This window comes from Arachis stenosperma, chromosome 1 (assembly GCF_014773155.1).
Source record: "Arachis stenosperma cultivar V10309 chromosome 1, arast.V10309.gnm1.PFL2, whole genome shotgun sequence".
In the NCBI taxonomy this organism is placed as follows: domain Eukaryota; kingdom Viridiplantae; phylum Streptophyta; class Magnoliopsida; order Fabales; family Fabaceae; genus Arachis; species Arachis stenosperma.
In genome coordinates, this window is record NC_080377.1 from 76,644,898 (window position 1) to 76,716,986 (window position 72,089).

Below are 72,089 nucleotides of genomic sequence, written 5' to 3' on the forward strand. Positions count from 1 at the left end.
CATAACCACAGAAAAAGAGCTGCTTGCTGTTGTTTATGCCATTGACAAGTTTAGATCCTATTTAGTAGGATCAAAAGTGATTGTGTACACTGACCATGCTGCTCTCAAATATCTACTCACAAAGCAGGATTCAAAATCCAGGCTCATAAGATGGGTGTTGCTTCTGCAAGACTTTGATATAGAAATAAGAGACAGAAAAGGGACAGAGAACCAAGTAGCTGATCACCTGTCCCGGATAGAACCAGTAGCAGGGGCATCTCTTCCCTTGACTAAGATCTCTAAAACCTTTCTGGATGAGCAATTCTTAGCCATTCAGGAAATACCATGGTTTGCAGACATTGCAAACTATAAGGCTGTAAGATTCATACCCAAAGAGTACAGTAGACAGCAAATGAAAAAATTAATTTCTGATGCAAAGTACTACTTGTGGGATGAACCATATCTCTTTAAGAGATGTGCAGACGGAATGATCCGCAGATGCGTGCCTAGAGAAGAAGCACAGAAGATCCTATTGCATTGCCATTGATCACAATATGGAGGACATTTCGGAGGTGAGCGAACAGCCACAAAAGTCCTCCAATGTGGCTTCTACTAGCCTACTCTCTATAGAGACTCCCGAGATTTTGTACGTAACTGTGACAGTTGCCAGAGAGCTAGTAATTTACCTCACAGTTATGCCATGCCTCAGCAAGGGATCTTAGAAATTGAGTTGTTTGATGTATGGGGTATTGATTTCATGGGGCCTTTCCCACTATCATACTCAAACACTTACATTCTGGTGGCAAAAGGTTATGTATCTAAATGGGTAGAGGCAATTGCCACACCCACAAATGATACTAAAACAGTGATGAAGTTCCTCTAAAAGCATATCTTTAGCAGATTTGGTGTCCCCAGAATACTAATCAGTGATGGAGGAACTCATTTCTGCAATAAACAGCTTGACTCTGCTTTGATCTGATATGGAATTAACCACAAAGTGGCAACTCCATATCATTCACAGACAAATGGGCAGGCTGAAGTCTCAAATAGAGAACTAAAATAAATCCAGGAACAGATTGTAAGTACCCGTAGAAAGGATTAGATAAGGAGTCTGGATGATGCTCTATGGGCATACAGAACTGCATTCAAAACTCCTATAGGGACCTCTCCATACCAGCTTGTGTATGAAAAAGCTTGTCACTTGCCAGTGAAACTGGAACACAAGGACTACTGGGCAACAGATTCCTAAACCTTGATGCCAAGTTAGCTGGAGAGAAAAGATTGCTCCAGTTGAATGAGCTAGAGGAATTCAGACTCAATGCTTTCGAAAATTCAAAAATTTACAAAGAGAAAGTAAAAAGGTGGCATGACAAGAAACTGTCATCCAGAGACTTTGAGCCAGGACAGAAGGTTCTACTGTTTAACTCTAGGCTCAGATTGTTCCCTGTGAAATTAAAATCCCGGTGGAGGGGACCATATGTGATCACAAGTGTGTCACCATATGGATATTTAGAGCTTTAGGATATTGACTCTGACAAAGAGTTCATTGTTAATGGACAGAGAGTCAAACATTATCTTGAAAGAAATGTTGAGCAAGAATGCTCAAAACTGATACTAGACTAAAGCTCAGTAAAAGTCCAACTAAAGACAAAAAAGAAGCGCTTTCTGGGAGGCAACCCAGTCATTAGCAAGGGTTCTTGTTATTTAAATAATAATTATAGGAGTTTGATATAAATTATCTTTAAGGTTAATTGTGAAATGCAGAAGTTTACAGAGTTACAGAAGGATTCAGAACACAAAGCAGAGAAAAGGAGCTCACTGGCTCGAAAACGCCAGTAAGAGGCATTTTTGGCGTTAAACGCTAGAATGGGTACCATTCTGGGCGTTTAATGCCAGTAAAGATACCATTCTCGGCGTTAAATGCCAGAATGGGTACCATTCTGGGCATTTAACGCCAGAGTTGCAGCATCTTGGGTGTTTAGAAAAATGCCCAATGACAAAGGATTCTTGACATTTAACGCCAGTCAGGGTACCTAGCTGGGTGTTAAACGCCCAAATTGGCCAACAAATAGGCGTTAAACGCCAGAATGGATACCATTCTGGACGTTTAACACCATAACTGACAGGGGGAGGTGATTCTGTTTTCAATTTAATTTTTTTTTTCAAATTTTCATGTTTTAATTCATAATTTTCAGCATAAACATGTTACAAATTTTCATCTCTAAAATTCAATTTTCAAAAATTTAATAATCTTCTAAATTCTTTTTAATTTTCTTTCAAAATCTCTTTCAAATCTTTTTCAAAAACTCATTTATCTTTTCAATTTCTTTCCAAATCTTTTCCAACTCATCATATCATCTTTTAATTCTTAGATGCATCAACAAAAATTCAGATTTAACTTCTTTATATCTTTTCCATATCTTTTGAATTTTAAAATCTCATATTTTTCATATCATGATTCATCTTTTACAAATCATATCTTTCTATCATATCTTTTTCAAAATTTTTGAAACCTACCCCTCCCTTTTAAATACACGTTCGGCCATCCCCAAACCTCCATCATTCGAATCTGTCTCCGCCTCTATTCCTCTCCTTTCCTTTCTTTTGCTTGAGGACAAGCAAACCTCTAAGTTTGGTGTGTTTTTCCGTGATCACTGAGCAAAACCTCACCAATCATGGCCCCTAAAGGAAAACAAACCACTTTAAGAGGCAAGAAAGAGAATAATCCAAAACCACTTTGGAATCATGAGATGTTATTAACCAAAGAACATGCAGACTATTACCACATAATAATGGGTTTGAGGTCAGTGATCCCAGAAGTTAAGTTCGATCTGAAAGAAGACGAATATCTGGAGATCCAAGAATAGATTTTAAATAGAGGTTGGGAAATTTTAGCTAATCCTGAGACAAAGGTGGGAAGAAACATGGTCCAAGAATTCTACTCAAATCTGTGGCTAACAGATAAACAGAGAATGAGGGAACTGCCTTCCATACCTTTCGAACTATGGTCAGAGGAAAGACTATTTACTTCCACCTTGACAAAATAAGAGAGGTCTTCAAGATGCCTCAACTACAAGATGATCTAGAATCCTTTAACAGGAGAATAGTGAGAGTAGATAAGCGTTTGGACCAAGTTCTAGAGGACATATGCCTTCCTGGAACTAAGTGGATAACAAACTCAAAAGGTGTCCCAAACCAACTCAAGAGCGAAGATCTCAAACCAGTCACTAGGGGCTGGTTGGACTTCATTGGGCATTCTATATTGCCCACTAGTAACCGCTCTGAGGTCACTGTCAAAATAGCAGTGATGATTCATTGCATTATGCCAGGAAACGAAGTGGAGATTCATCATCTAATTTCTTGTGATATTTACACAATTGCAAATAAGAACTCCACTGAAGCCAAATTGGCTTACCCAAGCTTAATCTCTTTGCTATGTAAAGATGCTGCGGTAAAGATGGGAGTGGATGAGTTCATCTCAGTCGAGCATTCAATCACTAAAAAGTCAATGGAGGGACAACAAGTACACGACAACTCCATCAAGAGGAGGGCGCAGGAGTTCCTCCCAGAAATCGTTCAAATTAACTACTGGGCCTGCCTAGAAGCATCTGTCATCAAGCTGCAAGAAGCTATGGATCAGCTTAAGGAAGAACAGCAAAATCAAAATAGCATGCTCTGCAAGCTGCTTAAGGAACAAGAAAAGCAAGGGCGTGAACTACAGGAGCTGAAGCGCCAAAAGCTCTCCCTTGAGGGACCAGACACCCCACAGATTAAAGAAGCATCCATCTCCCAAAATAAAGGTTGTTGAGTCCTAATCTTAAATCTGTGATAACTTTTATTATTAGAAACCTATCTTAAGAATTACATGAGTATTAGTAATTAGGGTCTTTATTTTTATTTTTATTTTTATTATCTCCAAGTAAGCTATAATTTATTCTTCTCATCATCACTAAACATGAATAAAATAGTAGATTTTCTTTAGAGTAAGGAGGCAATTATTTCAAGTTTTCAATAAGAAAAATTCTAATTATTTTTATATGGTGGCAACACTTTTTGTCTTCTGAATGAATGATTGAACAATGCATTTTTTTATAGTCAAGTTTATGAATGTTAAAATTGTTGTCTCTCGAAAGAATGCTGAAAAGAAAGAGAAATGTTATTGATAATCTAAAAAATCATAAAATTGATTCTTGAAGCAAGAAAAAGTAGTGAAAAATACAAAGCTTGCAAAAAAATGAAAAATAAAGAAAAAACAAGCAGAAAAAGCCAATAGCCCTTTAAACCAAAAGGCAAGGGTAAAAAGGATCCAAGGCTTTGAGCATTAATGGATAGGAGGGCCCAAGGGAATAAAATTCTAGCCTAAGCGGATAAATCAAGCTGTCCCTAATCATGTGCTTGTGTCATGAAGGTCCAAGTGAAACGCTTGAGACTGAGTGGTTAAAGTCGTGATCCAAAGCAAAAGAGTGTGCCTAAGAACTCTGGGCACCTCTAACTGGGGACTCTAGCAAAGCTGAGTAACAATTTGAAAGGTTCACCCAGTCATGTGTCTGTGGCATTTATGTATCTTGTAGTACTACTGGAAAACAAGATGCTTAAGGTCACAGCCAAGACTCATAAAGTAGTTGTGTTCAAGAATCAACACATTAAACTAGGAGAATCAATAATACTATCCAAATTTTGACTTCCTATGGATGCCAATCATTCTGAACTTCAAAGGATAAATTGAGATGCCAAAACTGTTCAAGAGCAAAAAGCTACTAGTCCTGCTCATCTACTTAGAATCTGAGGTTCACTTAAAACTCTGAGATGTATGGCCTCTTGATTTTCTTTCTACCCTATTTTATTTATCTAGTTGCTTGGGGACAAGCAACAGTTTAAGTTTGGTGTTGTGATGAGCGGATATTTTATACGCTTTTTGGGGGTATTTTCATGTAGTTTTTAGTATGCTTTAATCACTTTTTAGAATATTTTTATTAGTTTTTATGAAAAAATCACATTTCTAGACTTTATTATGAGTTTGTGTATTTTTCTGTGATTTCAGGTATTTTCTGGCTGAAATTGAGGGACTTGAGCAAAAATCTGATTCAAAGGCTGAGAAAGGACTGCAGATGTTGTTGGATTCTGACCTCCCTGCACTCGGAATGGATTTTTTGGAGCTACAGAAGTCCAATTGATGCGCTTTTAATTGCGTTGGAAAGTAGACATCTTGGCTTTCCCTCAATATATAATAGTCTATAATTTGCACGCGATTTGATAGCGCAAACAGGCGTTTAGTATAAAAACTACTTTTAGAGATGCATTTTGTACCTTATGACATTTTACATCTGAATTTTGTATCTTCTACGGCATGAGTCTCTAAACTCCATGATTGGGGGTGAGGAGCTCTGCTGTGTCTCAATGGATTAATGCAATTACTACTGTTTTTCATTCAATCACGCTTTTTTCTATTCTAAGATATTCATTTGCATCTCAACATGATAAATGTGATGATCCGTGACACTCATCACTATTCTCAACCTATGAACGCGTGCCTGACAACCACTTCTGTTCTACCATAGATTGAGTGGGTATCACTTGGGCTCCTGGTTCATGAGTTTGATTGCCTCTCCTGACAACAGAGCATTCAAATCCGTGAGATCAGAGTCTTCGTGGTATAAGCTAGAATCAATTGGGAGCATTCCTGAGATCCGAAAAGTCTAAACCTTATCTGTGGTATTCTGAGTAGGATCTGGGAAGGGATGACTGTGATGAGCTTCAAACTCATAAATGTTGGGCGCAGTGACAGTGTGTAAAAGGATCAACGGATTCTATTCCAACACAAATGAGAACCAACAGACGATTAGCCATATACATGGACCATTTTCATTGAGAGGACGGCGGGTAGCCATTGACAACGGTGATCTACCAGCATACAACTTGCCATGGAAGGAGCCTAGCGTGCGTGAAGAAGAAGATAGTAGGAAAGCAGAAATTCAGAAGACAGAGCATCTCTAAAACCCCAATCTGATCTCTATTACTGCATAACAAGTACTCTTTATTTCATGTTCTTTTACTTTCTGCAATTAAAACTAAGAATCATTATTGATATCCTGACTAAGAGTTACAAGATAACCATAGCTTGCTTTAAGTTGACAATCTCTATGGGATCGACCCCTACTCACGTAAGGTATTACTTGGACGACCCAGTGCACTTGCTGGTTAGTTGTGCGGAATTACAAAAGTGTAATTGTGATTTCGTGCACCACAATCTTACTCCAGTTAAGTTAATTAATCAAAACTAGTTTCAAAGTTTTATATTCTGTTTTTGTTCAATGATTGAAGTTTTACACTAGGAAAGGGCTAGATACAAATATATATAGAGAGAGAGAGAGAGTAGCATACCCAGAAACACCATCAACAATAGCAAGAACTCCCCCATTATAGTTGCTGACAAGCAAAGCATCTTCCCCACCTCTATCAACCTTAAGAAAAAGAATAGGACTTCAGAAAGTGGGAGGGACATGGGAAATGATATAATAAATTCCATCTAATGCCACCATCTTGTGTTGGTTTTCTTCCCTCTAATTTGGGAGGAATAGAATTTAATGCAAAATACTAATTTCTTTCCCCAACAAAATTAGTATATTCCATTGCTATATCAAAAAAATAGAATGAAAAATTACTCCATTTTAATAACAAAAATATCAAAACAATGAAACAGAACAATTATAAGACTTGCCCAATAATAAGACTTGCCCAAAGACCAACAGCAACACACAAAAATAGTTGCCTGCAAACAGAAAGCAATCTCATTAGTTCCAAAATAGGACAATGTACCATTCAATATTTTGCTAATGGAGAATTATAAAAGATACCAGTTCTTGACATCTTTCTGGACTCTAAAATTGAAGATAGTGAAGGAAGATCGTAGTGCAATCCAACTAACAATTGCAATCCCAATGGTCATTAAAGCAGTGTAAATAATGAGTTATTTTTTCAATGCCGGCTCAATTTCCTTCACAGCCTTTATCTCAAAAAAGTCAGTTGCAAATAAGGTGGTAAGTAAACAAACTATAATACCTACAGAGCTGACAATGAGAGGGTACAACATAACAGTCAACTCATGGTTCACCCCAAAAGAGGAGATGGAAGCAACAACAAGGGCAGCAAAGGATGACTCGGCATATGAACTGAAGAGATCAGATCCCATACCAGCAATATCCTAAACATTATCACCCACATTATCGGCAATCACCTTGTTATGTTAAGAACCAATAGACCATTTGCAGCAAGGAGAAATCCCATAACTGCACCAGATCTAAATGCAGGGATGAAAGCCTTTCCAACACCCTTCCTCACCTCCAGAGTGGTTCTCGCATTTGCATAAGTAGCAATTTTCATTCCAAGAAAACCGGAGACTAGCGACGTGACGCCACCGAGCAAGAATGAAATGGTGCTAAAGAGGGCAGTAGCTAGAGCTGGTTTACACATCTTGGATTCATCATAGGTGCAAGTCTGGTGGCTTGTGCTGAATCCTTGCACAGAGCCAAGGAAGAGGAATATCAAGATGGCAAAAGCCACCATGAAGATTCCCACATACTTGTACTCAGTGAAAAGGAAAGAGGTTGCTTATGTTGATGATCAACAAGAAATATACTAAAATAAGAAAAAATACACAACAATAGTTAAGAAAATATCCCGTAAATGTGAATTGAAGTTTTTTTTAATGCAGACATGCATAAAACTCCAAGCAACAGTTGAAACTAGGATCAGTTCTAGTAGTATTAAACTAAAACAAACCTAAAGCTAAAAGGTCTTTGTGAAGATATAGCCAATGGAGATAAAATTACATCTAAACCATGTTCAAATGGCAATAAGGAATTAAGAATACGAAAATGTTGAAACTATTTTACGGATGACAGGTAAAATATGTACTCTATGCTCATCAATAAACACATACTGCTCATATCAAGATCAAATCTAGTTTACATATATGGAATGTAAAAATGGACTATTTTGTGACAGTAACAACTTTTTTTCTTGAGCTATGGACAACCCAATAATAATTACTCCATTAGCATAATATTCCTTTTCTTTACATTGATAGAAACCATCAATGTACTTGAAGTTTACATAGGCCCACAAGTTTCATAACAAAGAACCTAGCAGCTATACTTGATGGCGATGACCTGCCTAGTTCTTGAAATTTTCTAGGGATGGTAATTTTCTATTTGAAGGAATATTTTAGCAAGCCTTAAATAAAATGTTAGAGAACATTTAGCAGTGACTAACAACAGCATCAATCTTTAGTCCATATCCAAGCACAAATCTACTGAGAGAAAACTCATGACACATAAAAAAATAATTTGGTTGATTTAATTCTGTCCACATGGATATAATCAAGTAGTCCTCCCAAATCTTGCTTTGACAAACTCAATCAGTAAAAAATGTTATTCAGGAGCAAAAATTAAATTAAAGAACAGCTATATCATTTTATGCTACTAGGGACCACATAAGGATTAACTTCTTCGTCATATCCTCGTCACATATCCATTATAAATTTACTATAAATCCTAGAAGTTTTACTTTATTCGATAATAGTTGTTAATGATATTTTCAAAGTGCATCTATCTCTATCATATGATGCCACCAAGTTTCACATCTGAAGTTACTTGTGACAGAGCAGAGTTGTCAGTATGTCATTTAACAAATGAATACAAGATTCAATCAACTCAGTTTCAAAATTTATAGGATCCAGTTCCTTCAGCTTCTCAACATGGTTATTTGTATCAGGATCCATTATATGATTACACATTACACCAAAAAATCAAAGCCATGATGCCATGTACTATGACCTAACAAAATTGAATGATACAATACAATCAGAAAGTCAGAAGAATGAGGCTAACCCCAAAAAGACAACAACAACAACATAAAGTCAGAAATAGACAAAACAACAAACAAGTAGAATGCATATTCAACAAAGTCCATTCTAAAATATACCCAATCTGATTCAATTCAATGCTCAACAAATTGGAGTTCCTTCACAAAAAGCTTGCCATTTCTGTGTCTGTAACAAAACTCTAAATTATTTTCAAAACAGAATAGATACAATGGCAAGAGAATCAATGTTATCAGAAGGGACGACGGAGACTACCTGAACCAACGGTGATGAGAAGAAAAGGTAGAAGCGGCGACGACGCTAACGAGCTTCAACGAGCAGCGACAGAAAATAGTGTCGAGAGGGAGGCGAAATTAATTGGCGTCGAAGATGAAAGAGAGATACTAGTGACCGGGTGTGACAGAGAGATTGGGAAACGGATGTGATGGAGCTTCGGGCAACGGCGGTGCAACGGCGAGAGGTGCTGCCGATGAAGGATTTGGAGGGGGTGGGTGAGGAGCCCGCGAAGGATGGGGTGTTCTGAAAAATGAAGAGATGGACGAGAATTAAACTCTTATTCTAATATTTCCAACGAAAAATTTTAAATTACAGACGGATTTTCGATCTGTAATAATTTAATAAAATATAGCATCATTGTCTATTTAATTACAGACGAATTTTCCATCTGTAATCATATCCCACGAAAAAAATTAATTTTTCCGATGGAATTATCGACGGATTCTCTTTTTCGTCTGTAATTTATGCTAATTCATTTTTTTTCGACAAAAAATTCCTCTGGAATTCCGTCTATAATAACTAATTTTCTAGTAGTAAAACTCGCAACTTTTGGGCGTAGTAACAGTGCACAAAAGGATCAATGGATCTTATTCCGACACAAGTGAGAACCGACAGATGATTAGCCCTGCAGTGAGAACCATAGCCAAACCATTTTCACTGAGAGGACGAATGGTAGCCATTGACAACGGTGATCCACCAACTTACAGCTTGCCATGGAAAGGAGTGCGCATGATTGGATGGAAGCAATATGGAAGCATAGGTTTAGAAGCAACAAAGCATCTCCAAACGCTTATCTGAAATTCCCACCAATGAATTACATAAGTATCTCTATGTTATTTTCCATTTTATTTACCTTTTAATTATCAAAACCTCATGACCATTTGAATCCGCCTGACTGAGATTTACAAGATGACCATAGCTTGCTTCAAACCGGCAATCTCCGTGGGATCGATCCTTACTCACGTAAGGTATTACTTGGACGACCCAGTGCACTTGCTGGTTAGTTGTGCGGAGTTGTGAAAAGTGTGATCACAATTTCGTGCACCAAGTTTTTGGCACTGTTGGCGGGGATTGTTCGAGTTTGGACAACTGACGGTTCATCTTGTTGCTTAGATTAGGTAATTTTCTTCTTGTTTCAACCTTTATTTTATTTTCAAAAACTTTTTCAAAAATCTTTCAAAATTTTTTCTTCTTTTTCGTTTTTCCAAAAATTTTTCAAAAATTTTTTTATAAAATCATAAAAACCAAAAAAATATTTTGTGTTTCTTGTTTGAGTCTAGTGTTAAATTTTAAGTTTGGTGTCAATTGCTTGCGTTAATTTTTCTTAATTTTTGAAAACATATGCATTGTGTTCTTCATTGATCTTCAAGTTGTTCTTGATGATTTTCCTTGTTCTGATCTTTAAATCCTCCTGTTTTGTGTCTTTTCTTATTTTTCATATGCATTTTCAAATCCATAGTGTCTAAACTTCAAAAATTTCTAAGTTTGGTGTCTTGCATATCTTTCTTTTCTTAAAAAAACTAATTTCAAAAATATGTTCTTGATGCTCATCATAATCTTCAAAGTGTTCTTGGTGTTCATCTTAACATTCATAGTGTCCTTACATGTATTACTTGTTTTGATCTTGCATTTTTATGTTTTATTTCATTTTGTTATTTTTCTCTCTCTTCATTAAAAATTCAAAAATAAAAAATATCTATTTTCAAGTAAATAATACAGAGAAATGAAGATTCAGAACATACAGCAGAGGAATCACAGAGAAAAAGCTAGGCGTTTAGAAAAATGCCCAGTAAGGAAGGAATTCTGGCTTTAAACGCCAGCCAGGGTATCTGGCTGGGCGTTAAACACCCGAAGAGGTAGCATTCTGGGCGTTAAACGCCAGAATAGATAGCATCCTGGGCGTTTAATGCCAGGATGACACAGGGGAGGTAATTTCGTTTCAAATTCAATTTTTTTTCAAATTTTCATATTTCAAATCATAATTTTAATATCTTATCTTTCCACATTTTCAAAAATCCTTGCTAAGAATTAATGTTTTGATTCAAAAATTTTAAGTTTGTTACTTTCTTGTTAGGAAGGGATCAATCTTTGAAATTTAGAATCATAACTTTTTATTTCTTGTTAGTCAAGTCATCAATTTTAAAAATCAAATCTTTTTCAATCATATCTTTTCAAAATCAAATCTTTTTAATTTATTTTTCAATCATATCTTTTCAAATCATATCTTTTTCAATCAAATCTTTTTCAGTCATATCTTGTTTTAAAATTTGGATTTCAAAATATTTTCCTAACTCCTTATCTTTTCAAAATTATTTTTAAATCTTTTTCAACTAATTACTTATCTTTTTCAAAACCACCTAACCACTTTTCCACTTCCAATTTTTGAAAATCACTAACCATTTTTTCAAAAATCTTTTTAATTAACTAATTATTTTAAATTCTAATTTTATTTCATTCCTTTTTCAAATTTTCAAAAACTCTCTCTCCTCTCGTTCTATTTTATTTAATTGCTAACATTCCTCCTCCACTCATCTAAAATTTCGAACTCACTTCCTCCCTCTTCTCATTCTTCTACTCCTTTTCCTCTGACACATCAAGGAATCTCTATAACTGTGATATAGAGGATTCCACTACTCCCTTTTGTTCTCTTCTTTTTCATATGAGCAGAAACAAGGATAAAAACATTCTTGTTGAAGCCGATCCTGAACCTGAAAGGACTCTGAAGAAGAAGCTAAGAGAATTTAAAGCACAACACTCCATAGAGGACCTTTCAGAGAATTTCAAAAAAGAGAGTAGACATGGCAGGCGAACCCAACAACAATGCAAGAGATGCAAGGAAGATGCTTGGTGACTATACTGCACTAACTTCCAACTTCTATGGAAGAAACATCTCAATTCCTGCCATTGGAGCAAACAACTTTGAGCTTAGGCCTCAATTAGTTTCTCTAATACAGTAGAATTGCAATTTTCATGGACTTCCATCGGAAGATCCTCATCAGTTCTTAGCTAAATTCTTGCAAATCTGTGATACTATCAAGACCAATGGGGTTGATCCCGAGGTCTACAGACTTATGCTTTTCCCCTTTGCTGTAAGAGATAGGGCTAGAACATGGTTGGACTCACAACCTAGAGAAAGCCTGAAATCTTGGGACAAATTGGTCAACGCTTTCTTGACCAAATTCTTTCCTCCTCAAAAGCTGAGCAAGCTTAGAGTGGATGTCCAAACCCTCAAATAGAAGGAAGGTGAATCACTCTATGAAGATTGGAAAAGATACAAGCAATTAACCAAAAGGTGTCCTTCTGACATGCTTCCAGAATGAAGCATCATATGTATATTCTATGATGGTCTGTCTGAGTTGTCCAAGATGTCAATAGACCATTCTGCTGGTGGATCTCTTCATCTGAAAACACTTGTAGAAGCCCAAGAACTCATTGAGATGGTTGCAAATAACAAGTTTATGTACACTTCTAAAAGAAATCCTGTGAATAATGGGATAACTCAGAAGAAGGGAGTTCTTGAGATTGATACTCTAAATGCCATATTAGCTCAGAAGAAAATATTGACTCAGCAAGTCAATATGATTTCTCAGAATCTGACTGGATTGCAAGATGCATCCAGCAGTGCTAAAGAAGCCTCCTCTAAAGGAGAAGCTTATGACCCTGAGAATCCTACAATGGAAGAGGTGAATTACATAGGAGAACACTATGGAAACACCTATAATCCTGCATGGATGAATAATCCAAATTTCTCATGGAAGGATTAACAGAAGCCTCAACAAGGCTTCAACAACAATAATGGTGGGAGAAATAAGTTTGGCAATAGCAAACCTTTTCCATCATCTTCTCAGCAACAGACAGAGAATTCTGAGTAGAGCCTCTCTGGCTTAGCAAACATAGTCTCTGATCTATCTAAGACCATTCTCAGTTTCATGAATGAAACAAGGTCCTCCATCAGAAATTTGGAGGCACAAGTGGGTCAGCTGAGTAAAAGAGTTACTGAAACTCCTCCTAGTACTCTCCCAAGCAATACAGAAGAGAATCCCAAAAGAGAGTGCAAGGCCATAACCATATCCAAAAGAGAGTGCAAGACCCTTACAATGTGGTCTGATGAGCGAATAATTTATACGCGTTTTGGCATTGTTTTTAGGTAGTTTTTAGTATGTTTTAGTTACATTTTAGTATATTTTTATTAGTTTTTATGCAAAAATCACATTTCTGGACTTTATTATAAGTTTGTGTGTTATCTCATGATTTCAGGTATTTTCTGGCTGAAATTGAGGGACCTGAGCAAAAATCTGATTCAAAGGCTAATAAAGGACTACAGATGCTGTTGGATTCTGACCCTTTTCTGGTGTGTAAAACGCAAGAACTGGCACCAAATCTGGAGTTAAACGCCCAAACTGGCACCCAAGCTGGCGTTTAACTCCAAGGATGGCCTATGCACATGAAAGCTTCAAAGCTCAGTATAAACACACACCAAGTGGGCCCCAGAAGTAGATTTCTGCACTATCTACTCATTTTCTGTAAACATAATTTACTAGTTTAGTATAAATAGCACATCTTACTATTGTATTCATATCTTTGGACCACTTTTTGATCCTTTGATCAGGTCTTCTTCCCTTGTTTTCGAATTCTTATGCCATTTGGGAGGCTGGCCATTCGGCCATGCCTAGACCTTTTGTTCTTATGTATTTTCAACGGTGGAGTTTCTACACCTCATAGATTAAGGTAAGGAGCTCTGCTGTTCCTCATGAATTAATGCAAGTACTATTGTTTTTCCTCCAACTCATTCCTACTTCTTCTCCAAGATATACTGATGCATGAAAACTTGTCTCTCAACAAATTTCCCTTCGGCAAGTATACCGAATTGTCGTCAAGTAAAACTCACAATAGAGTGAGGTCGAATCCCACAAGGATTGATTGGTCAAGCAACTTTAGTTAGAAGAATATGCTAGTTGAGCTAAACAGAATTGAGATTGAGATGCAGAAATTTAAATGACTAGAAAGTAAATAATAGAAATTAAAGTGCAGAATCTTAAATGGGGAGTTGGGGTAATGAGCAGGAAATTAAATGGCAGAAAGTAAATAGAATGGGTAAGATCATAAATGGGGAGATCATTGGGTTTAGGAGATGTTGTATTTTTCGGATCAAGTTCATTCTCATCTCTTCCTCAATTAATGCATTCATTAATCTCCTTGGCAATCTTAAGTGATTGGATCCCAATTCCTTGGCAATCCAATCTCTCTAAGCTTAAACAATTGCCCAATTCCTTGATTTAATTGCTCATGGGAAGAGATGAAAGTGAGGTCACTGATTATACCACATGTATTTCCAAATCAAAGTGTTGGGAGGATTAAATATCACAATATCCATCCAAACCCCAATTTAGTCCAACATGAGAAAGCATTTCTAGCATGATCTCCTCATCCCTTTTCCAAGGTTCAAAGGAGATCCAATTATGGAGAGTTTCTTTTCCAAGACAACTAACCAATTGAATTAAGATCGAAAGCTTTCTAGTAAGATCAAGAGAAAAGAAAGAAGAAAAAGAATGAAAACTATAATTGATCCATCAAATTACAACAGAGCTCCCTAACCCAATGAAAGGGGTTTAGTTGTTCATAGCTCTAGGAATCAAAAATGGCAGAAAAGAAGAACCCATGCTAGAAGTACAAAAAAGTAAATATGCAGAGAGTAGTTTCCAAAAGTGCTAAGCTCCTCTCTAGTTCAAAACTACTCCTATATATACTACTCCTCATGATCTTCTAATGAGTTCTTCAAGTCTTGGATGTGGGCTCTGGACCTTGAGTTGAAGCAATTCTCATCTTTAGTGGGCCCAGCTTGCAGAGAAATATGAATTAGGCTTGGGCATTTAGTGAGATTAACGTTGAATACATTTTGGGTGTGAGAACGTTAGTGGAATTCACTTTTTCCACTAACGTTCCACCCTTATACACCCACGTTAATCCCAACGTTAGAAATCTTAACGTGACTTCTAACGTTTCCTACTCAATCCTTGGCCAACGTTAATGGGACTCACCTTTCCCATTAACGTTGGCTTGTGCCCCTTTTTGCAAACGTTAATGGGAATCACTTTTCCCATTAACGTTGCTTGCCTCTTGCCCCTACGTTAGATCTCACGTTAGCTTGGCTAACGTAGCTCTTTACGTGGGTATCTATCACCTTCGAGAGCGTTAGTGACACTCACCTTTGTCACTAACGCTCCAATTGCCTTAAATCCCTATGTTAGAACCCACGTTAACTAAGTTAACGTGGCTCTTAACGTAGTAATGAAGCCATCTCCCAACGTTAGTGACAAAAGTGAGTGTCACTAACGTTGGTTCTTTGAACCTAACTCCATGTTAACTTTCACGTTAACAATCTTAACATGAGAGTTAACGCAGGCAATGCTAATGATCCAACGTTAGTGGCAAAAGTGAGTGTCACTAACGTTGGCGTTGTTGATCCTCTTCCATGTTAGAGTTCACATTAACTAAGTTAACGTGACTCTTAACGTGGGGCATTGCCTAGTTTCCCAACGTTAGTGGTGTTCACTTTTACCACTAACGTTGAGGAGAAACGTTATTGGAGTTCATGTTTCTCATTAACGTGGAGTCCTCTTTTTCTTCTACGTTAAGTACCACGTTAACTTAGTTAACGTGGCTCTTAACGTAAGCTATGAATGGCTTCGCAGGCGTTATTGGTGATCACTTTTCTCATTAACGTTGCAAGCTGTTTGCCATCCCACGCTAGTAGTCACGTTAACTAAGTTAACGTGAATGCTAACGTGGTTCTTCCATACTTCATTTGTCCTGAAATCAAGCAATTAAAGTGCATCAAAGCTCTAGCCAAAGTCATGAGATTATGCATCATTAAGTTATCATGCAATTCTGGCAAAAATCTCATGAAATCATGTAAAATTCACAATAGTTGCTTAAATGAAGGTGTAAGTGTATTTTCACCCAAAACTTGCCTTATTCACTAAGAAAATGCATGAAACTACCCTAAAACAGTAAAGAAAAGGTCAGTGAAACTGGCCTAGATGCCCTGGCATCACAACACCAAACTTAAAGCTTGCTCCCAAGTCACAAGGGATGTGGAAACTCCCTGGATCCTCCTTCTTTGTAGGTGCCCCTGGTTGAATGAGGGCACTGCAGTCCTTGTTCATCTTTATGGTTTATCCACCTTTCAATGGACTCTTTCTGGCTAGTAGCTCCTTTATATACTTGATGTAGAAAGGCATTTGCTGGAGGGCTCTAATGAATAGTATATTTACATCAAGAGATGCAAACATATTAAGGAACCTTGAGTACATTCTCCCTGCTACACCACCTTTAAGCCTGTGGGGAAAAGGTGCATATGGGTTCAACACATCCTTCTTCCTTAGCTCTTCTTGGGATGTTAGTTGAGTTGTACAACTTTCTTCCTCCTGGCTTTCTTTGTGATTGTTTTGAAGGTGTTCTACTCCATTCATACTCCCCTCATCACTTGTGGTTATCATTTTGCATTCTTCCCATCTCACTTTCTTTGTTTCTCCTCTTGGATTCTTCTCTGTATCACTGGGGAATCCATCAGTGGGTTTGGGAATTTGTTGAGATAGATACCCTACTTGGGACTCCAATCTCTTGATGTTTTCTCCTTGGTTCTTGATATTAGCTCGCACTTCTTCCTTAAACACTTTGTTGTCTTGGACTTCTCTGCATATGTTTTCAAGTAGAGCCTCAATCTTTGAAAGCCTATCATCTGTTAATGATGGTGGGTTGAGATTAGGTGGTTGAGAAGGTTGGTTAGATGGATGTTGGTAATATCTCTGTGAGGTGTTTTAATGAGTAGCATTGTTGTTGGAGTTGAAGTTGTGGCGTCTCTGATCTTGCCCCTGGTCTTGTTGATTTTCCCATCCAAAGTTGGGGTGATTCCTCCATCCAGAGTTGTAAGTTTTGGAGTATAGATCATGGACTTGTCTAGGTGAGTTTTCAACATAGTTGGCTTGCTCCCAGTCACCTTCTTCTCCTATGTTTGCTCCTTCTTGAGCTGATGATGAAGTGATGGCTGCTGCAATTTGGTTCTCCTCTACCTTCTTGGTAAGATCTGCTAGCTGTTTGGTGATCATCTTATTTTGAGCTAGCAAGGCATCCATGTGGTTTAGCTCTATTACTCCTCTAGTGTTGCTTCTTTCGGAAGCATAGAAATAGTCATTCTCAGCAACTGTTTTAATGACATCTATGGCTTCTTCAATGGTTTTCTTCTTGTTTAAAGACCCTCTTGATGAATGATCCACAACCTTCTTTGATTCATAGGAAAGACCTTCATAGAAGATGTGAAGTTGAACCCACTCATTAAACATCTATGGTGGGCATCTCCTTGTCAAGTCTTTGAATCTCTCCCATGCTTCATAAAGTGTCTCACCATCTTGTTGTCTAAAAGTCTGCACCTCAGTTCTTAGCCGATTAATCCTTTGAAGAGGATAAAATCTTGCTAAAAACTTGTTCACCACTTCTTCCCCAATTAGTTAAGCTTTCCTTTGGGAAAGATTCAAGCCATTTAGATGCCTTGTCCCTTAGTGAAAAGGGGAACAAGAGCAACCTATAAACATCAGGGTGGACTCCATTGGACTTCACCGTGTCACAAATCCTCAAGAAGGTGGTCAAGTGTTGGTTAGGGTCTTCTTGAGCACCTCCTCCAAATGAGCAATTATTTTGCACCAAAGTGATGAGCTGAGGTTTTAACTTGAAATTGTTGGCATGTATGGTGGGTTTCTGAATGCTACTCCCACAGTTTCCAGGATTAGGATTGATATATGATCCTAAAACCCTCCTTTCTTGCCCATCACGGTTGGCATGGCCTTGATTATGAGCCTCCTCTTCATGGTTGTTCTCCAAATTCTCTTTCATGTTGGGTTCAAAGTATTCTTCCTCTTCCTCAGCACCAATAATCCTTTTTCCTCTTGCCTCCCTTCTTAGCGTCCAAAGGGTTCTTTCAGGTTCTGAATCAAAGGATTTTGAGACTCCTTCTCTTCTCCCTGTCATACAACAAACAGATTGCACAACAGGAGGTATACTGAAGATTATTCTTGTTAGAGTAATTGTTAGTGTGAGTGATGCAATTTATCAAACAGTTAGTGGGTTAGTGAGCTGAATTATGATCAACAAAGAAAAAGAGAACAGAAAATAGAGAGGGTATAGGGGATGAGGAAGAAATTAAAAACGAACTAAGGTAAATTGACTGAATAATAAAAAAACGAATAACGAAATAAGAAAAATGCTCAATCTAGTGATCTTCTAACTTAATCATTGTTGATTCAAAATCAATCCCCGGCAACGGCGCCATAAACTTGATGCATGAAAACTTGTCTCTCAATAAATTTCCCTTCGGCAAGTATACCAAATTGTCATCAAGTAAAACTCACAATAGAGTGAGGTCGAATCCCACAAGGATTGATTCGTCAAGCAACTTTAGTTAGAAGAATATGCTAGTTGAGCTAAACAGAATTGAGATTGAGATGCAGAAATTCAAATGACTAGAAAGTAAATAACAGAAATTAAAGTGCATAATCTTAAATGGGGAGTTGGGGTAATGAGCAGGAAATTAAATGGCAGAAAGTAAATAGAATGGGTAAGATCAGAAATGGGGAGATCATTGGGTTTAGGAGATGTTGCATTTTCCGGATCAAGTTCATTCTCATCTCTTCCTTAATCAATGCATTCATTAATCTCCTTGGCAATCTTAAGTGATTGGATCCCAATTCCTTGGCAATCCAATCTCTCTAAGCTTGAACAATTGTCCAATTCCATGATTTAATTGCTCATGGGAAGAGATAAAAGTGTGGTCACTGATTATACCACATGTATTTCCAAATCAAAGTGTTGGGAGGATTAAATGTCACAATATCCATCCAAACCCCAATTTGGTCCAACATGAGAAAGCATTTCTAGCATGATCTCCTCATCCCTTTTCCAAGGTTCAAAGGAGATCCAATTATGGAGAGTTTCTTTTCCAAGACAACTAACCAATTGAATTAAGATCGAAAGCTTTCTAGTAAGATCAAGAGAAAAGAAAGAAGAAGAAGAATGAAAACTATAATTGATCCATCAAATTACAACAGAGCTCTCTAACCCAATGAAAGGGGTTTAGTTGTTCATAGCTCTAGGAATAAAAAATGGCAGAAAAGAAGAACCCATGCTAGAAGTACAGAAAAGTAAATATGCAGAGAGTAGTTCCCAAAAGTGCTAAGCTCTTCTCTAGCTCAAAACTACTCCTATATATACTACTCCTCATGATCTTCTAGTGAGTACTTCAAGTCTTGGATGTGGGCTCTGGACCTTGAGTTAAAGCAATTCTCATCTTTAGTGGGCCCAGCTTGAAGAGAAATATGAATTAGGCTTGGGCATTTAGTGAGATTAACATTGAATAAATTTTGGGTGCGAGAACGTTAGTGGCATTCACTTTTTCCACTAACGCTCCACCCTTATACACCCACATTAATCCCAACGTTAGAAATCTTAACGTGACTTCTAACGTTTCCTACTCAATCCTTGGCCAATGTTAATGGGACTCACCTTTCCCATTAAGGTTGGCTTGTGCCCTTTTTCGCAAACGTTAATGGGAATCACTTTTCCCATTAACGTTGCTTGCCTCTTGCCCCTACGTTAGATCTCACGTTAGCTTGGCTAACGTAGCTCTTTACGTGGGTATCTATCACCTTCGAGAGCGTTAGTGACACTCACCTTTGTCACTAACGCTCCAATTGCCTTAAGTCCCTACGTTAGAACCCACGTTAACTAGGTTAACGTGGCTTTTAACGTAGTAATGAAGCCATCTCCCAACGTTAGTGACAAAAGTAAGTGTCACTAACGTTGGTTCTTTGAACCTAACTCCACGTTAACTTTCACGTTAACAATCTTAACGTGAAAGTTAACGCAGGCAATGCTAATGATCCAACGTTAGTGACAAAAGTGAGTGTCACTAACGTTGGCGTTGTTGATCCTCTTCCACATTAGAGTTCACGTTAACTAAGTTAACGTGACTCTTAACGTGGGGCATTGCCTAGTTTCCCAATGTTAGTGGTGTTCACTTTTACCACCAACATTGAGGAGAAACATTATTGGAGTTCATGTTTCTCGTTAACGTGGAGTCCTCTTTTTCTTCTACGTTAAGTACCACGTTAACTTAGTTAACGTGGCTCTTAACGTAAGCTATGAATGGCTTCGCAGGCGTTATTGGTGATCACTTTTCTCATTAACATTGCAAGCTCTTTGCCATCCCACGTTAGTAGTCACGTTAACTAAGTTAACGTGAATGCTAACGTGGTTCTTCCATGCTTCATTTGTCCTGAAATCAAGCAATTAAAGTGCATCAAAGCTCTAGCCAAAGTCATCAGATTATGCATCTTCAAGTTATAAAGCAATTCTGGCAAAAATCTCATGAAATCATGCAAAATTCACAATAGTTGCTTAAATGAAGGTGTAAGTGTATTTTCACCCAAAACTTGCCTTATTCACTAAGAAAATGCATGAAACTACCCTAAAACAGTAAAGAAAAGGTCAGTGAAACTGGCCTAGATGCCCTGGCATCATATACTCTTGTACTTAATTTAGTTAAGTCAGACTGAAGGGGTGACCCGTGACAATCACCCACTATCTTCAGTACTCTCTTAGCCAAGATCCGCGTGCCTGACAACTACAAGCGGTCTACATGATGTTCAATGTAGTCATTGGATGCCAGCTGGAGTGTATTCTCTTGGGTCTCTGATGAGCGGATAATTTATACACTTTTTGGCATTGTTTTTAGTATGTTTTTGGTAGTTTTAGTTGAGTTTTTAGTATATTTTTATTAGTTTTTAGTTAAAATTTACTTTTCTGGAATTTACTATGAGTTTGTGTGTTTTTCTGTGATTTCAGGTATTTTCTGGCTGAAATTGAGGGACCTGAGCAAAAATCTGATTCAGAGACTGAAAAGGACTGCAGATGCTGTTGGATTCTGACCTCCCTGCACTCGAAGTGGATTTTCTGGAGCTACAGAAGCCCAATTGGCGAGCTCTCAACGGCGTTGGAAAGTAGACATCCTGGGCTTTCCAGCAATATATGATAGTCCATACTTTGCTCAAGATTTGATGGCCCAAACCGGCGTTCAAAGTCACCTCAAGAAATCCCAGCGTTAAACGCTGGAACTGGCACCCAAATTGGAGTTAAACGCCCAAACTGGCACAAAAGCTGGCGTTTAACTCCAAGAAGAGTCTCTACACGAAATTGCTTCATTGCTCAGCCCAAGCACACACCAAGTGGGCCCGGAAGTGGATTTTTATGTCATTTACTCATCTCTGTACACCCTAGGCTACTAGTTTTCTATAAATAGGACCTTTTACTATTGTATTAGGGAGCTTTTGATCATGTTTTATGATTGAACTCACTTTGGGAGGCTGGCCATTCGGCCATGCCTAGACCTTATGCTTATGTATTTTCAACGGTGGAGTTTCTACACACCATAGATTAAGGTGTGAGCTCTGCTGTACCTCGAGTATTAATGCAATTACTATTGTTCTTCCATTCAATTCCGCTTGTTCTTGTTCTAAGATATCACTTGTTCTTCAACTTGATGAATGTGATGATCCGTGACACTCATCATCATTCTCACTTATGAACAAGGTGACTGACAACCACTCTTGTTCTACAAGCAACCAAGGCTCTAGTGAATATCTCTTGGATTCCTGATGGCACGATGCATGGTTGATCGCCTGACAACCGAGTGCTCGCCTGACAAACGAGCCAACCATTCCGTGAGATCAGAGTCTTCGTGGTATAGGCGAGAACTGATGGCAGCATTCAAGAGAATCCGGAAGGTCTAACCTTGTCTGTGGTGTTCTGAGTAGGATTCAATGACTGAATGACTGTGACGTGCTTCAAACTCCTAGCAGGCGGGGCGTTAGTGACAGACGCAAAAGTATCAATGGATATTATTCCGGCCTGACCGAGAACCGACAGCTGAATTCCGCTATGCTGTGACAGAGCATATGCAATCGCTTTCACTGAGAGGATGGGAGGTAGCCATTGACAACGGTGAAACCCTACACGAGCTTGCCATGGAAAGGAGTAAGAAGGATTGGATGAAGACAGTAGGAAAGCAGAGAGACGGAAGGGAAGGCATCTTCATGCGCTTATCTGAAGTTCCTACCAATGAATTACATAAGTATCTCTATCTTTATCTTTTATGTTATTTTCGTTCATCACCATATACATCTGAGTCTGCCTGACTAAGATTTGCAAGATGACCATAGCTTGCTTCAATACTAACAATCTCCGTGGGATCGACCCTTACTCACGTAAGGTATTACTTGGACGACCCAGTGCACTTGCTGGTTAGTTGTGCGAAGTTGTGTAATGCCATGGGATTGAGCTACCAAGTTCTTGGAGTTCATGACCGGGGATTATGAGAGTTGTGAAAAAGTATTGTTCACAATTTCGCGCACCAGTCTCTGATCTATGTGTTTGACTAGCATATCCTAACAACAGAGCATTCAAATCATTGAGATTAGAACCTTCATGGTATAGGATAGAAATAATTGGCAGCATTCCTGAGATTCGGAAAGTCTAAACCTTGTCTGTGGTATTCCGAGTAGGATCTGGGAGAGGATAACTGTGACGAGCTTCAAACTCGCGACTGTTGGGCGCAGTGATAGTACGCAAAAGGATCAATGGATCTTATTCCGACACAAGTGAAAACTAACAGATGATTAGCCCTGTAGTGAGAACCGTAGCCGGACCATTTTTACTGAGAGGACGGATGGTAGCCATTGACAACGGTGATCCACCAACTTACAGCTTGCCATAGAAGGGAGTGCGCATGATTGGATGGAAGCAATAGAGAAGTAGAGGTTCAGAAGCAACAAAGCATCTCCAAACGCTTATCTGAAATTCCCACCAATGAATTACATAAGTATCTCTATGTTATTTTCCGTTTTATTTACCTTTTAATTATCAAAACCTCATGACCATTTGAATCTGCCTGACTGAGATTTACAAAATAACCATAGCTTGCTTCAAGCCGGCAATCTCCGTGGGATCGACCCTTACTCACATAAGGTATTACTTGGACAACCCAGTACACTTGCTGGTTAGTTGTGCGGAGTTGTGAAAAGTGTGATCACAATTTCGTGCACCATGGTCATCAACCCAGAGAAAGAATTTGCAATGTGCTTCTGCCACCTAAATCAAATAGAACACAATGAATGTATGGTGGTACAAAACACTCCAATTCAATCTAATCCATATATGTCACTGTAATTAATCTCTAAAGGCTAAATCTAAAAAATCCTTTCAAATTTTTAAGCCATTTTTTATATCAGATCAGGTTCCATGTCAATTCATGTCACAATCAACATTTTTAATCTAGGTAGATCTATTTTTAATAAATCAATTTTTTTCCAGTTTTCAATCATTCTTCAAAATTAACCAGCACCAATATCAAATCATATACAATATCAACCCAATTTAACAGCAAATTGCTTACAAAATCAAATCATTTCCATAACCAATAGGCATGCCATTCCAAACAATTCAAAATCACATCCACAACAACTTGAGCTAGGAAAAATAATCAAAATCTATATTCTAAACCTCCACTCCAAAAATTCAAAATTTACCCAATTTTAGCATAAACTTAGTGGATGAAGAATTGCGTGCTTACCTTTAACAATGGGCATCCAAAATATAGCCTATTTGGGTTGGTGTCTGTCTTCGACATGTAACATAAGGCATATTTTTCGCAGAAGCATTTTGGGGCCACACCATCTTTTACATCCCCAGGTTGTAGCGAACTTGAACTTGCATATCCAGCTATCAGTTCCTATTGTCCGCCGGCTTCGCCTCTGCCTCGTCTTATGTTTGAGGAGCATGCATCACTGGCCAATAATCTGATTAACATTTAACACAACCATGAACAACTATTATCAACTATTGCATTCAAAATTGAAATAATCTGCTTTGATCAACGGTGATTAAAGAAAGTGAATAACAGAACAAATTACACAAAATTGGTTGTGAAAATTAATAACAAAAACAAACAAATTAGCTAGAAGAAGAAGCAGTAGGCCTTACAATGATTTTTCAAGAGGGTTTTGCACGTGGGTCGCCAGAACCGTTCTTGGCAAGGGGATGAGTTACGTTCTTCGACGATTTCAAAAATACTTCACTCTGCCTATGAATCACAGAAAAGGACACCCGCGTAACCCTAGACAAAGAAGCGGTAGGCAGGGGTCTTTGACAGGGTTCAGAAAAATATGTCCCTGATGATGAGTCACCGAAGAAATCAGAGGAATGTGGTAGAAGAAGAGGCTGTGGACATTACAGCGGTATTTGGGGAAGGTTTTATGAGTGGATCACCGAAAAAATCAAATGCATCACTTACAGGAACGGTTGGAGGAGCAGTGAGGTAGAAGAGAAAGCTGTTGACATTACAGGGGAATTTGGGGAAGGTTTTAGGAGTGAGTCGCCGGAAAAATCAACGGCATCACCTACAGGAAGGGTTGGAGCAGCATGGAGGTAGTAGAAGAAGAAGCAATGGACATTAGAGGGATATTTGGGGAAGATTTTGCGAATGGGTCACCGGAAAAATCAAACCCATCACTTACAGGAAGGGTAGATGATGAGCGGATAATTTATACGCTTTTTGGCATTGTTTTTAGGTAGTTTTTAGTAAGTTCAAACTACTTTTAGGGATGTTTTCATTAGTTTTTATGTTAAATTCACATTTCTGGACTTTACTATGAGTTTGTGTGTTTTTCTGTAATTTCAGGTAATTTCTGGCTGAAATTGAGGGACTTGAGCAAAACTCTGAGAAGGAAGCTGACAAAGGACTGCTAATGCTGTTGGAATCTGACCTTCCTACACTCGAAATAGATTTTCTGGAGCTACAGAACTCCAAATGGTGCGCTCTTAACGGCGTTGGAAAGTAGACCTCCAGAGCTTTCCAACAATATATAATAGTCCATACTTTATTCGGGAATTGACGACGTAAATTGGCGCTCAACGCCAATTACATGTTGCTGTCTAGAGTTAAACGCCAGAAACACGCCACGACCTGGAGTTGAACACCCAAAACACGTTATAACTCGGCGTTCAACTCCAAGAGAAGCCTCAGCTCGTGGATAGATCAAGCTCAGCTCAAACATACACCAAGTGGGCCCCGAAAGTGGATTTATGCATCAATTACTTACTCATGTAAACCCTAGTAGCTAGTCTAGTATAAATAGGATAAGTTACTATTGTATTAGACATCGTTGGTCTCAGTTTTGTTTTATTCTTCATCTTAAGAGGCTATTGATCACATTTTAGGGGGCTGGCCATTCGGCCATGCCTGAACCTTTCACTTATGTATTTTCAACGGTGGAGTTTCTGCACACCATAGATTAAGGGTGTGGAGCTCTGCTGTACCTCAAGTTTCAATACAATTACCATTACTTTCTATTCAATTCTCTTTTATTCTTATTCCAAGATATACGTTGCACTTCAAACTTGATGAATGTGATGATCTGTGATACTCATCATCATTCTCACCTATGAACGCGCGTGACTGACAACCACTTCGGTTCTACCTTAGGCCGGGCGCATATCTCTTAGATTCCCCCAACAGAATCTTCGTGGTATAAGCTAGATAGATGGCGGCATTCATGGGAATCCGAAAAGTCTAACCTTGTCTGTGGTATTCCGAGTAGGAATCTGGGAATCCGAAAAGTCTAACCTTGTCTGTGGTATTCCGAGTAGGATTCCGGTATTGAATGACCCTGATGAGCTTCAAACTCCTGAAGGCTGGGCGTTAGTGACAGACGCAAAAGAATCAAGGGATTCTATTCCAACCTGATTGAGAACCGACAGATGAATAGCCGTGCTGTGACAGAGCATTTGGACCCTTTTCACTGAGAGGATGGGATGTAGCCATCGACATGGGTGATGCCTCCAGACGATTAGCCATGCAGTGACAGCGCATAGGACCATTTTCCCGAGAGGATGAAAAGTAGCCAATGACGACGGTGATGCCCTACATACAGCTTGCCATGGAAAGGATTAAGAAGGATTGGATGAATGTAATAAGAAAGTAGAGATTCAAGAGGAGCACAGCATATCCATACGCCTATCTGAAATTCCCACTTTTGATTTACATAAGTATTTCTATCCTATTTTATTTTCTGTTTATTATTTATTTTCGAACTTATCATAAACCATTTAATCTGCCTAACTGAGATTTACAAGGGGACCATAGCTTGCTTCATACCAACAATCTCTGTGGGATCGACCCTTACTCACGTAAGGTATTACTTGGATGACCCAGTACACTTGCTGGTTAAGTTGAACGGAGTTGTGATCACACGTGCCATTACCAGGATCCCAATTCATCATACCATGATCTCTTTGGTGTATTTTTGATAGAGCCAATATTTAAATCTCATGCAAATACAAAGAGAACGAATCACAATTTCGTCCACCAAGTTTTTGGCGCCGTTGCCGGGGATTGTTCGAGTATGGACAACTGACGGTTCATCCTGTTGCTCAGATTAGGTAATTTTCTTTTTATTTTCTTTTCAAAAAGTTTTCAAAATTTTTCTCTTATTTTCGTTTTTCTAAAGAATATTTTCGAAAAAAAATTAATAAAAATACAAAAAAATTAGAAAATCATAAAAACCAAAAATATTTTGTGTTTCTTGTTTGAGTCTTAAGTCAATTTTTAAGTTTGGTGTCAATTGCATGCTTTAAAAAATTTTTCTTGCATTTTTCGAAAACTCCATGCATTCATAGTGTTCTTCATGATCTTCAAGTTGTTCTTGGTAAATCCTCTTGTTTGATCTTGATGATTTCTTGTTTTTTGTTGTTTGTTGTTTTTCATATGCATTTTTCGTTTGTTAGAGTCCATGCATTAAAGATTTCTAAGTTTGGTGTCTTGCATGTTTTCTTTGCATCAAAAATTTTTCAAAATTATGTTCTTGATGTTCATCATGATCTTCAAAGTGTTCTTGGTGTTCATCTTGACATTCATAGTGTTCTTGCATGCATCATGAGTTTTGATTCATAATTTTCATGTTGTGAGTCATTTTTGTTGTTTTTCTCTCTCATCATTAAAAATTCAAAAAAATCAAAAAATATCTTTTCCTTATTTCCCTCCAAATTTTCGAAATTTTGGGTTGACTTGGGCAAAAATTTTTAAAAATTAGTTGTTTCTTACAAGTCAAGTCAAATTTTCAATTTTAAAAATTTTATCTTTTTAAAATCTTTTTCAAAAATTATATCTTTTTCATTTTTTTTCTATTTTTCGAAAATTTCAAAAATCTTTTTCAAAATATTTTCAAAATCTTTTTCTTATCTTTATATCAAATTTTTGAAAATTCACCAACAATTAATGTGATTGGTTCAAAAATTTGAAGTTTGTTACTTTCTTGTTAAGAAAGGTTCAATCTTTAAATTCTAGAATCTTATCTTGTAGTTTCTTGTTAGTGAAGTAATTAAATTTTAATTTTAAAATTAAAATCTTTTTCAAACATATCTTATCATATCTTTTATATCTTATCTTTTTCAAAATTTTATCTTTTTCAAAATTTTGATTTCAAATATCTTATCTAACTTCTTATCTTCTTATCTTTTCAAATTTGATTTTAATATCTTTTTCAACTAACTATTTGACTTTTTGTTTGTTTCTTATCTTTTTCAAAAACCACCTAACTACTTTTCCCTCTCTAATTTTTGAAAATATCTCATCTCTTTTTCAAAAATTCTTTCTAATTAATTAATTGTTTTAAATTTTAATTTTAATCTTATCTTATCTTTAATTTTCGAAAATACTAACCTCTTTTTCAAAATTATTTTCGAAATTCTCCCTCTCTTTTCTTCTTCTATTTAATTATTTATTTACTAATACTTCTCTTCACCTCTCTTCATCTCTTATCACCTCCCCTATCCTTACTCTTTATACAGACTATTCATTCTTCTTCACTCTTCCCCCCTTTCTTCTTCTACTAACATAAAGGAATCTATATACTGTGACATAAAGGATTCCTCTTCTTTTCTTGTTTTCTTCTCTTTCATATGAGCAGGAACAAGGAAAAAGGCACTCTTGTTGAAATTGATCCCGAACCTGAAAGGACTCTGAAGAGAAAACTAAGAGAAGCTAAATTACAACAATCTAAAGGTAACCTTTCAGAAATTTTCGAACAAGAGAAGGAGATGGCAGCCGAACCCAACAACAATAATGCAAGGAGAATGCTTGGTGACTTCACAAAACCAACGTCCAAGTTTGATGGCGGAAGCATCTCTATTCCTGCCATTGGAGCCAACAATTTTGAGCTTAAGCCTCAACTAGTTGCTTTAATGCAACAGAACTGCAAGTTTTATGGACTTCCATCTGAAGATCCTTACCAGTTTTTAACTGAGTTCTTGTAGATTTGTGAGACTGTTAAGACGAATGGAGTTGATTCTGAAGTCTACAGGCTCATGCTTTTCCCCTTTGCTGTAAGAGACAGAGCTAGAATATGGTTGGACTCACAACCTAAAGATAGCCTGGACTCCTGGGATAAGCTGGTCACTGCCTTCTTGGATAAATTCTTTCCTCCTCAAAAGCTGAGCAAGCTTAGAGTGGATGTTCAAACCTTCAAACAAAAAGATGGTGAATCCATCTATGAAGCTTGGGAAAGATACAAGCAGTTGACTAAAAGGTGTCCATCTGACATATTTTCAGAATGGACCATATTAGATATATTCTATTATGGTCCATCTGAGTTTTCGAAAATGTCATTGGACCATTCTGCAGGTGGATCCATCCACCTAAAGAAAACACCTGCAGAAGCTCAAGAACTCATTGACATGGTTGCAAAAAACCAGTTCATGTACACCTCTGAGAGGAATTTCGTGAATAATGGGACACCTCAGAGGAAGGGAGTTCTTGAAATTGATGCTCTGAATGCCATATTGGCTCAGAACAAAGTGTTGACTCAGCAAGTTAACATGATTTCTCAAAGTCTGAATGGATGGCAAAATGCATCCAATAGTACTAAAGAGGTAGCTTCTGAAGAAGCTTATGATCCTGAGAACCCTGCAATAGCAGAGGTAAATTACATGGGTGAACCTTATGGAAACACCTATAACTCATCATGGAGAAATCATCCAAATTTCTCATGGAAGGATCAACAGAAGCCTCAACAAGGCTTTAACAATGGTGGACGCAATAGGCTGAGCAATAGCAAGCCTTTTCCATCATCTTCTCAACAACAGACAGAGAATTCTGAACAAAACACTTCTAATTTAGCCAATCTAGTCTCTGATCTGTCAAAGGCCACTTTCAGTTTCATGAGTGAAACAAGATCCTCCATCAGAAATCTGGAGGCACAAGTGGGCCAGCTGAGTAAGAAAGTCATTGAAACTCCTCCCAATATTCTCCCAAGCAATACAGAAGAGAATCCAAAAGGAGAGTGCAAGGCCATTGATGTGATCAATATGGCCGAATGCACAAGGGAGGAGAAGGACGAAAATCCTAGTGAGGAAGACTTCCTGGGACGTCTCTCAAGCAAGAAGGAGTTTCCTATTAAGGATCCAAAGGAATCTGAGGCTCATATAGAGACCATAGAGATTCCATTAAATCTCCTTTTGCCATTTATGAGCTCTGAAGACTATTCTTCCTCTGAAGAGGATGAAGATGTGACTGGAGAGCAAGTTGCTCAATATTTAGGAGCTATCATGAAGCTGAATGCCAAGTTGTTTGGTAATGAGACTGGAGAAAGTGAACCTCCCTTGCTCATTGGTGAACTAGACACCTGAATTCAGAAAATTTTACCTCAAAAGAGACAAGATCCTGGCAAGTTCTTAATACCTTGTACCATAGGCACCATGACCTTTGAAAAAGCTCTATGTGATCTGGGGTCAGGGATAAATCTTATGCCACTCTCTGTAATGGAGAAGCTGGGGATCATTGAGGTACAACCTGCCTTGTTCTCATTACAATTGGCAGACAAGTCATTGAGACAAGCTTATGGAATAGTAGAGGACGTGTTAGTAAAGGTTGAAGGCCTTTACATCCCTGCTGATTTCATAATCTTAGACATTAGGAAGGAAGAGGATGAATGTATTATCCTTGGAAGACCTTTCCTAGCTATAGCAGGAGCTGTGATAGATGTCAACAGAGGTGAATTAGTCCTTCAATTGAATGGGGACTACCTTGTGTTTAAGGCACATGGCCATCCCTCTGTGACAAAAGAGAGTAAGCATGAAGAGCTTCTCTCAGTTCAGAGTCAAAAAGAGCCCCCACAGTCAAACTCTAAGTTTGGTGTTGGGAGGCCACAACCAAACTCTAAGTTTGGTGTTAAAACCCCATATCCAAACTCTAAGTTTGGTGTTGGGACTATACAACATTGACCTGATCACCTTGTGGCTCCATGAGAGCCCACTGTCAAGCTATTGACATAAAAGAGCACTTGTTGGGAGGCAACCCAATTTTATTTATCTAATTTTTATTTTATTATTATTTTGTGTTTTATTAGGTACATGATCATGAGGAGTCACGAAAAAAAATATAAAAATTAAAAACAGAATCAAAAACAGCAGAAGAAAAATCACACCCTGGAGGGAAGACAGACTGGCGTTCAACGCCAGTGAGGAGCATCTGGCTGGTGTTCAACGCCAGAACAGAGCATGAATCTGGTGCTGAACCCCAGAAACAAGCAACAAACCAGGAATGTGCCTTGAGGAAAGCTGGCGCTGAACGCCAGTAACAAGCATGAAACTGGCGTTCAACGCCAGAAACATGCTGCACATGGGCGTTGAACGCCCAGAGTGTGCATCATCTCGGCGTTTAAACGCCAGAATGGTGTGCAGAGGCATTTTACATGCCTAATTGGTGCAGGGATGTAAATCCTTGACACCTCAGGATCTGTGGACCCCACAGGATTATCTCAGGATCTGTGAACCCCACAGGATCCCCACCTACCTCACCCTCTCTCTCCATTCATGGTCATCCCTTCTGTTTTTCATTCACCACCTACATCTATCCACTCTTCCCCATACACCCCACCTACCTTTAAAATTCAAATTCTCTTTCCCACCCAATCCCACCCATATAGCCGAATACACACATCCCTCAATCTCCTCCATATCTTCTTCTTATTCTTCATCTTTTCTTTCTTCTCTTGCTCGAGGGCGAGCAATTTTCTAAGTTTGGTGTGGTAAAAGTATAGCTTTTTGCTTTTCCATAACCATTAATGGCACCTAAGGCCAGAGACATCCAAAAAAAAGAGAAGAAGAGAAAAAAGGGAAGACAAAAGCTTCCACCTCTGAGTCATGGGAGATGGAAAGACTCATGTAAAGGGTTTATAGCTCAGTGGTAGAACATTTGACTGCAAATCAAGAGATCCCTGAGATACCTCAGGGGATAAATTGTCCTCCACACAATTATTGGGAGCAACTAAGGATAGGAACACCAAAATTACTAGGGATCATGCAACAGAAGCAAGGAAGAGACATAAAGGAGCTCAAAAAGCACCATTGGACCTTCAAGAAGGCGCCGCCCTCACTCAGGTGGATTCATTCCTTGTTCTTATTTCTTTCTGCTTTTCGGTTTTTATGCTGTGTTTATCTATGTTTTGTGTCTCTACTTCATGATCCTTAGTAGTTAATAACTATGTCTTAAAGTTATGAATAATTCCATGAATCATTCACCTCTCTTAAATGAAAAAATGTTTTAATTCAAAAGAACAAGAAGTACATGAATTTCGAATTTATCCTTGAAATTAATTTAATTATATTGATGTGGTGACAATACTTTTTGTCTTCTGAATGAATGCTTAAACAGTGCATATTTTTTGATCTTGTTGTTTATGAATGTTAAAATTGTTGGCTCTTGAAAGAATGATGAACAAAGAGAAATGTTATTGATGATCTGAAAAATTATGAAATTGATTCTTGAAGCAAGAAAAAGCAGTGAAAAAGAAAGCTTGCGAAAAAAAAGAGAGAAATGGCAAAAAAAAATAATAATAGAAAGAAAAAGAAAAAGCAAGCAGAAAAAGCCAATAGCCCTTAAAACCAAAAGGCAAGGGTAAAAAGGATCCAAGGCTTTGAGCATCAATGGATAGGAGGGCCTAAGGAAATAAAATCCAGGCCTAAGCGGCTAAATTAAGCTGTCCGTAACCATGTGCTTGTGTCATGAAGGTCCAAGTGAAAAGCTTAAGACTGAGTGGTTAAAGTCGTGATCCAAAGCAAAAAGAGTGTGCTTAAGAGCTCTGGACACCTCTAACTGGGAACTCTAGCAAAGCTGAGTCACAATCTGAAAAGGTTCACCCAGTCATGTATCTGTGGCACTTATGTATCCGGTGGTAATACTGGAAAACAAAGTGCTTAGGGCCACGGCCAAGACTCATAAAAGTAGCTGTGTTCAAGAATAAACATACTTAACTAGGAGAATCAATAACACTATCTGAAACTCTGAGTTCCTAGAGAAGCCAATCATTCTGAACTTCAAAGGAAAAAGGAGATGCCAAAACTGTTCAGAAGCAAAAAGCTACAAGTCCCGCTCATCTAATTAGAATTAATATTCATTGATATTTTGGAATTTACAGTATATTCTCTTCTTTTTATCCTAATTGATTTTCAGTTGCTTGGGGACAAGCAACAATTTAAGTTTGGTGTTGTGATGAGCGGATAATTTATCCGCTTTTTGGCATTATTTTTAGGTAGTTTTTAGTAAGTTCAAGCTACTTTTAGGGATGTTTTCATTAGTTTTTATGTTAAATTCACATTTCTGCACTTTACTATGAGTTTGTGTGTTTTTCTGTAATTTCAGGTAATTTCTGGCTGAAATTGAGGGACTTGAACAAAACTCTGAGAAGGAGGCTGACAAAGGACTGCTAATGCTGTTGGAATCTGACCTCCCTACACTCAAAATGGATTTTCTGGAGCTACAGAACTCCAAATGGTGCGCTCTCAACGGCGTTGGAAAGTAGACCTCCAGAGCTTTCTAGCAATATATAATAGTCTATACTTTATTCGGGAATTGACGACGTAAATTGGCGCTCAACGCCAATTAAATGTTGCTGTCTGGAGTTAAACGCTAGAAACACGTCACGACCCGGAGTTGAACGCCCAAAACACGTTATAACTCGGAGTTCAACTCCAAGAGAAGCCTCAGCTCGTGGATAGATCAAGCTCAACCCAAACATACACCAAGTGGGCCCCGGAAGTGGATTTATGCATCAATTACTTACTCATGTAAACCCTAGTAGCTAGTCTAGTATAAATAGGATAAGTTACTATTGTATTAGACATCTTTGGTCTCAGTTTTGTTTTATTCTTCATCTTAAGAGGCTATTGATCACATTTTAGGGGGTTGGCCATTTGGCCATGCCTGAACCTTTCACTTATGTATTTTCAACGGTGGAGTTTCTGCACACCATAGATTAAGGGTGTGGAGCTCTGCTGTACCTCAAGTTTCAATACAATTACCATTACTTTCTATTCAATTCTCTTTTATTCTTATTCCAAGATATACGTTGCACTTCAAACTTGATGAATGTGATGATCCGTGACACTCATCATCATTCTCACCTATGAACGCGCATGACTGACAACCACTTCCATTCTACCTTAGGCCGGGCGCATATCTCTTAGATTCCCCAACAGAATCTTCGTGGTATAAGCTAGATAGATGGCGGCATTCATGGGAATCCGAAAAGTCTAACCTTGTGTGTGGTATTCCGAGTAGGATTCCGGCATTGAATGACCGTGACGAGCTTCAAACTCCTGAAGGCTGGGCGTTAGTGACAGACGCAAAAGAATCAAGGGATTCTATTCCAACCTGATTGAGAACCAACAGATGAATAGTCGTGCTGTGACAGAGCATTTGGACCCTTTTCACTGAGAGGATGGGATGTAGCCATCGACATGGGTGATGCCTCCAGACGATTAGCCATGCAGTGATAGTGCATAGGACCATTTTCCCGAGAGGATGAAAAGTAGCCATTGACGACAGTGATGCCCTACATACAGCTTGCCATGGAAAGGAGTAAGAAGGATTGGATGAATGTAATAAGAAAGTAGAGATTCAAGAGGAGCACAGCATGTCCATACGCCTATCTGAAATTCCCACTTTTGATTTACATAAGTATTTCTATCCTATTTTATTTTCTGTTTATTATTTATTTTCGAACTTATCATAAACCATTTAATCTGCCTAACTGAGATTTACAAGGTGACCATAGCTTGCTTCATACCAACAATTTCTGTGGGATCGACCCTTACTCACGTAAGGTATTACTTGGATGACCCAGTACACTTGCTGGTTAAGTTGAACGGAGTTGTGATCACACGTGCCATTACCAGGATCCCAATTCATCATACCATGATCTCTTTGGTGTTTTTTTGATAGAGCCAATATTTAAATCTCATGCAAATACAAAGAGAACGAATCACAATTTCGTCCACCAGTAGACAAGAAGAAGCAGTGGACAGAAGAGTAGAAGAAGCCGTGAGGTTGAAGAAGAAGTAGTGCCTTCGAAGTGTATTTTGAGAGGTAGAAGAAGAAGAAGCTGTAGACATTCAAATGGTATTTGGGGAAGGTTTTGATTTGTATGGTATTTGGGGAGGGATTTGTGATAAACCCCAATTTTGTGGTTTATATTGTGTAGAATTTGGGGGGTTTTGTCAATATTTTTTACACTTATCCACAAGAATTGCATGGTTTTGTGTTCCCTTCCTAATATTGCTCCATGATGGAAAACATGCTTCTTTTGCCTTAAAACTGTTATATTTGATCCTCTTTTATTACCATTCGATGTCGTGACGTGTTTGTTGAGTGATTTCAGAATTTATAGGGCAAGAATGGCCTAGAAGAGAGAAAGAAAGCATGCACAAGAGGAAGGAACATGAAGATTTGGATTTTGGAAATTTCAGAATTGGCGCGCACGCGCACCTTGCGTGCACGCGTGTATGTGGACAGCTGAAAGCGGCGCGCAGGGATGGACGCATCCGCGCAGATTAGGAAAATCCACACCGGCGCGCGCGCGCATGCACGCATGGCGCGTATGCGCGACAAGCTGCACGTGACCTCATTAAAGGAAATCGTGCCTGGCAATTTCTGAGGCTGAAGTGGCCCAAATTCAAGCTGGTTCTGCATGGAAAAGACCCAAGGATGCTAGGGGGAAAGGGGGGATCAATCATTTTACACTTAGACGCAATTTTTTAGCTAGTTTTTTGTTCTTGTTCTTCTAGAGAGAGAAATAATTATTCTTCTCTAGATCTAGCTTTGATTTGATCTTCTCTTGTTGAATTCTGAATTGGATCTTGTTAATTACTAGTTTTGATTGCTTAATTTGAATTTCTTAGCATAATTTTGTTTAGATCTTGTGTTTAATTTATGTTTTCTTGTCAATTGTCATTTTATACCCATCTCATAAATCTTGTGAATCTTGAATTGCTAATGTTACATTGATAATTCTCATGGTTAAGTGTGTTGTTTGAGTGATTGTATGTTGATAATTGTTAGTGGGTACTTGCTAATTTCAATTTAATTGCATTTTGAATATGTCTTTTAGTAATGCTTACCATGTGTTTGATGAAATGTTTCCTTTGATTATGGAGTAGTTTTCTTTACTCTTGGCATAAGCTAAGGGAATTGAGTGACCTTGAGTCATTGGGTCTCATTGAATTGGTGATTTGAGAACCCTAGGTGATCAATTTGATACCCATTGACAACAACCCACTTCTAATCTAGTTAATAGGTAGGTTGGGACTTATAGGTTGATGTGATCAAACCTATTTAACGTACTTCAAGCCTAGGAGTAGGCAATACGTACTTAAGGCTTTTGAGAAGTAGACTTAATGGGTTGGTACATCATAATGATCAATATTCGGTATGTAGACAAGGATGGCAATCTCAATTCCCATGCTTAGCCAAGAGTTGCTTTTATCATTCATATTTGAAAACCCAAAAATCCTAATTGCTTCGTCTTAATTATAGTTATTTGTTTAGTTTTAGAGTAAAATTCTATTGGCTGTTATCTTACTAGTTTGGAATTGCTCACTTCTTGCTTTAGTTATTTCAATTAGTTTCTTGCATTTCGAGATTACTTGCGTATTAAGATTCGGAGTTCAATTTCTTGTTCATGACTTGCAACCCCGGAATTCTAACCAATGTGGATGCATATGTTTGCTCATTCCTTGTGAGACGACCCGAGGTTTGAATACTTCGGTTACTTTATTGGAGTTGAACTTGTAACAATCAATTCCTTCTAAATTTGATTCGCAGATTATTTGTCGGTTGAGGACTATACTTGCAACGCGGAAAATCTTGTGAAATTCCTTATCGGCGGTATCCGTGCCCATCAAATTTTTGGAGCCGTTGCCAGGGAATGGTTGCAACATATGCCTTGATATTGGTTATGTGAATATGTGAATATTGTAGATAGTTTACCTTCTTTCAATACTTAGCTATAGTTTAGATTTCTTCTTGTATATGTGCTATGACTCCCAAGTTTGATGACTCGGTCTCAACCGAATTCTAGCTTAGCCGAGTTTGACCCTGAGATTGAAAGAACCTTGTTACACACTCGGCAAGCTAGACGGCAGTTGGATTATACGGCTAGTACTTCGGCCTCTCTTGAGGAACATACCGAATCACTAGACGGTTCCGAGAGTGACTTGGAGTCCGCTACTTCCTATTCTTCTGTTGGCACTACTAATACATCTTTGCATCCTATAGGTGAGCCATACATGGGGGAGCCACGATGGATCACTTTGCATGAGCAAGGAGCTCCGGATATCATACTTCAGCCTTTGCAAGCAAGGTATCCCAACCTTGATCCAAACTTTGAGTTGAAGAGTAGCTTGATAAATCTACTTCCTAAATATCATGGGTTGCCGGGTCAAGACCCCATCCGACATCTAAGAGACTTTCAAGTTGCTTGTTCTACGGCTCGAAGGCATGGAGCCGATGAGTTGGCTATTATGGTTTTTGCCTTCCCTTTCTCTCTTGAAGGGCAAGCAAAGATGTGGTTTTATTCACAACCGGATGAGATTGTGACCAATTGGGATTTTTTGAGAAGAGAGTTTCTAGATAAATTCTTTCCACCGGAGATGACCGACTACATCCGGAAGGAGATCTTGGGTATAATGCAAAAGGACCAAGAGAGTTTGTATGAGTATTGGACTCGGTTTAAGAGGCTATTGGAATCTTGTCCACACCATGAATTAAACACTCACTTGCTCATTAGTTACTTTACCAGAGGTCTTTGTGCGGAAGATAGAAGATTGCTCACCGCTTCTAGTGGCGGTTCCCTTTCAAAAAACAAGACCGAAGAAGAAGCTTGGAAATTGATAGATGATGTTTCCGAGGCTACACAACATGTAAGGGTGAGAAGTAATCCTCTCAAGGGTGTGGTAGAACCGTCCCCTTCCGAAGCAAGCTTAACCAAGGCGCTTGGGGACATGACCACTATCCTCACACAAATACAAAAAGATCAAAAGGAATACTACTCCATCCAAGCCATCCAAGCCCCACCTCAAGTTGTTCAGCTTGAAGGCCCTCATAGAATTTGTGGTTTGTGCTCTAGCACCACATATTACATCGATCACTGCCATCAAATTCAAGAGGAGCATGCCCTTGTTGTAGCTAATGTGAATTATAATAACCATCCGCCCTATCCTTCTCAAGGCCAAAATAATTACTCTCATGGTAGTAATCAGAATCAAGGGTGGAGGGATAATGCACAAGGGAACAATCAAAACCAAAGATGGAACAACTCTTCTTCTCATTACAACAACAACCAATCTTCATCTCAATACCACCACAACAACAACAACCACCAAGACAACCAAAATCACCACAACCAAACCCAAAACAACTACACCAAATACTAAGCACCACACCATAGACAACAATCCAACCAATCCTCTTCATCTTTCACCAATCAATTTGATGAGCTTAGAGCCACTATGGAGAAACGGGATGAGAGCTACAAGGCTCAATTCGATACCATAGGCGCTCAATTGGCCAATCTTACCGACATGATTTCGAAGATGTCCATGTCCTCCTCCAACAATACCAACCAACCCTCAAGCTCTTCTAGCCTTCCTTCCCAACCCCTTCCAAACCCCAAGGGCGGTTTCAACGCCATCACTCTACGGTCGGGGACTACATTGGAGGAGATACCTCCTAGGGTCATGAAAGGCATTCATGAAGAAGAGGTGGTCGTTGAAGCTCCACATGAAGAGGAGGAGGTAGCCAAAAGGCATGATGAAGAAGGAGTAAGCCTCAAGAAACCCAAGAGGAAAGCTATAGTGGATGAGTACATTCCTATCCCATTCTCTTCATTGGTGAAGAAAGCAAAGAAGACCACAGAATTTGATTTGAATATGCTTCAAGTGTTCTCTAAAGTTGAGGTAACCATACCACTTCTTGATGCTATCCAACAAATTTCGAAGTATGCAAAATTTTTGAAAGACTTATGTACACACAAGGATAGGATAGGAGAGTTGGAGACATTATCCTTGGGTAGTTCAATCTCTTCCTTGATAGAACCTATTCCAAGGAAATGTAGTGACCTGGACCTTGTTTGGTGTCTTATTGTATTGGTGGGCACACTTTTCATGACTGTATGTGTGATCTAGGAGCTTGCATAAGTATCATGCCGCTTTCTATCTTTGTGCGGTTGAATTTAGCTCCATTAAAGAAGCTGGCGGCGAAGTTTGCCTTAGCCGATAAAAGTGTGCTCACTGTGATGGGAATAGCAGAAGATGTACTTGTGGCAATCAAGGACTTGGTCTTTCCGGTTGACTTTTACATCCTTGAAATGCCTCCAACAGAAAATAGAAGTTCAATCTCCGTTCTACTTGGTAGACCCTTCCTTAAAACCTTTAAATTCAAGTTAGATGCCTTCACCAGCACATATTCCTTTGAGGTTGGAGACAAGACTATCAAGTTCAATCTGGAAGAAGCCATAAAGCATCCTTCCGAAGAGCATTCCGTTCTCCGATGTGATGTAATCGATGAAGTGATAGCGAAAGTGCGAGAAGAAGACCACAACAAGTTATGCTACCCTATTGTTGAAGAGACGGATGACCAAGAGGATGAACAAGAGGAAGTTGTTGAAAGTGAACTCTGTGGGCTGGATGAAAAGGAACCTCAACTTGAGGTAAAGAGTGAATTGAAGCCTCTTCCATCTCATTTGAAGTACACTTTCTTATAGGATAACCAAAAGTTTCCGGTCATTATTGCTAGTGAGCTTTCTAGTGAAGAAGAAGAAAAGCTCCTACATGTTCTCAGAAAGTACAAGAAGGTATTGGTTGGAGCCTAGCCGATATTGTGGGGATTGGCCCACGCAAGTGCATGCATCGTATATTTCTCCAAGAGGGAGCTAGGCCGGTTAGGCAACCACAAAGGAGGCTCAACCCAACCATCCTTGATGTGGTAAAGAAGGAGGTCACTAGGCTACTTGATGCAGGTATCATATACCCAATTTCTGACAATGAGTGGGTGAGCCCAGTCCAGGTTATTCCCAAGAAATCGGGCATCACTGCGGTTAAAAAGGATGGTGGTGAAGTAGTCACCAAGAGAGTATAAAATGCATGGCGAATGTGCATCAATTATAGAAAGCTGAATGCTACTATAAGGAAGGACCACTACCCTTTACCCTTTATCGATCAGATGTTGGACCATTTAGTGGGTAAATCCCATTATTGCTTTTTTGATGGATTCACTGGTTACTTTTAGATTCACATTGCTCTTGAAGATCAAGAAAAGACCACATTCACTTGCCCTTTTGGCACCTTTGCCTACAAAAGGATGCCATTTGGACTGTGTAATGCACCTGCTACTTTTCAGCGATGTATGACCAGTGTCTTTTCCGATCTAATGGAGAATTGTCTGGAAGTCTCTATGGATGACTTCAGTTCTTATGGAATTTCATTTGATTGTTGCTTAGAGAATTTGGCCAAGGTCTTAGCTAGATGTGTTGGCACTAACCTTGTCTTGAATTTTGAGAAATGTTACTTTATGGTAAGACAAGCTATAGTGTTAGGACATGTAGTATCTAGTGACGGCATTTCTGTAGACCCGGCCAAGGTCGATGTTATTACCACTTTACCTCACCCCTCATCTGTGAGGGAGGTCCGCTCATTTTTGGGACATGCAGGATTCTATAGGCGCTTTATTAAATATTTCAACAAGATTGCTTTGCCATTATCGCACCTACTCCAAAAAGATGTGGACTTTGAGTTTGATAGTGCATGTGTGAAAGCATTTGAAGAGTTAAGGAGAGTTCTTACCACTGCACTGATTGTGCGAGGCCCCAACTGGACGCTGCCATTCGAGATAACATGTGATGCGTCGAACCATGCCATAGGTGCCGCTCTTGCACAGCGCGATGGTAAACTCCCTTATGTCATTGCTTACTCTTCTAAAACATTGGATGCAGCACAATCCAACTATACCACTACGGAAAAGGAACTCCTAGCTATTGTTCATGCTTTAGATAAATTCATATCTTATTTGCTAGGGTCCAAGATAGTGGTATACATGGATCATGTAGCTTTAAAGTACTTATTGACAAAGAATGAGTCAAAACCTAGACTCATACGTTGGATCTTGCTTTTGCAAGAATTCAACATTAAGATTAGGGATCGGAGTGGATCTCAAAACTTAGTTGCGGATCATTTAAGCCGCCTTGAGAATTTGAAATTTGACCCATTCCCGATCAATGACTCATTCCCATTGGATAGTTTGCATGCTGTGTCGAATAGTTTTCCTTGGTTTGCCCCAATGATGAACTACTTGGTTGCGAAAATATTCCCTCCCAACTTTTCTAAAAACCAAAGGGACAAGTTGAGGAGTGACTCCAAATACTACATTTAGGATGACCCTCACTTATGGAAGAGGGGAGTGGACCAAGTAATTCGAAGATGTGTGCTAGAATCTGAAATTCAACCTATTCTTGAAGCTTGCCATGCGTCCGAATGTAGTGGCCACTTTGGCCCACAAAGGACAGCTAAAAAGGTGTTGGATTGTGGATTCTGATGGCCAACCTTATTCAAAGATGCTAACCGGTTCTGTGTGTCTTGCCATCAGTGTCAGAAGTCATGAAACACGTCCCAAAGGGATGAGATGCCTTAGGAACTTATGTTGTTCTGTGAGATATTTGATGTATGGGGTATTGACTTTATGGGACCGTTTCTCAACTCAAGTGGGTATCTATATATTCTGTTAGCAGTTGACTACGTGTCAAAGTGGATAGAAGCAATACCTACCTGCCTTGACGACGCCAATACTGTCATTTCTTTTATTAGAAATCACATTGTATGTCATTATGGGTCGCCATGAGCAATCGTGAGCAACCAAGGATCCCACTTTTGTAACAGAAAAGTAGAGGCACTGCTCAAGCGCTATGGGGTATTGCATAAGGTCGCCACTGCTTATCACCCACAAACCAACGGGCAAGCAGAAGTGTCCAACCGGGACATTAAGAGAATCTTGGAGAAAGTGGTAAATCCACAAAGAAAGGATTGGAGCTTCCGGTTAGGAGATGCACTATGAGCGTATAGGACGACCTACAAGACTCTGTTAGGGATGAGCCCCTTCTGGATCGTCTATGGTAAGGCATGCCACCTTCCGGTGGAAATTGAGCATAGAGCCTATTGGGCGGTAAAGCAGTGTAACATGGATTTCACAAAGGCAGGTGTGGCAAGGAAATTACAACTAGAGGAGCTCGAGTGCTTGAGGATGGAGGCATATGAAAATGCCCGGATATACAAGAAGAATACTAAAGCCTTTCACGATCACCACATCCGAAGGAAGGATTTTCAAGAAGGTGATGAGGTTCTCCTCTACAACTCGAGGCTGCGATTTATGCTTGGCAAGCTCCATTCTAGATGGGAAGCACCCTTCAAGGTGAAAGAGATAAAGCCCTATGGAGTGGTAGAATTGTTTGACCCTCAAAGTGACACAACTTTCAAAGTGAATGGACATAGAGTGAAAAAGTACCATGGCTACAAGTCACCAAAAGAAGTGGAAGTGCTCCTACTTGAGGATGCACCAAAAGGAGAGGAAGCTTAAGCGAAGGACCGTCCAACTTAAGGACGTTAAAGAAAAGTGTTTGGTGGGAGGCACCCCACCGTGGTAAGATCTTCCTTGTGTATACCTTCTTGCTTTTAGCTTTAGATTCTTATGAATTTTGTGACTTCTTGATGTTGTTGATTGCTTAGGAATGCTAGTTTTTTTTTTTTTTTGTTGAATAACTAGGATATTTAGGTAGATTTCATCATTTTGGTATGGATGAATTATTGAAGTAGAGAGAATGCTATGTTTTGAATAGTGCATGAATTTGTGAAGTGTTTTCTTGACTACTAGCTTAAACACCTGCCACGAATGTGTTAGAATAGCCCTCTCTATGTTGTAAAAAAAAGGGGGGGAAGGAAAAAAGGGCATCCGCGTGACCGCACTGTGCGCGCGCACGCCGGTGGTGCATTTCTTACTCCTGAGCCAAAAACCCGAGAGTCATGCCCATCTTGTGCCCACTTCACGTCAGGCACCCACGCGCCAGTGTACATGCCGCCTACGCGCCCCTTGCAACTTGGCGATCGACGCGCACGCACACTGTGCGCGCGCGCGCCGATGGTGCAATATAAACTCTCTGGTACAAAAACTAGATAGTTGTGCCATACTTGTGCCTAGTCTGTGCCCGCACTGACGCGTCCGCACCAGTAGCCAACCCCATCAAGCACACGTCCGCGCGCCTGTGCTGTATCCCAACTCTGGTACAAATGACCCAAGAGTTAGGCCTACTCTGAGCCAACTCTGTGCCAGGAGTCCAACTGACGTCACGCGTGCGCGCCCTTGACGCGTACGCATCACTCGCTCAACTCTCACCAATGTGCCAGCGCAATGTGCGCGTGCGCGTCGGTCGCCCGAACTAGTTTTAAAGCTGCGCGCCCTGCTTCTATCCTTCTCTCACCCTCTTTCTTTTTTCTTTCTTCTTCTTTCTCCATCACTTCTCTTCTCTTCTCTTCTTCTTCCATACTTCACCACCGTCTTCGGCCACTCACCGGCGACCACCACCACCTCCGGTGGCGTTACATCTCTTCTATCTCCTTCTCATCCTTACAACAAGAAAATTCTACCTAGATTCTTTTACACTTCTCAAGGTTTTACTTCTTCTATATCTCTTCTCTCACTTTTTTTGCATATCCTCCTTTTCTAATTAGATGCTTCTTGTTGATTCACTTATTTTCTCTTTTAGTTGCATATTTATGCTACTCACTTTTTGTTTGTTTATTTTTTCCTTTTTCTTGCTTTTCCATGGATGTTAAAATTGAGTTTTCAATTGCTTTAATAGATCTTCTTGATTGTTTTTCATTATCTTTGTCAGTGGATGATGTTGTGTGATGATTGATATTTTATTTTGGGCTTCTAATTGGTTGAGTATCTCATAATTGCTCATTGCTTGTTAACTGCACACCAAGTGTTCGAGAAAATGCACGTATGCCATCTTGGTGTTTATTCTAGTCATATATCTTCTAAGTGCATTGAACCCATTTCACTTATTACTTGCTAATTAGATACTCATTGAACATGACTTGCTCTTTATTTTGGATGCTTGAGATTATTCCTCTCATGCCATATTGCATGCTTTACTCCCTTTTGCATCTCATGCCAAGTGTTGTGACCCATGCCTCTATGACTATTTTGTTGTACTATTTCTTTTGGGCACTACCTATCACTTGCGTGTTTTGTTGAATTGATCCTTTGGGGTTAACGCTTTCCTTCTTTTCCTTCTTTTTTCAGGATGGCCACCAAGAAAGGCAAGGAGAAAGGTTCAAGGAAACCAGCCACAAAAAGGGCACCCCCAAAGTCAAACTCTAAGGCACACTCTTCATTAGGAGCCAAACCCCTATCTAAGAAGGCGAAGGCACCCGCTCCTATTGATGACCATGAGAAGAGCAAACCGGCAAAGGATTCTTCAAGATTCCCCAACCGCTTCTGTGAACTTGTGTTCTCCGCCATAGTTGAGAGGAACTATCATGCTGAGCATCTACTCGCTGCCGGACAAAGTTGCTCCTTGTATTTTACCCGCATTGAAGAGCGAGGATGGGAGTTTCTTCTGAGAAAACCACAAGAGGTCAACCTCTCAGAGGTGGTAGAATTCTACACTAACTACCATCTTCCCTCTCTTCAATCGGTATACGTGTGCCAGAAGCAAGTCTCAGTGTCAGAAGAGGCTATTCAGCAAGTGCTTAATGTCTTACCAGTACCAAGTGACATGGATGGCTACCAAGAGATCTTACGTCAGCGAGAAAAGTTTGGATTTGACTGGGACTCGGTCCTCTGAGTCATTGCTGAACCAAAGGCATTTTGGACCCATGGTCGACTCTGAATGAGGCCCAAGTGCATTGACGCACGTTTCTTCACTGTAGAAGCTAGAGCTTGGGTCCAGATCCTATCCCACTATGTGCTACCTAGCACCTACAAGTCGTCCTTCACGGCAGATCTCGCTTTGCTTGTTTGGTGTGTTCTCACAGAGAGACTAGTGAACATTCCACTTCTTGTCAAGCAAGCGATGGGTCAAGTCCACGCCTGGGGCAATTTTCCATTTCCAGCATTGGTATCTGGTTTAGTTGCTGCTGCGGGTGTTCCTTGGGAAGCCATGGACACGAAGGCTATAATTCCGGCTAAGGGCGATATGGTCCCAAGCGGAAAATACTTACATCTTCCCATGAACAACCCAAGCCTTGACATAGCCCTTCCATCTATTATTCCTTCCACCTCATCGTCACCACCGCGGCAAAGATCCACCCATCAAAGGATAGAAGATCTACACCGGAAGATTGATAGATATGAGCGGCGCAACCAACGCCGATACACTTACATCAAGAAGCTTCTGCGTTGTGTTACTCCTAGCATGGAGGAACCCGAAATATTCACCTCCACCTCAAACCCAAGTGATGGGAGCTCTGATGAAGGGGATAGTGAAAGTTCCGGTCCCGACCGTCCTTTGCGCATTGTTGGTAGCACGGAGGACCGTGCTAAATTCTAACTGTGGGGAGGTCGTTCGACTGATCTCCATGGGTAACAATCTCTTCCCTTCAGCACCCATGGATTTATCTTTTGCTTAGTAGTTAGTACATTGCATGTGTAGTTAGTCTTGCTTGTAAATACCCTTTGCATGATAGTTAGTCTCTATAGAGTTGCTTGGTCAAATAATAACTTCTTCCCCAAGAAACTGTGTTTTGGGGTACCCTACCAATTTTGGAAAATTTTTTGCGGAAAACTTGCTTCAAGAATGTATTTTGGAACATAGTGATTGAGCTAAGAACACAAGCATGTAAATTTTTATCCTATTGTGTGGTTATGTCTTCGAACCACTATTTTCCATTCTTGTGTGCATTATTCTCTCTCTATAATTGTAATCCTTGCTTTGTTTGATTTTATATGTCCATTACTTTATGTATGAATGCATTTATATGATTGAGATCATCAATTTAATAGTCACTTTTTCCAAACGGCCTTAACCCTTTTATCTACCATTGCTAACCAATTTTGAGCCCATGATAAACCCTCTTTGTTCTTAATTAGAGCACATCAACAACCCTAAGTGAAAAATAATGAATGTCCCTAGATTTGGATCCTTGATTAGTTTAGGTAAGTAGAGGTGTGTATCATTCAAAAGGGAGGGTGTGCTTGGGAACTTGGGTAGATGTAAAGAGGTGTATTGTAATTGTAATTTGAAATTTTGGGAAGTGGGAATATACTCATGTATTGAATAATTGAGCCATATGCATTGAAATTTTTATACATGAAACCCCAAGAAAAAAAGGGGGACCAAAAAGAAAGAAATTTTTATGTGTGTATATGAGAATGTAAGAAAAAGAAATAGAAAAAAATAAATATAGAAGAAACAAAAAAAAATGAACGCCCCAAGACAAAGTAATAATAACGATGCATATGGGATGTGAATTGAAAAGAATGCATGAGTATGCGAAAAAGTGAAACGCAAGGGAAGCTAGGTATTGTATTATAGTTGTATAGGTTGTTCTATGTGTCTAGTGGGATCTTAGGTTAATCAAGGATTCAAATTTTAAGCTCACTTGACCATATGCATCCCTACCTTCACCCTAGCCCCGTTACAACCCATGAATAAGATCTCATGATACTTGTATGCATGCATTAAGTAATTGTTAATTGTTAGATGAAAGACAAATCTTGGAAAGCATGATTAGGAGATGATTGAATGACGAACCCTATACACTCGAGCGAATAGAGCGGATACACTTCCGGTGAGGGTTCGATGCTCAACTCCTTGTTCCCGGCTTTCACAAGCGTTCATCTAGCAAGTTATATGCACTTCATAGTAATGTTCAATTTGGTAGGATTTATGAATTACATATCACTTTCACCCCGTATGCTCATATGTGTTCTTGGAGGATAGATTTACCCTTGACCAAGTAGATAGATGATTTTACATTAGTTGCATGCATTCACTTAGGAAATTTGCAATTTGTAAAATCAACTATTTGCACATTGCACCCATTTATATTACAGTATAAATACATTATGTGGTATAATGTAAATAATATAAAATACAATGTAGTGTGAACACATTTAATGAATTAATTAATGAAATGTTGAAATTTTTTTTAATCAATGGTTACGATGATGATACATAAGCAAAGGTAACTTACCCAGAAAATTGCCATGGGTTTGGAAGAAAATACCAAAAATTAATTATTGGTCTTTTTTGTCAAACGAAATTTATCTCGTATGGGTATAACTTTAGTTTTAATTGGTATCCAAATCTTTCATAGTTAGAAATAGCTATTTACTCTATTAATACTTATTGTATTCTTAAATATAAAATTTAAATTATAAAAGAAAATATTAAGTAATAATTACAAGAATGTTTAATAATTAGAAATATGATATTATAATTAATATTATTAATAAATAGGACTAATAAAAATATGATAAGTGAATTGATAAAAAAATGAGATAGAAAATTAAAATATTATTAAATTATATAAATAAAATAAATTTTAAAAAATTTTGACTAGTTATGGCCGAAAATTATTGGTTATCAATTTTTTTCTTTTTCTTTTAATGTAAAAATCTTGAAGGTGAAGGCGTAGTAATTATTTTCTACCAAAACTTCATTATTCATAGATAGTATTGGTAATTGGATATATTCATCTCTTTCTAGTGATGGGAGAGGTAGTAAAGGGATTATGTTTCACCTACTCTTCACGTAAAATTCTAACCTTATCCAAATCACATGAAGAAGATGACTGGTTGAAATGTACATTATATATATATATATACTTGATTTTCAAAATTCCCCTGAAATATTTGTGCTTTCAACTTATTATAAATACATATATTGTCATATTAATGAAAGTGTAACAAAGACTCTAATATGAGGAAATTCTTAATTCGCGTGTTCGCGTGTTAGATGGTATAACTAGATTCATATACTACGTAGGTTCTGGTCCACCTAATAAAACATAATGAATAATAAAAATATTATAGTTGACCCCAAAAATATCTTATCATAAATAAATAATTTATGCATCTAAAAGATCATATGCATCTTGTTATTCATGCTTGCCTAGTCGTGAAAGTAATATGTTTGTTAGTATGCATATCACGTTGTCCACTTTGCATAATTTCTTCATACTTGACCCGCTGATTTTAGGGGCTGCTGGTTGAGTACTATTGGGGCAAGCAAATGTTAAAGAACATTCCACGGAAATTTTATTTTAATTGAGAGCCAAAATTAACGAGCTACCGAGTAACGACAGTTAAATGCCAAAAGTAGAGTTGTGAAATATTTTATTACCTTAAAAAAAACACGAAAAAACCTAAATGTACCTGTCACTAATGATTAAAACGGTCATAAAGTAACAAAAAAGTTTATGTAGCTTTAATCCTGTTACCTACTTACTAAGGTCTTGTTTGATTAAGTTTGTACAAAAAAAATTAAGTAATTTTTTAAAAATATTTTTTTTAAAAAAATAATTTTTATGTAAAAATATTTTTTATTTAATAATCATATTTTGATATAACAATATAAAAATATTTTTATTTATTTATTATGTTAAAAATATTTTTTAAATAAAAAATCTTTTAAAAAATATGAATTGTAATTTTTTAAAAAATATATTTTTTAATTTTGGATAAAGAATATTTTTTGTCTTTGAAAGTTGTTAAAAATTTTAAAAATATTCTTAAATTTTATTTTGTTTTAATTTTGTCCCAAAAGTTCGATTTACATTAAATATACTCCTAGCAGCTAATTTTTAAAAAGTTTAGGACCAATTCAGCAACAATTTCAAAAAAAAATAATATTTAACACAAACAAACCAAACATTATTGTAATATATTATTCCTGATTGATCCTAAACTTTCTAAAAATTTAGCCGTCAGGAGCATAATTGATGCAAATCGAAAACTTTTGGGATAATATTAAAACAAAATAAAATTTAGGAATATTTTCGAAATCTTTGACAAATTTCAGGAATCAAAAAATATTTTTTTATTTTTTTAATACTTTTACTTTTACTACTAAAATTTTTCTAAACACATTAAAAAACAAAAATGATCTTTTTTTATTTTTTTCATTGAAAAATAAAATCTTTTTCTAATAACTTAATATATAGCACCTAAATAAACTCTAAATCCAATAGATGGAAGAGAGTTGATATATTAGACAAAGATTAGAAAATATCTAAAATTTTTAATTATTTTATTAATTTCTATAATTTTATTAAATTTTTAATTAAGTTTTTACAGTTTAAAAATTAATTTTAAAATTTGTAATTAAACCTTTATATTCATTATAACATAAGTGGAAAATAACGGCTAAAAATTGTCAACTGTTTCTAAAACCGCCGCAAATTAAAAAGATCGCAGCAGTTCAATCAGCGTTTATAAATATGTCAGCGGAATCTGATGGGTTACGGTTTATAGACAACCGCTGCTAAATCAAATACTTTAATTATAACATAATTACCATCCATTGCCAAATCTGAACATTAGAGACTTGCGCTAAAGGAGAGTAGAAGAGTGCAAAACCATTATTCTTTCCTCCTCCTTGCACATTCGTTTATTTTGGCATTGCTAACTTTATTTTGTTGAAAAAATAAGAAATATTCATGGAATATCCATTTCTGTGTTTAATATAAGATAAATAGTAAAATATTCTAAAAACAAATATTTTACAATTATTATATTAAGAAAAACAATTTATAAAGACTTGATTAAATATTTTTATCTAGTAAAAAAATTCAATTACTAGTTTTTAAACTATAAAATCTAATTAAAAATTTGATAAAATTGTAAAGAATAACATAAAATAATTAAACCCATGTAAATAAAATAGACATGTGAGGACTCTTAACAAATGATCTATAAACGTTTCTGTATTTGATGAATTAATTGATGTCGAACTCATCTAAACTTTTGTTAATAATTTTTTTTAAATCTTACTACGTCCATATGATTTCTCCTTTAATTTGTATCGTTTGCCAATTTTGTTAGCTACTTTTACACAATCTAGAGACAAAGCAACGTTTTAAATCTCCAAGGACTACATATACATATGGATATCTCTTACGATAAACCCTAATTTTATATCTGTTCATTCCTAGCTAACTAATACACACATACATTCCCAAACGTTTGTTGCATCCAGCTATATATATTCTCCCAACCCTTCTTAAGCAATTAGGAGGTACAACTACTTAGCAGTTCATAATTAATTATGCTTCGTGATGATGAGGAGGATTCGCCATATCCCTAATCCGTTGGGATTTCGCAAGCAAGAAATTTTCATTGCCATCTCTGTTTAAATTCCTAACTCTTCCTCGTGACTCAATTAAAGCTTGCATAATCTATTCTTGATAAATTTAGTTTGTACTTTCCATACATGTATGTCCAGTATGATTTATTATATATTATTATATTGGTACATTGATATGAAAATGATGACGTTTGATTTTTCGACCTCATTATTTATTTATTTATTCATTAAGGAAAAAGAATTGATAAATAAGCTATTTATATATTCATAAAAAAAGATATCCAAACAGAAAAACCTGGAATCTCATGTATCCTATCTAAATCAACAAAATAAGAAGATTTAATTAGGTGATCGGGGATAAAAAAAAACATAAAGGTGCAAAAACATTATCACAATTTTTTCAATTTATCGCATCTCATTAAGTTCTAGAACTATAAAAGAAATAGGACTTCGTTCCAAACTTATTAGAAAGCTCTAAATTTTTTTTTTTTCACTTAGAAGACCTATTAGGTCTGCAATTTAAAAAAAAAAAGTGTTATTATTTTAAAATAGGATAAAGTATACATTTTGTGCCTGAAATTTGAAAAAAGTTTTAAAATTATCACTAAATTTTATTTTATTTCAATTTTATCGCAAAAATTTTTTATTTGCATCAAATATATCCCCTAGCGCCACTTTAATAGCGGGGTGACAACATTATCCTTTGCAGGATTCTTAGTTAAGGGTTAAAGAATTGCTATAATAAGATATGTAAAAGAAAATTGTTTTCAAATACAGTGTGATTGTTGCTCGTTTCATGTCCCTTTTCGAAAACTATTGGGTTAACACTCAAAATCCAAAATCCTTTTTAAAAGAGAAATTAGTTAATTATCCAAAGTTTACAAAGAACCTTTTCCTTTGTTATAAAAATAAAAAAATATTTTTTAGATAGTATAAATGACCAACCTGTTCCAAGTATAGGTTTATTAAGTCTGTGCAAAACCAGTTTGATTTTTCAAACTTTATTAAACCACAAACACAAACCAATCACGACCTCCGGCCCAACACATAATTAATCATGGCCTCAGGCTCAAACAACTCAATCAACATCCAATTCACCACAATCCAACTAATTTTAGTCACAAACACAATTAATGAGGTTCAAGCACAATCAAGAGTAGTTACATCATGTATAGCAATTAGCAGTTAAACAGAATTATTCACATAGACAAACCAATTTTAATATGCACACCCAAATAATGTTACATAGATGCATATGATGAATGCTTGTTCTATTGGCTGTGATATCACACTGTCAGTTCAACTACCAACCTAACATATCCCCATTGAAATGTCGTCATTCGGTCACGAATAAAAATGGGAACTCTCAAGGATGTAGTGCCTGACATACTGTCCAAGGGATATAGTGCCCAACACACTCTTGTGACTCGAACGGATGTGAGCGGGATACTTAGCCTCAGTCCTCACATTACCCAGGGATATAGTACACGGCACACTTTACAGGGATATAGTTCCCGACACACTGCCTAGGGATATAGTGTCCGGCACACTCTTGCGACTTACAGATCACGTCTCAATCAAAACCAAACTCATCTCTATCCCAATTTCAAAATCATTCTTGGCTCATTTTCTTTCAATAACAAAACGTATTCAGTTCACATCTCGTTAAGAATAAGTTTTTTCTCAAATCAATCCCTTATTAAAACCAAAACTACTTTTTGTAACATTCTCTGAAAATGCCAAGCAACTTCAAAATCACATCAATTGTAAATCTCTTTGAAAAACTCAAAAATCATTCATTCTTGAATCATTCACTTAACTACTTTAAAATCATGAGTTGTTCATTAAAATCCACAGCAAGGTCTCAAGACTTTAGGGAAGAACAACCAATTTCATTTCCTTAAATTCATTAAAGATTCTTAAAATCACTGTTTTCTTAAATTGAATTAATTAAATAAAGTTTCTAAATCAAATCAAAACCAATTCATATAAATTAGAAGTTTCAAACTAATTTCAAAACCAAAACCAATCTCCGTTTCATCCTTACACTACAAGAAAAAAGGCCTGTCGGCACACTTTTTTACTGCCACGCTTTTAAAGCATGGCCAAAAGTGGTCAATGGCCACGCTTTTACGAGGGTGGCCACTAATTTGTGATTTGGCCATGCTTTTTTTGCCATACTTAAAATGCATGGCCATAGAGAGAAATCGGCACGCTTTTACGAGGGTGACCACCAATTTGAGATTTGGCCACGCTTTTTTTCTGCCACGCTTAAAAAACGTGGCCATAGAAGAAAATCGACACACTTAAAAAGCGTAGCTAATTTGTCTTTCAAATGGTCACCTTTTTAAAGCGTGCCCATATCCTATGTTTATTTGGGCATCCTACAAAAACGTACCGATAGAATTTCTTCTCCCAAAATTTAGTTTTTCACCTATTTTTTTCCACACTTTACTTTTTTTCTTCTCTCAAAATTTAGTTTTTCACCTATTTTTTTCCACACTTTACTTTTTTTTTAAGTTTTCTGTTTTAGCCCTAAAAATGATAACAACAGCATACGCTAGTTTTACTTTATTTTCAAATTCACTTTTAACCCTAAAAGAATAGTCGTCGCATGTCCATCACTTCATCTTCATCACACCCAGCTCGCCTTCATGTTCATCTTCATCACTGTCGATGACCGTGGCACTCAGCTCAGCTTCATGTTCATCCCAGCCCTTCCTCTAACACTCTCACCCGGCCCTCTCTCTGTCACACCCTAAATGGCGTTATTTTGAATTAAAAAAATATTAATTTCGAAACCTAAACTCCAGATTCAGTTCGTCCTACTTCCTCCTCACTCCCACTAGCAACAGCAGCTCAAGCCCAGCAACGTTCTTTGCAGCTGTCGCCGGTGTTGACACAGACGGCGACACTTACCTCACCCGGGTCCCTCTGGCTCGGTGCTACTACTACATCTCTACCGCTGAGTTAATGCCCAAAAATCGCCTGTGGCCTCGCCTCTCCGGTATTCATCGAATGACATCTCTGCTTGCTTCTTCAGTGTCATCGACGGTAAGCTCCTCATCCTCTTCTGTGGCCTATGTTCGTCCTCATCAATAACTCCTCTGGCCTCTTGCTGTTGGGGGATAGTGGAGCTCATTGCTCTCACTTGGAGATGCAGTCAGTAGGGAGTTAGTGTGATAGCTAGTTAGATGTAAATAAATTTTGTTCAATGACTTCAATCACATAAAAAAATTAAATTAAAAAAAAAGCTTAGTTAGTATCTATAAGAGTATTATTATTATTGGTTTGGTCATTGTTATAAATTGTTTGGAAAAACTGGCAAAGCCGAAAAGCATTCTTTTGATCATTGTTTTTATTTGTATACGTAGGATTACTTACTGAGTTCAGTTGTTCACCACTGAGCTTTGATGAGCGGATAATTTATACGTTTTTTGGCATTATTTTTAGGTAGTTTTTAGTATGTTTTAGTTACTTTTTAGTATATTTTTATTAGTTTTTTATGAAAAAATCACATTTCTGGACTTTACTATGAGTTTGTGTGTTTTTCTGTAATTTCATATATTTTTTGGCTGAAATTGAGGGACTTGAGCAAAAATCTGATTCAGAGGCTGAGAAAGGACTGCAGATGTTGTTAGATTCTGACCCTCCTGCACTCGAAGTAGATTTTCTGGAGCTACAGAAGCCCAATTGGCGCGCTTTCAATTGCATTGGAAAGTATACATCTTGGGATTTCTAGCAATGTATAATAGTCCATACTTTGTCCGAGATTTGATGGCCCAAACTGGCGTCAAACGCCCACCAGAGACCCTTTTCTGGCTAAAAACTCTGGAACTGGCACCAGAACTGGAGTTAAATGCCCAAACTGGCATTCAAGCTAGTGTTTAACTCCAAGAATGGCCTATGCATGTGAAAGCTTCAAAGCTCAGCCCAAGCACACACCAAGTGGGCCCCAGAAGTAGATTTCTACACTATCTGTACTTAGTTACTCATTTTCTGTAAACCCTAGTAATTGGTTTAGTATATATAGCAATTTTTACTGTTGTATTAGAGGATGGCAGCTTTTGAGAATTATCTTATGCCACTTGGGAGGCTGGCCATTCGGCCATGCTTAGACCTTCTTCTCTAATGTATTTTCTACGGTGGAGTTTCTACACCTCATAGATTAAGGTGAGGAGCTCTGCTGTTCTTCATAAACTAATGCAAGTATTATTGTTTCTCTTTCAATTCACGCCTACTTCTTCTCCAAGATATACTCTCGTACCTAATTCAGTTAAGTCAGAATGAAGGGGGTGACCCGTGACAATCACCCACTATCTTCATTACTCGCTTAGCCAAGATCCACGTGCCTGACAACCACAAGCGGTCTACATGATGTTCAACATAGTCATTGGACGACAGCTGGAGTATACTCTCTTAGGTCTCTAATCCATGGATCGAGTCTGCGTGGTTAGAACCTTCGTGGTATAGGCTAGAAACAATTGGCAGCATTCCTGAGATTCGGAAAGTCTAAACTTTGTTTGTGATATTCCGAGTAGGATCTGGGACGGGATGACCGTGACGAGCTTCAAACTCACGACTGTTGGGCACAGTGACAGTGTGCAAAAGGATAGAGAGATCCTATTCCGACACAAGTGGGAACCGACAGATGATTAGCCATGCGGTAGCTGTGCCTGGTATTTTTCATCCGAGACGAGAAATTCGATAGTTGATTAGCCGTACAGACACCGTAGCCAGACCATTTTCACTGAGAGGATCATACAGCTTGCCATGAAAGGGAGGACGCATGATTGGATGAAGACAATAGGAAAGCAGAGGTTCAGAAGCAACAAAGCATCTCCAAATGCTTATCTGAAATTCCCACCAATGAATTACATAACTATCTCTATGTTATTTTCTTTTTTATTTACCTTTTAATTATAAATACCTCATAACCATTTGAATCCGCCTGACTGAGATTTACAAGATGACCATAGCTTGCTTCAAGCCGACAATCTCCATGGGATCGACCCTTACTCACGTAAGGTATTACTTGGACGACCCAGTGCACTTGCTGGTTAGTTGTGCGGAGTTGTGAAAAGTGTGATCACAATTTTGTGCACCAAGTTTTTGGCGCCGTTGCCGAGGATTGTTCGAGTTTGGACAACTAACGGTTCATCTTGTTGTTTAGATTAGGTAATTTTATTTTATGTTTAAGCTTTTTATTTTTATTTTTGAAAAATACAAAAAAAGTTTAATAAAATCATAAAAACAAAAAAATATTTTGTGTTTCTTGTTTGAGTCTAGCGTCAAATTTTAAGTTTGGTGTCAATTTCATGTTTTTAAATTTCTTAAGTTTTTGAAAAAAAAATTTACATTGTGTTCTTCTGTGATCTTCAAGTTGTTCTTGATGATTTCCTTTGTTCAATCTCATGATTTTCTTGTTTTGTGTTTTATGTTGTTTTTCATATGCATTTTCGAATTCTTAGTGTCTAAACTTTCAAAATTTCTAAGTTTGGTGTCTTGCATGTATTTCTTTTCTTAAAAATTTTCAAAAACATGTTCTTGATGTTCATCATGATCTTCAAAGTGTTCTTGGTGTTCATCTTGACATTCAAAGTGTTCTTGCATGCATTATTGGTTTGATCTTAAATTCTTATGTTTTGAGTCATTTTGTGTTTTTCTCTCCCCTCATTAAAAATTCAAAAAAGTCAAAAATATATATCTTTTCAAGTAAATAATATAGAGAAATGAAGATTCAGAACATAAAGCCGAAGAATCACAAAGAAAAAGAGCTCACTGGCAATAAAACGCCAGTAAAGAGGCACTTTGGGTGTTAAATGCCAGAATGGCTATCATTCTGGGCGTTTAACGCCAGTAAAGGTATCATTATGGGCGTTAAACGCCAGAATGGGCAGCATTCTGAGCGTTTAACGCCAGAAATGGCAGCATTCTGGGTGTTTAGAAAAACACCTAGTAAAGAAGGATTCCTGGCGTTTAACGCCAGCCAGGATATCTGGCTGGGCGTTAAACGCCCAAAGAGGCAGCCAAGTGGGCGTTAAACGCCAGAATGGATAGCATTCTGGGTGTTTAACGCCAGGATGACACAAGGGAGGTAATTTTGTTTCCAATTCGAATTTTTTTTATTTTTCATGTTTTAATTCATAATTTTAAAATCTTATCTTTTCATATCACATTTTCAAAAATCCTTGCTAATAATTAATGTTTTGATTCAAAAATTTCAAGTTTGTTACTTTCTTGTTAAGAAATGATCAATCTTTAAATTCTAGAATCATATATTTTAGTTTCTTGTTAGTCAAGTCATCAATTTTAAAAAATCAAATCTTTTTTTAATTTCTTTTTCAATCATATCTTTTCAAATCATATCTTTTTCAATCAAATCTTTTTCAATCATATCTTTTTAAAATTTTGATTTTAAAATCTTTTTCTAACTTCTTATCTTTTCAAAATTATTTTTAAATCTTTTTCAACTAATTACTATTTCCTATCTTTTTCAAAACCACCTAACCACTTTCCACTTCCAATTTTCGAAAATCACTAACCACTTTTTCAAAAATCTTTTTAATTAACTAATTGGTTTAGTTTTAATTTTTTAATACTATCTCTCTCTCTCTCATCTCTTTCTATTTATTTGCTAATACTTCTCTTCTACTTATAATTCGAACCCTCTCTCTCCCTCTGTGTTCGAATTCTTCTTATTCTCTCTACCTTATTTCTCTATTCTTCTTTTCTTCTGACACATCAAAAAATCTCTATATTGTGACATAGAGGATTCTACTACTCCTTTTGTTCTCTTCTTTTTCATAAGAGCAGAAACAGGGATAAAAACATTCTTGTTGAAGCTAATCCTGAACCTAAAAGGACTCTGAAGAAGAAGATAAGAGAAGCTAAAGCACAACACTCCGAAGAGGACCTTACAGAGAATTTCGAAAAAGAAGCATACATGGCAGCCGAACCCAACAACAATGCCAGAGATGCAAGAAAAATGCTTGGTGACTATACTGCACTAACTTCCAACTTCTATGGAAGAAGCATCTCAATTTCTGCCATTGAAGCAAACAACTTTGAGCTTAAGCCTCAATTAATTTCTCTAATGCAGCAGAATTGCAAGTTTCATGGACTTCCATCGGAAGATCCTCATAAGTTCTTAGCTGAATTTTTGCAGATCTGTGATATTGTCAAGACCAATGGGGTTGATCCCGAGGTCTATAGACTTATGCTTTTCCCCTTTACTATAAGAGACAGAGCTAGAATATGGTTGGACTCACAACCTAGAGAAAGCCTAAACTCTTGAGACAAGTTGATCAATGCTTTCTTGACCAAATTCTTTCTACCTCAAAAGATGAGCAAGCTTAGAGTGGAAGTCCAAACCTTCAAACAAAAGGAAGGTGAATCTCTCTATGAAGCTTGGGAAAGATACAAGCAATTAACCAAAAAGTGTCCTTCTGACATGCTTCCAAAATGGAGCATCATATGTATATTCTATGATGGTCTGTCTGAACTGTCCAAGATATCCTTGGACTATTCTGTTGGTGGATCCCTTCATCTAAAAATCCCTGCAGAAGCCCAGGAACTCATTGAGATGGTTGTAAATAACCAGTTCATGTACACTTTTGAAAGAAATCTTGTGAATAATGGGATGACTCAGAAGAAAGGAGTTCTTAAGATTGATACCCTGAATGCCATATTGGCTCAGAACAAAATCTTGACTCAGCAAATCAATACGATTTCTCATAATCTGACTGGATTGCAAGCTGCATCAGGCAATGCTAAAGAAGCCTCCTCTAAAGGAGAAGCTTATGACCCTGAGAATCCTGCAATGGAAGAGGTAAATTACATGGGAGAATCCTATAGAAACACCTATAATCCTTCATGGAGAAATCATCCAAATTTTTCATGAAAGGATCAACAGAAGCCTCAACAAGGCTTCAACAACAATAATCGTGGGAGAAAAAAGTTTGGCAATAGCAAACCTTTTCCATCATCTTCTCAGCAACAGACAGAAAATTTTGAGCAGAGCCTCTCTGGCTTAGCAAACATAGTCTTTGATCTATCTAAGGCCACTCTCAGTTTTATGACTGAAACAAGGTCCTCTATCAGAAATTTGGAGGCACAAGTGGGTCAGCTGAGTAAAAGAGTTGCTAAAACTCCTCCTAGTACTCTCCCAAGCAATACAAAAGAGAATCCCAAAAGAGAGTGCAATGCCATAACTATAACCAAAATGACCGAACCTGGAGAGAGTGAAAAGGCAGTGATTCCCAGTGAAGAAGACCTCAAGGGACGTCCACTGACCTATAAGGAGTCTCCTATTGAGGAACCAAAGGAATCTGAGGCTCATACAGAGACCATAGAGATTCCACTGAACTTACTTTTGCCATTCATGAGCTCTGATGAGTATTCTTCCTCTGAAGAGGACGAAGACATTGTTTAAGAGCAAGTTGCTCAGTATCGAGGGGCAATCATGAAGCTGAATGCCAAGTTATTTGGTAATAAGACTTGGGAGGATGAACCTCCATTGTTCATCACTGAACTGAATACCTGGATTCAGCAGACATTACCTCAGAAGAAACCGGATCCCGAAAAGTTCTTAATACCTTGCACCATAGGCACCATGACCATGGAAAAGGCTCTGTATGACCTGGGGTCAGGTATCAACCTCATGCCACTCTCTGTAATGGAGAAACTAGGGATCTTTAAGGTACAAGCTGTAAGAATTTCACTAAAGATGGCAGACAAATCAATGAAATAGGCTTATGGACTTGTAGAGGATGTTTTAGTGAAGGTTGAAGGCCTTTACATCCTTGCTGACTTCATAATCCTAGACACTGGAAAGGATGAGGATGAATCCATCATCCTTGGAAGACCCTTCCTAGCCACAACAAGGGCTATGATTGATGTGGACAGAGGAGAGTTAGTCCTTCAATTGAATGAGGACTACCTTGTGTTTAAGACTCAAGGATCTTCTTCTGTAAACATGGAGAAGAAGCATGAAAAGCTTCTCTCAATACAGAGTCAGACAGAGCCCCCACACTCAAACTCTAAGTTTGGTGTTGGGAGGTCACAATCATGCTCTGAGCATCTGTGAAGCTCTATAAGAGCTCACTGTCAAGCTATTGACATTAAAGAAGCCCTTATTGGGAGGCAACCCAATCTTATTTATCTATATTAATTACTTTCTCATTTTTATTTTCTAGTGTTAGTCTATGTCTTTGGTGCAGAAATTGTTATCCCTTGGCATGGCTCCAAAAACATGGTGCGCAATACCATGATTCACATGTCTCTTCACAACTTCGCACAGCTGACCAGCAAGTGCACTGGGTCGTCCAAGTAATACCTTACGTGAGTAAGGGTCGATCCTACGGAGATTGTCGGCTTGAAACAAGCTATGGCCATCTTGTAAATCTCAGTCAGGCGGATTCAGATGGTTATAGAGTTTTGATAATTAAAAGATAAATAAACACAAAATAAAGATAAAGATACTTATGTAATTCATTGGTGGGAATTTCAGATAAGCGTATAGAGATGCGTTATTTCTTCTGAATCTCTGCTTTCCTACTGTCTTCATTCAATCATTCATACTCCTTTCCATGGCAAGCTGTATGTTGGGGATCACCGTTGTCAATGGCTACCTCCCGTCCTCTCAGTGAAAATGGTCCTCTACGGTTTCTGTACGGCTAATCAACTGTCGGATTTCTCGTCTCGGATGAAAAATACCAGGCACAGCTTCCGCATGGCTAATCCGATGTTGGTTCTCGATCGTGTCGGAATAAGATCTAATGATCCTTTTGCGTCTGTCACTATGCCCCACAGTCGCGAGTTTGAAGATTGTCACAGTCATCCCTTCCTAGATCCTACTCGGAATACCACAGACAAGGTTTAGACTTTCTAGATCTCAGGAATGCTGCCAATTGATTCTAGCCTATACCACGAAGGTTCTAATCTCAGATTCAGATGCTCCATTCTCAGAGGGGAGTCGATGTGAATCGTTGATTAGAAACCCAAGAGATACACACTCTAGCTTTCGCAGGTAGAACGGAAGTGGTTGTCAGGCACGCATTCATAAATTGAGAATCGTGATGAGTGTCACGGATCATCACATTCATCATGTTGAAGTGCGAGTGAACATCTTAGAATAAGAATAAGCTTGAATTGAATAGAAGAACAATAGTACTTTGCATTAATACTCGAGGAACAGCAAAGCTCCACACCTTAATCTATGGTGTGCAAAAACTCCATCGTTGAAAATACATAAGTGATGAAGGTCCAGGCATGGCCGAATGGCCAGCCTTCCAAAGTGATCAAAAGATGATCAAAAGGTCCAAAGATGTTCCAAATGAGATATCTGAGTACAATAGTAAAAAATTATATTTATACTAAACTAGTTACTAGGGTTACAGAAATAAGTAAATGATGCAGAAATCCACTTTCGGGCCCACTTGGTGTGTGCTTGGGCTGAGCATTGAAGATTTCATGTGTAGAGACTTTTCTTGGAGTTAAACACTAGTTTTTATGCCAGTTTGGGCGTTTAACTGCAGCTTCTATCTTGTATCTGGCGTTTAACGCCAGAATAGGGCAGGAAGTTGGAGTTTGAACGCCAGTTTGTGTCGTCAAAACTCAAGCAAAGTATGAACTATTATGTATTTCTGGAAAGCCCAGGATGTCTACTTTCTAACGCAATTAAGAGCGCACCATTTGGATTTCCATAGCTCCAAAAAATCCATTTCGAGTGCAGGGAGGTCAGAATCCAACTACATCTGCAATCCCTTTTTCAACCTCTGAATCATATTTTTGCTCAGGTCCCTCAATTTCATCCAGAAAATACCTGAAATCACAAAAAAACACACAAACTCATAATAAAGTCTAGAAATGTGAATTTTGCTTAAAAACTAATAATTATTTACTAAAAACTAACTAAATCCTACTAAAAGCTATCTAAAAATAATGCCAAAAGCGTATAAATTATCCGCTCATCACAACACCAAATTAAATTGTTGCTTGTCCCCAAGCAACTGAAAATAAAATAGAAAAAAAAGAAGAGAATATACAATGAATCTCATAATATCAATGAAACTTTGTCCCAATTAGATGAGCGGGGCTAGTAGCTTTTTGCTTTTGAACAGTTTTGGCATCTCACTTTATCCTTTGAAATTTAGAATGATTGGCATCTATAGGAACTCAAAATTTTGGATAGTGTTATTGATTCTCCTAGTTCAGTATGTTGATTCTTGAACACAGCTACTTTATGAGTCTTGTCTGTGGCCCTAAGCACTTTGTTTTCCAATATTACCACTGGATACATAAATGCCACAGACACATAACTGGGTAAACCTTTTCAGATTGTGACTTAGCTTTGCTAAAGTCCCCAATTAGAGGTGTCCAGAGTTCTTAAGCACACTCTTTTTGCTTTGGATCACGACTTTAACCACTCAGTCTCAAACTTTTCACTTGGACCTTCATGCCACAAGCACATGGTTAGGGACAGCTTGATTTAGCCGCTTAGGCAAGGATTTTATTCCTTTGGGCCCTCCTATCCATTAATGCTCAAAGCCTTGGATCCTCTTTACCCTTGCCTTTTGGTTTAAAGGGCTATTGGCTTTTTCTGCTTGTTTTTTTTTCTTTTTCTTTCTTTCTCTCTTTTTTTTTGCCATTTTTTTCACTAATTTTTTTTCTTTTTTCATTGCTTTTTCTTGCTTCAAGAATCAATTTCATGATTTTTCATATTATCAATAACATTTCTCTTTGTTCATCATTTTTTCAAGAGCCAACAATTTTAGCATTCATAAACTTCACTATAAAAAATATGCACTGTTCAAGCATTCATTCAGAAAATAAAAAGTATTGCCACCATATCAAAATAATTAAACTAATTTCAAGATAAAATTTGAAATCCAAGTACTTCTTGTTCTTTTGTAATTAGGCATATTTTTCATTTAAGAGAGGTGAAGGATTCATGGAATTATTCATAGCTTTAAGGCATAGACGCTAGACACTAATGATCATGTAGTAAAGACACAAACATAGACAAACATAAAGCACCAAATTTGAAAAACAGAAAAATAAGAACAAGAAAATCAAAAAATGGGTCCACCTTAGTGATGGCGGCTAGTTCTTCCTCTTGAAGATCCAATGGAACGCCTGAGCTCTTCTATGTCTCTTCCTTGCCTTTGTTGCTCCTCCCTCATAGATCTTTGATCTTCTCTAATCTCATGGAGAATGATGGAGTGCTCTTGGTGCTCCACCCTTAGTTGGTCCATGTTGTAACTCAAGCCTTCCAAAGAGGTGTTGAGTTGCTCCCAATAGTTGTGTGGAGGAAAATACATCCCTTAAGGCATCTCAGGGATTTCTTGATGAATTTCCTCATGCTCTTGTTGAGGTCCATGAGTGGGCTCTCTTGTTTGCTCCATCCTTTTCTTAGTGATGGGCTTGTCCTCTTCAATGAGGATGTCTTCCTCTATGACAATTCCAGCTAAACTGCATAGGTAACAAATGAGATGAGGAAAGGCTAACCTTGCCAAAGTGGAAGACTTGTCAGCCACCTTGTAGAGTTCTAGAGGTATGATCTCATGAACTTCCACTTCCTCCCCAATCATGATACTTTGGATCATGATGGCCCGATCCACAGTTACTTCAGATCAGTTGCTAGTAGGAATGATGGAGCGTTAGATGAACTCCAACCATCCTCTAGCCACAAGCTTAAGGTCCGGTCTTCTCAATTGAACCGGCTTACCTCTTGAGTCTCTTTTCCATTGAGCTCCTTCCACATATATATCCATGAGGACTTGGTCCAACCTTTGGTCAAATTTGACCCTTCTAGTGTAAGGGCGTGCATTTTCTTGCATCATTGGCAAGTTGAATGCCAACCTTACATTTTTCGGACTGAAATCTAAGTATTTCTCCCGAACCATTGTAAGCCAATTCTTTGGATTCGTGTTCATACTTTGATCATGGTTCCTAGTAATCCATGCATTGGCATAGAACTCTTGAACCATTAAGATTCTGACTAGTTGAATGGGGTTGGTGAGAACTTCCCAACCTCTTCTTCGGATCTCATGTCGGATCTCTGGATACTCATTCTTCTTGAGCATGAAAGGAACCTCAGGGATCACTTTCTTCTTGGCCACAACTTCATAGAAGTGGACTTGATGGACCTTTGAGATGAATCTCTCCATCTCCCATGACTCGAAGGTGGAAGCTTTTGCCTTCCCTTTACTCTTTCTAGAGGTTTTTTCGGCCTTAGGTTCCATAAATGGTTATGGAAAAACAAAAAAAATACTTTTACCACACCAAACTTAAAAGGTTTGCTCGTCCTTGAGCAAAAAAAGAAAGAAAGAAGGAGAAGAAGAAGAATTGGAGGAGACAGAGATGAGAGATAGGTTCGGCCAAGGGGGTATAAGGTTATTGTGAAGTGTGAAAATGAAGGAGTGAAGAGGGGTATTTATAGGGAAAGAGAGGGAGAGTGGCCGAATGGAATTGGGTGGGTTTGGGAGGGAAAAGTATTTGAATTTGAAAAGTGAGATAGGTGGGGATTTTGGGGAAGAGGGATGGAGGTGATTGGTGAAGAGAATATAGGGAAGAAGATAGGATTTGATAGGTGAGTGGTATTTTGGGTAGAGTGTTATAGACATGTGTGAGGGGGAGAGAGAGAGAGGTGGGGTAGGTGGGGATCCTGTGGGGTCCATAGATCTTGAGGGGTCAAGGACTTCTCATCCCTACTCCATTTAGGCGTGCAACAACGCCCTTAGAGTGCAATTCTGGAGTTTAACACTAGACTGCTGCCTGTTTCTGGCGTTAAATGCCAGCTTTTATACCTTTCTTGGCATTTAACGCCAAGCTATTGCTTGTTTCTGGCGTTTAACGCCAACTTGGTGCTCTATTCTGGCGTTAAACGCCAGTTTGGTGCCCATTTCTGGCATTAAACGCCCAGAATGGTACCAGATTGGGTGTTTAACACCCATTCTGCTACTCTTACTGGCATCTTATCCTCTAGGGTGTGCTGTTTTTAATGCTGTTTTTGAATTTGCTTTGATTTTTGTAGTTGTTTTTGTGACTCCACATGATCATCAACCTAAAGAAAACATGAAATAATAATGGAACATGGAAATTTAACATAGATAAATAAAAATTGGGTTGCCTCCCAATAAGCGCTTCTTTAATGTCAATAGCTTGACAGTGGGCTCTTATGGAGCCTCACAGATAATCAGAGCATGGTTGGGGCCTCCCAACACCAAACTTAGAGTTTAAATGTAGGGGCTTTGTTTGACTCTGTATTGAGAGAAGTTTTTCATGCTTCTTCTCCATGTGTACAGAAGGAGAACCTTGAGTCTTGAATACAAGGTAGTTCTCATTCAATTGAAGGACCAACTCTCCTCTGTCAACATCAATCACAGCTCTTGCTGTGGCTAGGAAAGGCCTGCCAAGGATGATGGATTCATCATCATCTTTCCCAGTGTCTAGGATTATAAAATCAGCAGGGATGTAAAGGCCTTCAACCTTCACTAGCACATCCTCTACTAGTCCATAAGCCTGTTTCATTGATTTATCTGCCATCTCTAGTGAGATTCTTGCAGCTTGTACCTCAAAGATTCCTAGTTTCTCCATTACAGAGAGTGGCATGAGGTTAATACCTGACCCTAGGTCACACAGAGCCTTCTCAAAGGTCATGGTACCTATGATACGGGGTATTAAGAATTTACCAGGATCCTATTTTTTTTAGGTAAGGTTTGCTGAACCCAGGTATTCAGTTCATTAATTAGCAATGGAGGTTTATCCTCCCAAGTCTCATTACCAAATAGCTGGTATTCAGCTTCATGATTGCTCCTAAATACTGGGTAACTTGCCCTTCAGCAATGTCTTCATCTTCTTCAGAAGATGAATAGTCATCAGAGCTCATGAATGGTAATAGGAAGGTCAAAGAAATCTCTATGGTCTCTGTATGAGCCTCAGATTCCTTTGGTTCCCCATTAGGGTACTCCTTAATGGCCAGTGGACGTTCTCTAAGGTTTTCCTCACAAGGCATCACTGCCTTTTCACTCTCTCCAGGTTCGGCCATGTTGATCACAGTTATGGCCTTGCACTCTCTTTTGGGATTCTGTTTTGTATTTCTTGGGAGAGTGCTAGGAGGAGTTTCAGTAACCCTTTTACTCAGCTGACCCACTTGTGCCTCCAAGTTTCTGATGGAGGACCTTATTTTATTCATGAAACAGAGAGTGGCCTTAGATAGATCAGAGACTATATTTGCTAAGCTAGATGGGTTCTGCTCAAAATTCTTTGTCTGTTGCTAAGAGGATGATGGAAAAGGCTCGCCATTGCTAAACCTGTTTCTTCCACCATTATTAATGTTAAAGCCTTATTGAGGCTTTTGTTGATCCTTCCATGAAAAATTTAGATGATTTCTCCATGATAGATTATAGGTGTTTCCATAGGTTTCACCCATGTAATTCACCTCTGCCATTGCAGGGTTCTCAGGATCATAAGCTTCTTCTTCAGAAGATGCTTCTTTAGTACTGTTGGATGCATTTTGCAATCCATTTAGACTCTAAGAAATCATATTGACTTGTTGAGTCAACATTTTGTTCTGAGCCAATATGGCATTCAGAGCATCAATTTCAAGAACTCCCTTCCTCTGAGGAGTCCTATTACTCACAGGATTCCTTTCAGAGGTCTACATAAACTGGTTATTTCCAACCATTTTAATGAGTTCCTGAGCTTCTGCAGGCATTTTCTTCAGGTGAATAGATCCACTTGTAGAATGGTCCAATGTCATCTTAGACAATTCAGATAGACCACCATAGAATATATCCAGGATGGTCCATTCTGAGAGCATGTCAGAAGGACACTTTTTAGTCAGTTGCTTGTATCTTTCCCAAGCTTCATAGAGGGATTTACCTTCTTTCTGCCTGAAGGTTTAAATATCTACTCTAAGCTTGCTTAGCTTTTGAGGAGGAAAGAATTTGGCTAAGAAAGCCATGACCAATTTATCCCAAAAGTTTAGGCTATCTCTAGGTTGAGATTCCAACCATATTCTAGCTCTGTCTCTTACAGCAAAAGGGAAAAGCATAAGCTTATAGACCTCGAGATCAACTCCATTGGTCTTAACAGTATCACAGATCTGCAAGAATTCAGTTAAGAACTAAAAAAGATCTTCTGATGGAAGTCCATAAAACTTGCAATTCTGTTGCATCAGAGAAACTAATTAAGGCTTTAGCTCAAAATTATTTGCTCTAATGGCAGGGATTGAGATGCTTCTTCCATGGAAGTTGAAATTTGGTGAAGTGAAGTCACCAAGCATCTTCCTTGCATTGTTGTTGGGTTTGGCCATTACTTCTTTTTTGAGATTCTCTGTAAGGTTTTCTCTGGATTGTTGTGCTTTAGCTTCTCTTAGATTCTTCTTCAGAGTCCTTTCAGGTTCAGGATCTGCTTCAACAAGAATGTCCTTGTCCTTGCTCCTGCTCATATGAAAAAGAAGATGAAAGAAAAGGAAGAGGAATCCTCTATGTCACAGTATATAGATTTCTTTATGTGAGTAGAATAAGAAAAGAATAGAAGAATGATGTAAAGCGAAGAGATGAAGAATTCGAACACAACGAGGGAGAGAGGGTTCGAATTATAAGAAGAAGAGAAGAGTGTTAGTGATTAAATAAATAAATAGAAGATGAGAGAGAGAGTTTTCAAAAATAATTAAAAGGAAAGGGAAAATATTTTTGTTTTTATTTTAAAATTTTGTTAGAATTCGAAAATTAAGAGAAGAAATATAATAAAATTAAAATTTAAAATAATTAGTTAATTAAAAAGAATTTTGAAAAAGAAGTTAATGATTTTCGAAAGTTAGAGAGAGAAAATTAGTTAGGTAATTTTGAAAAAGATAAGAATTTTAAAATCAAACAAAAAGTTAAGTAGTTAATTGAAAAAGATTTGAAAATCAATTTTGGAAAGATAAGAAGTTAGAAAAGATTTTGAAATTGATTTTGAAAAAGATATGATTTGAAAAAGATATGTTTGAAAAGATATGATTGAAAAGATATGATTAAAAAAGAAATTTAGAAAGATTTGATTTTGAAAATTAAAGTTAATGACTTGACTAACATGAAACTAAAAGATATGATTCTAGAATTTAAAGGTTGAACCTTTCTTAACAAGAAAGTAACAAACATGAAATTTTTGAATCAATCACATCAATTGTTAGTAAAGTTTTTGAAAATTTGAAATGAAATTAAGAAAAAGATTTTGAAAAACATGAAAGAAAAGATGAAAAAAAAAACGTTTGATTTTTGAAAAAAATTTAAAAAGATAGGATTTTTGAAATTGAAATCTTGACTTGACTAACAAGAAATAACTTATTTTAAAATTTATAAGTGAAATAAGAAAAATATATTTTTTTTTTGAATTTAATGAGGAAAGAGAAAAACCACAAATGACTCAACACACAAATTTTGGATTAAAACAAATGATGCATGCAAGAACACTATGAATATCAAGATGAACACCAAGAACACTTTGAAGATCATGATGAATATCAAGAACTTATTTTTGAAAAATTTTCAAGAAAAGAAAAACATGCAAGACACCAAACTTAGAGATTTTTCATATTTAGATACTATGAATTCAAAAAAATGCAATGCAGAAGGATTTCAAGAGTAGAAGGAGATTCAACTTATTTTTAGATTGTTTTCTTATTTATTTGCAAAATGCGACAGATAATTTTTTACATATCAATTATTAAAAATGAAGTTCCCACAGTAATTATTCAGAAAATTATAATTTAATTTTTATTTTTGATAACATCACTCTTTACATAATCTTTTTTATATTATATATTTATATAAATTTATAAAAAATAAATAAAATTATCAAAATAAAAATGATATTATCGTCTCTCTAATTATTCAGTTACTTATTAAAAGTCTTGCATTATTTGAAGATAAAATGAAAATACTTTTCATAAGTAACAAATTATTATTATCTCTTAAACTAACTTTAAAAATTTCTTAGGCTTTTGCCTTTTCCTTTGGCTTCTGCTTGGTTTTTTTTTTGAAACAAAAATATATATTAAATTTTAAAATTGAGTTAGGATTATACAATTTTTATAACAATTATATTGCAATGAATTAAAAAAGTGCACGAGGAGACAATACAATTTTCCATTTTTTAATGCATTTAATGAAATTATAAAAGACATTATTATTGTATTTTGAAAAACAAAAACAATTTAAAACTATTCATTTTTTCTAATAATAAATATAGTTTTATATTTGTCCAAACTTGTATTCTTATCTCTATTAAAAAAAAACTAAATTATTTATCCTTAGTCCAATAATAATAACTTGATGGTAAGGCATAAAATTTCTTAGATAAAGTAAATTAAGAATTCAGGATATAGTACTAAAAATAGGGAGAACTAAAAATAGTACTATATTTTGAGTTTTGACCAGGAAAAATATGTTTGACAAAATCTAAGAGAATGAACAAGCCTATATATCTTTTGCATTATTTTGTGTGCTACATGCTAAGCCTTCTTTTATTACCGAATTTTTTAATCCATTCAAATCAATATACCAAAAAGAAAATTAGTTTCACGCTTCTTTTACGCCACAATATTCCTTTTAATAAAGATAGAATTTTACACTTCTTTTTTTTAGATACTATGAAAAACAACAAAAGACACAAAACAAGGAGACTCATTAAGAACAACTTGAAGATCATGAAGAATGTAATGCATGAATTTTCGAAATTTTTTTTTTCAAAAATTAAAACATGCAATTGACACCAAACTTAAAATTGACTCTAGACTCAAACAAAAAACACAAAATTATTTTTATTTTCATGATTTTATTATTTTTTTATAATTTTTCAAAAATTTTTATTGAAAAACGAAAAAGAAGAGAAAATTTTTTTGAAAGATTTTTGAAAATTTTTTGAAAATAAAATAAAGGTTGAAACAAGAAGAAAATTACCTAATCTGAGCAACAAGATTAACCATCAGTTGTCCAAACTCAAACAATCCCCGGCAATGGCGCCAAAAAATTGGTGCACGAAATTGTTATCCCTTGGCATGGCTCCAAAAACTTGGTGTGCAATACCATGATTCACACGTCTCTTCACAACTTCGCACAGCTGACCAGCAAGTGCACTGGGTCGTCCAAGTAAAACCTTTCGTGAGTAAGGGTCGATCCCACGGAGATTGTTAGCTTGATGCAAGCTATGGCCATCTTGTAAATCTCAGTCAGGCGGATTCAGATGGTTATAGAGTTTTGATAATTAAAAGATAAATAAACACAAAATAAAGATAGAGATACTTATGTAATTTATTGGTGGGAATTTCAGATAACCGTATGGAGATGCGTTATTCCTTCTGAATCACTACTTTCCTACTGTCTTCATTCATACTCCTTTCCATGGAAAGCTGTATGTTGGGGATCACTGTTGTCAATGGCTACCTCCCGTCCTCTCAGTAAAAATGGTCCTCTACGATTTCTGTACGGCTAATCAACTGTCGGATTTCTCGTCTCGGATGAAAAATACCAGGCACAGCTACCGCATGGCTAATCAGCTATTGGTTCTCGATTGTATCGGAATAAAATCCAATGATCCTTTTACGTCTGTCACTACGCCCCACAGTTGTGAGTTTGAAGCTCGTCACAGTCATCCCTTCCCAGATCCTACTCGGAATACCACATACAAGGTTTAGACTTTTCGAATCTCAGGAATGCTGCCAATTGATTCTAGCCTATACCACAAATGTTCTAATCTCAGATTCAGATGCCCCATTTTCAGAGGGGAGTCGATGTGAATCGTTGATTAGAAACCCAAGAGATACACACTCTAGGTTTCGCATGTAGAATGGAAGTGGTTGTCAGGCACGCGTTCATAAATTGAGAATGGTGATGAGTGTCACGGATCATCACATTCATCATGTTAAAGTGCAAGTGAACATCTTAGAATAAGAATAAGCTTGAATTGAATAGAAGAACAATAGTACTTTGTATTAATACTCGAGGAACAACATAGCTCCACACCTTAATCTATGGTGTGCAGAAACTCCACCGTTGAAAATACATAAGTGATAAAGGTCCAGGCATGGCCGAATGGCCAGCCTCCCAAAGTGATCAAAAGATCAAAAGATTATCAAAAGGTCCAAAGATGTTCCAAAAGAGATATCTGAGTACAATAGTAAAAATTTCTATTTATACTAAACTAGTTACTAGGGTTACAGAAATAAGTAAATGATGCAGAAATCCACTTCTGGGCCCACTTGGTGTGTGCTTGGGCTGAGCATTGAAGCTTTTATGTATAGAGACTTTTCTTGGAGTTAAACGCCAGTTTTTATGCAAGTTTAGGCGTTTAACTGCAGCTTCTATCCTGTTTCTGGCGTTTAACGCCAGAATAGGACAGAAAGTTGGCGTTTAAACGCCAGTTTGCATCATCAAAACTCAAGCAAAGTATGGACTATTATATATTTTTGGAAATCCCAAGATGTATACTTTCCAATGCAATTGAGAACGCGCCATTTGGGTTTCTATAGCTCCAAAAAATTCATTTCGAGTGCAGGAAGGTCAGAATCCAACAGCATCTGCAGTCTCTTTTTCAGCCTCTGAATCAGATTTTTGCTCAGGTCCCTCAATTTCAGCCAAAAAATACCTAAAATCATTGAAAAACACAAAAACTCATATAAAAGTCCAGAAATGTAAATTTTGCTTAAAAACTAATAATTATTTACTAAAAACTAACTAAATCCTACTAAAAACTATCTAAAAACAATGCCAAAAAGCGTATAAATTATCCGCTCATCAGTCTTCATTAGGTTGATGATCATGTGAAGTCACAAAAACAACTGCAGAATTAAAGTGGAATCAAAAACAGCATCCAAAATAGCACACTTTGGAGAATGGGCGTTTAATACCCAGTCTGGCAGCATTCTGGACGTTAAACACCAGAATTGGCAGCCAGACTGGCGTTTAATGCCAGAAAAGGGTGTCTGGTGTCTGGTTGGCGTTAAACCCCAGTAAGGGTAGCAGAATGGGCATTTAACGCCCAGTCTGGCAGCATTCTGGGCGTTAAACGCCAGAATTGGCAGCCAGACTGGCGTTTAACGCCAGAATTGGGCATCAGCCTGGCGTTTAACGCCAGAAATGGCACACAGTGGGCATTTAAATGCCAGAAAGGTGCAGAGATGAGAAATCCTTAACACCTCAGGATCTGTTGACCCCACATGATCCCTACCTACCCTAACTCACTCTCTCCTTTCTTCACACCTTTCCATAACAGTCTTCCCAAATACCATTCACCTATCAAATCCTACCCTCTTCCCCATAATCTCTCCACCACTCACATCTATCCACTATTTCCCAAAATAAACCCCACCTACCTCACCATTCAAATTCAAAACCATTACCCTCCCAAACCCACCCCTTCTTACACGGATTCCCTCTCTCCCTTACCCTATAAATACCCCCCTTCACTCCTTCATTTTCACACATCACCAACAATTTCTACCCCCTTGGCCGAACCCTTGACACACCTCCATCTCCTCTAATTCTGCTTCTCCTCCTCCTTTCTTTTTTCTTTTGCTCGAGAACGAACAAACCTTTTAAGTTTGGTGTGGGAAAAAGTGTTGCTTTTTGTTTTTTCATAACCATTAATGGCACCTAAGACCGGAAAATACCTCTAGAAAGAGGAAAGGGAAGGCAATTGCTTCCACCTCTGAGTCATGGGAGATGGAGAGATTCATCTTAAAGGTTCATCAAGGCCACTTCTATGAAGTTGTGGCCAAGAAAAAGGTGATCCACGAGGTCCCCTTCAAGCTCAAAAAGAGTGAATATCCAGCATTTGACGAGAGATTCGAAGAATAGGTTGGGAAGTTCTCACCAACCCCATCCAACAAGTCAGAATCTTAATGGTTCAAGAGTTCTATGCTAATGCATGGATCACTAAGAACCATGATCAAAGTGTGAACCCAACCCAAAAAATTGGCTCACAGTGGTTTGGGAAAAATACTTGGATTTCAGTCCGAAAACTATGAGGTTGGCATTCAACTTGCCAATGATGCAAGGAGATCTTCATCCTTTCACAAGAAGGGTCAACTTTGATCAAAGGTTAGACCAAGTCCTCATGGATATCTGTGTGGAAGGAGCCCAATGGAAGAGAGACTCCAAAGGCAAACC

General features: G+C 37.7%; 1 protein-coding gene and 4 non-coding genes across 5 annotated transcripts; 3 read left to right on the forward strand and 2 right to left on the reverse strand.

The window, feature by feature from the left end:
- The first annotated feature begins 17,475 nt into the window (after positions 1–17,475).
- LOC130948744 (small nucleolar RNA R71) lies at positions 17,476–17,580 on the forward strand. Its single transcript, XR_009073183.1, has one exon. It is a non-coding gene; the product is annotated as a small nucleolar RNA R71 (small nucleolar RNA).
- An 11,155-nt stretch (positions 17,581–28,735) lies between these two features.
- On the reverse strand, positions 28,736–28,839 carry LOC130947991 (small nucleolar RNA R71). The gene has a single exon (XR_009072895.1). It is a non-coding gene; the product is annotated as a small nucleolar RNA R71 (small nucleolar RNA).
- Positions 28,840–41,798: 12,959 nt separating this feature from the next.
- On the forward strand, positions 41,799–42,194 carry LOC130981303 (uncharacterized). The gene has a single exon (XM_057904904.1). The coding sequence runs from the start codon at positions 41,799–41,801 to the stop codon at positions 42,192–42,194; it is 396 nt and encodes a 131-aa protein (XP_057760887.1).
- A 15,086-nt stretch (positions 42,195–57,280) lies between these two features.
- Positions 57,281–57,388, reverse strand: LOC130948572 (small nucleolar RNA R71). The gene has a single exon (XR_009073099.1). It is a non-coding gene; the product is annotated as a small nucleolar RNA R71 (small nucleolar RNA).
- Positions 57,389–65,753: 8,365 nt separating this feature from the next.
- LOC130950796 (small nucleolar RNA R71) lies at positions 65,754–65,857 on the forward strand. Its single transcript, XR_009073730.1, has one exon. It is a non-coding gene; the product is annotated as a small nucleolar RNA R71 (small nucleolar RNA).
- Positions 65,858–72,089: the final 6,232 nt, after the last annotated feature.

Coding starts and splice junctions, on each gene's coding strand:
- LOC130981303 (XM_057904904.1), top strand. CDS start 41,799: ATGGATTTCACAAAGGCAGGTGTGGCAAGGAAATTACAACTAGAGGAG.